The sequence below is a fragment of the Natator depressus genome, chromosome 21, assembly GCF_965152275.1.
Source record: "Natator depressus isolate rNatDep1 chromosome 21, rNatDep2.hap1, whole genome shotgun sequence".
NCBI lineage: Eukaryota > Metazoa > Chordata > Testudines > Cheloniidae > Natator > Natator depressus.
The window spans coordinates 15,930,938-16,003,026 of NC_134254.1; the positions used below are offsets into that span (position 1 = coordinate 15,930,938).

Here is a 72,089-nt window from a genome sequence, read left to right on the forward strand (position 1 = left end):
GGAAATAGATTCAATATGGGTAATGACCCAGCCACTCCCAGCCTCTATTCAAAGCCAAGTTAATAGTATCTAGTTTGCATATTAATTCAAGCTCAGCAGTTTCTCGCTGGAGTCTGTTTTTGAAGCTTTTCTGTTGCAAAATTGCCACCTTTAAGTCTGTTACTGAGTGGCCAGAGAGGCTGAAGTGTTCTCCTACCAGTTTTTGAAAGTTTGATTCCCGATATCAGATTTGTGTCCATTTATTCTTTTGTGTAGAGACTGTCCGGTTTGGCCAATGTTTTTTACTCCTGCTGATAATAGCTCATCTTAATTAATTAGCCTCTTACTCCATCTTTTCATGTTCTCTGTATGTATAAATATATCTCCTTACTATATGTTCCATTCTATGCATCCGATGAAGTGGGCTATAGCCCACAAAAGCTTATGCTCAAATAAATTTGTTAGTCTATAGGCAAAAAGAAAAGGAGTACTTGTGGCACCTTAGAGTCTCTAAGGTGCCACAAGTACTCCTTTTCTTTTTGCGAATACAGACTAACACGGCTGTTACTCTGAAATTAGTCTATAGGGTGCCACAAGTACTCCTGTTCTATTTCTCAGACATGAATTTGCTTCTTGAGATTTAGAAACCATGTAACCTATGAGAGAAAATACTTATCTCTGAATATGAAAGCTGACTTGACAAAGAGTCAAAAGCAGAAAGAAGCCCATGTCCACCAAGTTTAGAAATAACCAGCCATCTAAAACATTATGGTTTGTATCTGTCTACAGTGGCCATCTACAATGGAATAAACACATAGCATATAGTTAGTAGTTTTACACATTTGTATAAGAATGGGTTGTGACATGGGTTGGTACAGTTGTGTTTAGTGCATATATACATACGCACGCACACACACACCCCCCTCTATATGGTGGGATTTTCCTAAGTGCCTAAATGGGTGAAGGCGCACAACGCCCATTGGCTTTCAGTGGAAATTGCGGAATTAACTGTTTTAAATATCTCTTTGGAAAATCCCACTCTGTGTGTATCTGTGTGTCTACACACACAATTTGAAAAAAAGAGTTATTGACAACAGAAAACTTTAAACGCAAATTCCTCCTCCCCCCGCCCTCCTCCCAAAATGCTTTAAAATATCTGTATCAACCACAAAAAAATTGCATACTTAGTTTGCTTTACAGTTGGATTAACTCTATAAACACTGTATATCTGTAACGTCCTAACTGATCCCTTGAGGATTAAGTCATTCCAGACACGAACCAACGACAAACTCTGCAAGGGAAAGACAAACAAACACCTTGATTACTCATTTCAAAATGTCTTTTCCACATTCAGAAACGTCCTCACCCTTTGACTCTCCGTAATCCTCACATCCTTTCCCTGTGCTGTTCCCCTCCCCTCCCTGAATCTGTGGTAAGGTTACAAGTATCTATCAGACCATGATTCTCAGCGGAGATGGTTACGTTATTCGTCACAGCTGAAATTCACCCCTGTGCAGGGGGACTTGATTCCATCATTTTTGCCCCACCACGGGGACGTTTTGGGGGGCCCACAGTGTTTGACCACACAGGACATACCGCAGAAGGGGGCCAATTACTAATTTTGGATGCCCCAATTTCTGGGGTGCCCAAACCCCAGATGTGAAAGGCCTGATGTGTTAGAGATGCTGAGCAGCCCCAACTCCTGTTCGCTTCAGTTGGAGTTATGGGCAATCAACACCTCTGAAGATCAGGTTCTCCCAGTGGCATGCAATTGTGCATTTGCATCCAAAATGGCGACTTCCACACAGCGTGACTTCACGCACACCACGTGTGTGAGGCCACGCTGTGCAGCGGATGCCATTTTGTCCTACAAAATGGTGTCCTCCTTGTGGTGCGACCTCACACGTGGTGCATGCAGAAGACGCCATTTTGTTTGCATGTTTGGGGACTGGACAGAATCGTCCCATGGGCACAGCCAGTCCTGGGGCATGCAGTACATGTGTGCATAAAATGACGGCATGCCACTGGACCCTACATGTCTCAGATTGCTTGACCAAAATTTGAAGCAATGAATTTTAGTGAATACTTCAAAATCCTGGTGGCCTTAACCTCTCAGCCTTAGCTTCCCTAACTGAAATATGCCGATTCTAGTACACTTCTTAGCTATCTCAGTGGGCTTTTCTGAGGACTAATGAGGCTCATAAAGTGCCTAGAAGCTGTTAAGTGCCATATTAAATTTGGGAATCATTCCACGCTAATCACAAGGTCTGATTAATGTGACTTGTGGTTCAAGAACTAACATGTTCTTGGAGAGAGCTGAAATAGAAGCTGCATTGCCCAATAACTGCATTCTGCAAACTGCTGTTGAACAGTTCATATTCTAGCTTGGGGAGAAAGGTCAAAGCCACTGAAGGGCTGTCCTAGTTGTAGAGAGGAGGTTTCCTGGTCACATCACATGCTGTGTTCGATGTGCTAGGCCCTGTACGAACATAGAGAAGGTACAGTTTCTGTTCTGCCGACCTCATCTGTGTAGCTGTTACACCATGTGAGTCAGAAGGAAATGGCTTCCCTACATCTTAGACCAATGAGGCAATTTCTGTGTTAGAAACAGCTAGGGCTGATGATTGGAATTTTTTCCTCCCCTATTGAAAATTTGGACTGTTTATTGAAAAACCAAAAACTCAAAATTTTTGTTGACCTAAAACTAAGTTTTTGGCCGAAAAGGTTTTCGATTGAAAGTCAAAGGTTTCTTTAAAGAGCACTTTTTTAGTGAAAAATGTCACTGACTCAAAAAACCCCTGTTTTCTGGTGAAACAGGGTTTTCATGGAATATTTGCAACTGGCCCTAGAAACAGCCTCACATGCTTACCAAATGTAAGTGAGCAGAGCAGCATTTACATGACATGACACTGCTGCTGGTTTGTCCTTGAACACCATGTTTTTTCCAGCAGTGACAATCCCCTTCTCACCTGCAGGCTGAACTTGTGCTGAAGGTCTCTGTTTAGAATCTGGAAGACAGGGTCCTGAAAGTGCTCCCGGTTAAGGACCCCAACATGTTCTTATCGAATCCTTGCTGCAGAATGAGACGTGGAAGTTATTGGAAGACAGTTAATGCTCTTTAGGTTTAGGTTGGATATTAGGAAAAACTTTTTCACTAGGAGGGTGGTGACACACTGGAATGCGTTACCTAGGGAGGTGGTGGAATCTCCTTCCTTAGAAGTTTTTAAGGTCAGGCTTGACAAAGCCCTGGCTGGGATGATTTAATTGGGGATTGGTCCTGCTTTGAGCAGGGGGTTGGACTAGATGACCTCCTGAGGTCCCTTCCAACCCTGATATTCTATGATTCTATGCAGGTAACTTGCAAATCAATAATTATCTAATGTCATTACCCATGAGTCAAATTCCTCAGTCCTACCTCAAAGACCACCTGCATCCAGCAAGTTGGCTGCATGCACTCACTATGTCCTTTGCAGAAACATTAATGTTGCATGCACCTTGTGCAATCTTTTGCCTGCACAAAGCATGCAGTGTGCATGCAAACAGTCACAGTTATTGAGGGAATGAGTCTTTCCTGCATTGTCTTCCCTCTATAGATAGCAGGACCTCAACCCGCCTTGCTGAGGAAATATCGTTGCCTATACTGGAAAGTCAGTAAGGATCAGGTATGTATGATGCATATGTGTGCAACAACCATGTGTAAAATATGCTAGAGTGACTCTGTCTTGTCAAATTGGAGGTGGAATTGGTGTCTCAAGGAGGGCTGCTGTAAGGTTAAAAACAGAAAAAAAAAAAAAACCCTCCCCATCAACCTTTGTGTGGATTTGAGGCCCACAAGTTGCCCCCATTTTCCACACTTGCCCCTTCCCCTCAGTCAATCCTTTTACTCCCTTATGCTGTTGGCTTTCCATGGTGTGGGGAGGAGAACCCCAGTTTGGTGAAAGAAACCAGTCTGGAACAGAGGCTAGTCCCGACTCTGCCAGTTTGGGGATTTTGCTGGGGAAGGAGAGGGGACCTGACAAATGCTGGCTGCTTCTCTTGTTGGTCTAACAGATTATTCTGTCCCTGAAGTAGGGGAGGTGACCACAGGGCAGGTCTGGAGATAAAAGAGGAAGTGTGGGACTAGAGAAAAGGAACCCGTGTTGGGGGCTGTCACAATCACTTCTCCTCTAGCCACACAAGTTAGGGACTGCGTGGAGATGCTTCTTCCACTCGCGCTGGCTTCGCACCAGTGGATCTGCATGGGCCTCAATGGAGTTATTTACACCAGTGTAAAGGAGAGGTGAATGGGGCCCATATGTTGGTGGGCAGCTCCAAGGGCACTCTGAAAGCCCCTGGCTTTTCTCATAGACACTGGCAATATTCAACACTGACTTACATCCCTAGCAAATTGACCTCGGGGGTAAATCCAGCCTGCTGCTATCCAGTTAGCTGAGAATCAGGAAAAGGCTAACACTTAGCTTCCTCACCTGTTTGAGAATGCCCTGGAACTCCCTGTATGACCACAGATCACCCAGCAGGAGGCGAGCGGCTTCAGCTGCTTTTGGACAGGAGCTGGAAGGATGAAAGAAATCCAATGACTCTTAGCTGGCCACAACTCACCAATGCAAACAACCCAGCCCCTGTCAGCATGGTGTGAACCAGCTCCACCATTGCAGAGGGCTGGCCAGCCACAATGGAGATCATTCAGCTACATGCTCACAGGTTGCCTTGAAGACATCATTTGGGCAAATGCCAAGGAGGGAGGGGGATTTCTGGGATGGTCCAAAGGGGAGTAACTCAGAGGAATGGGAGGAAGCGGAGCTAAAAAGAGACACTTCTGAACTGTAGAATCTAAAAAAAGCTGCAAGACAGGAGGGAAATGGCACAAGCCCCGACTCCTTTGGAGCTAGATAGCACAGCTCACTCAGTAATACAATGAAAGGAACAACCTCGCGCTGCTCTGGGGGGACAGCAGAGATGCGACAGAAGAACTAACAACAATACAGGTCGAACTTCTCTAGTCCGGCACTCTCTGGTCTGGCAACATCCGTGGTCTGGCATGATTTTATTTTGTTTTTTATGCTTTATCTACTTATTTCCTTGTGCCAATACAGTAAAATTGTGTAACAGCACTAACACTTTGTTACGAAGAGAGCCGGTAAGCCTTGGCTAGGCGGCGTTGCAAGCGTTGTTCCGTTTATTTGCCTCAGCGAGATAAAAATAAAGAGACCCGTTTGCTACAATATTGTTCAGCAAATTCTCTGGTTCGGGACTGGTCAGGTCCCAAGGGTGCTGGACCTGTACTAGTACCACCCCTGAAATAATTACTCAGCAAAAATTAATGGGAGTTTGCCCAAGTAACAACTTTGTGAACAAGACTCAGGCCTTCAGGGGTTTGCTTCAGGTCTTCTAAGATTTTGGAACACTTCAGACGCAGAACTGGATCCAAACTTCACGGCTGACTCTGATCTCTATAACAGGCCCAATATAAACCCTGACCACCCCGGACTTTCAGAGAGTTCTGACACAGTTCATACTCTGCAACTTGGCCCCAGCTCCAGCCAAAACCTGGACAATGAAGTGCTAGAAAGCAACTCACGCAGGGATGTGGTCAGCTCTAGGTGGGATGCAGCTGTGTCCACATGGCCAGACAAGTAGCAGCAGCAGATGCTGGTCAGACTATGGGAAATGAAGTCGACTGACTATTGGTAAAAACAAACTGACCCCTCCAAACAAGTGTGAAAATTACAGGCAATGATTTCTGCTGAGAGAGAAGGTCAGTTTATACTAGGGCCGATGTACACAGTGGCTGGGTTTTTGACTCTGGAAATCTTTCGGCCTGTGACAAGCTAGAGGCTCTACCCAGTTAATTCCCAAAGGAATGCTGTAAACCTGTAGCAGATTAAGGGTCTGATCCAATTCCTAATGAATCTTTCCACTGACTAATGGAAAGCTGGATTGGTCCTTATTCACCAGAGGTTGCAACAGTCCCTGGGAGATCCCTGTTCTAGTTCCTTTGCAGAGGGGGGACTGGAACTGTGATCTCCCACAGCTTGGGCAGGTAGCCAGCCACAGGGGACAAAAGAGTGATTTGCATTTTATTAAAAGGGCCCAGAGATGGCGGATCCCTGTTCAAAATCCTTCCCCTCAGCAGGCACAGAGGGGAATTGACCAAGGAGATCCAACACTCCAGGTGAGCACCCTAACCAATATACTATAGAGTATATTTAATTTCACATGCTTAGCGGTTGCTTGGCCTAATCAATGGTTAATTAAAATGGAACAACTGCAACAGAAAAGCCTGAGGGCGCTTGCTATTTAAACCTCTCCTCAGGCCCCAGCAAGACTTGAACTCAAGTCTATAATAACCTAGGGGCTTCCCTAGCAAGTGGGCTACAGAGGACTTCTAATGCTTAGGCCCAATTAATAGTTAATTAAAGTGGAACAGTGTCAACAGGAAAGCCAGGGCAGCTCCCTGTTCAAATCCCTTCATGACAGTCGGTCGCTGGAGGACTCAAACCCCTGTCTTCAGCGGCCTGAGCAAGCCCCCCATCCCTTTACCACAGAAGGCTGCTTACAGCAGTTTTTTGCCCAATTCATATTTAACTAAAGAAGACCAGCTTCAGCAGGCAAGACAGGAGGAAAATGTTGTTTAAATCCCTTCTTTTCATTAGGAACAGGGAAGAATTGAGCCAGAGTCACTGCCATTTCAGGTGAGTCCCTAACCACTGGGCAACAGAGGACTTCCTGTTGCTGTGTCTTGCCTTGGCCCAATTAATAGTTAATTGAAGTGGAACAGCTTCAGCAGAAATGACTAACGGAGCCCCACCTCACCATACCTCTAAGTCCAGCGGTTGGGAATTCACTTGAGATGTAGGAGAACACTGCTTAAATCCCGTCTCAGCAAACAGCAGGTGATTGAACCAAAGCCTCCCATAGTCTAGGTGAGCACCCAAAATGGTGGACTAGAGAGTGATTCTTAGGCTTTCTGTGGCCCAAGTAATGGTTAATTATTTAATTAAAGTGAAACTGCTTCAAGAAGACATGGAGAACAACCCACATCAGAGAACCCCTGGGGTCAGTGATCAGGGCACTCACCTAAAAGAGGGTACACCCCTGTTCCCATCCCTTCCCATCAAGTACAAGGGGAATTGAAGCACATCCCAGCTGAGGGCCCTCGCCACTGAGGTAAGGGTTGGACAGGAGACAGCCACCTTCTTCCCCATCTCCCCCACTTGTGCTCTGTGGTGCTGGGCAGGTACTTGACAATCACCCATGAAATGGTGTAGACGCCTAAGTCACCTGACTCCAGGAGAGGAGTTCCTGGCTGTGGATCACAAGCAGAGATAGGGACCAAACTCCGTGACAGGCTGGGCTTAGCATGGTCCTCCACCCCCTCGGCAGCATCCCCCAGTGGCTGGCTTAGGTGGCTCCCTGCCTAGCGTGCTGGCTTTTGTGGATCCCATTCTGAGGTGCCGGTCTCTCCCCGTTCACTGACGAGGGAGCCTAAGCACCTAACTCAGGCTTAGGGAGTCCCATTGTTCTTCCAGTGGTTTTCTAGGCATTTAAAAGTGAGAGCTAGCAATAGTGAATATTGCCACACCCAAGTCCCTGTGTGCTGAGACAGAGGGGAGCTGAGTCTACTTGGCCCATATTACAGGCAAGCAGCTTGGTGACCGTACGGGGGCTGAGAATGGACATGACTCAGGCAAACAGCCCTGAGACCAAAGCAGGGTTGTTGGGTTCATACCACAGACTCACCGCCAAGTCCCCAGAAGCTGAGAGTGGGCCTGCTTTGTGAATGCCACAAGCACGGAGATCACTGGGGAATGCAGAATAGGCCCCATCAGTGCGCACCAGGGCCTCACCCCCGCAAACCAGCGTGGGGAACCGAGAACAAGCAGTCTCACTGCATGCCCTAGACACAGAGCCCTGAGCCTGGGGTGCCCAAATGGGTGAGAGAGACGTTCTGGAGCTCCCCTTTCCCCCGTGCTCCTGAGGGGGGGAAGGGGAGGCGCAGGGTGAGAAGAGCGCTATACAAGCTCGAGCCAGTAACGGTGCAGTGACTGGGCGCTGCTCATGAAGTCTGCCTGCCCATTCTGCGCTTCCATTCGCTTTTCTCTGTGCGCCTTCTCCACAGCTCCAAACGCTTCTCTGAGTGTCTGAGCTTTCTCCAAGACGAGTCTCATCTCACCTTCTGGGAGAACCTCATTGCTCATGCCGGTGCCAAGTGCCAGCCAGTTCAAGCAATTCTCTGCCTCATTTATGAGTTTGTGGATTCTACTGCCATGGTTATTGCTTTTCCTCAGAGCCTGGCTGATGACTGAAGCACCAAGTGGATAGTGCACTGGACTGTGACTCAGGAGACCTGGGTTTGATTCCTGACTCTAGCATTGGCCTGCAGGTTGACCCTGCCTCAGTTTCCCCATCTGTAAAATTAGGATAATGATCCTGGCTTTCTTTGTCAAGCACTTTCTAGGAGTATCGTTAATAATAATAATTATGCTGGGAACCCAGAGCTATAGCAACTGATTGAATAAGAGGTACATGGGATTCATAACAACATCACTGATATTTAGGGCTGGGATTTTCAATGGAAGTTAGGTGCCCAAATTCCTATTGAATTTCAATGGGATGTAGGTTCCTAACTCCCTTAGGATATGTCTACACTGCAGCGGGGAGGTGTGACTCCCAGCATGGGTAGATAGACTCATGCACCAAATAGCAGTGCGGAGATTGCAGCATGGGCTAGCTGCCAGAGTCCAAGCCTGCCTGAGCCCTGGATCCAAGCTTAATTGGCTTGCCTGAACCTTGGCCCCTGCCACAACATCCACACTGCTCTCATTAACAGCTCAAGCACAGCTATTATTCCTTGCGTCTGCCTACCTGCGCAGGGAATCCCACCACCCGCTGCAGTGCATAGCTCCCAGGCAAGCCCCAGCCTCCATACAGAGGGGTCCTCACTGAGAAGTTAGCACTTCCCATTTGTCACCACAAGATGGTATCTGAGATTCTGCAGTAATCTCCCATAATAAACATCACATCCTTCTCAGCCCCTGCAGTGATAGTACCTGGTGACCGCTGCGTCTTTTCCAGTGGTCACTGAACAGCATTGCATCAGGGATGCAGTTGCTCTGGGCCCAATGGGCATGTGCACAAGTTGGTTGCATAATCTCTTAACATGCTTGCACATGGCCCTCCAGCCTCCTCTTTGCCATCACTCACCCATTTCGGCTCAGGTTTACTACATTATTTAGCATGCTGCTCGTCAAATAAGGCTTGGCCATCTGCGGGTTGGACATGATTAGGTTCCGCATGGTGTAGCAAGCGGAGGACATGATATCTCCCAAATTGCTGTTGTTCCCGGACTGGAAGGCCAGGAGACGGGACACATCTGGAAGCACCTGGGGAGCTAAAGAGGAGGAATATTCCAGTCAGGACTGAAATAAAAACCAGTGCAGATAAATCAGATACTTGAGTAAGTCCTATGCAACATAAGGGCTGCAGAATCAGGCCCTAAGTGAGGCATTAATAATCGTGCAATAGCTGCTATGGCCTAGATCTCATAGGTATCTATGCGCCTAACTCAGTGGGAGTTACACACCTAAATACCTTTGAGGATCTGGTCCTATTTGATCGAAACAATAACCATGGACATGGCTTGGTTATGCTCGGGAAACCGTACACACCACCCCAAGAAGCCAAGTCCAGCCCAACCAGGGGAAACACTCCCTCTCCCAGAAAGAGGCCCAGAGAAACCAGCTGATCTCTCTTATCCATGAAGCATGCCAGGGATCAAGTGAGAGGCCCACTAATGGGGTGAGGTAGCATTTGTTAACCAGACTGTGCACGACTCCAAAAGATGTCAGCTGAGGGTTCCTTATGGTGGCTACAGGCCAGGACAAATAGCATCTCTTGGCCAGCATCACAGCCCTGATGCTCACCAGCCGTGGGGAGGGGACGTGTGACATCAGTGCATTTTTTTGGCGAATCTATGTCCGCTGGTGATGCTTGGCATAGTTCAGCTGATGGATTTACAACAGAAGATGGGCTTGTGAAAGAAGGGGAGAGGCTAGTCAACCCCTCAGAAACTGCTTTTATGGAAGCTCCTTACCCATGGTTTTGTGGAGAATAGGATGTCGGGACATGTTGCTCAGCAAGGAAGCCCCAGATCGGACAACTTCACTGTTACTGGATTGGAGGAGCCGCGCTATACGAGGCAAACCCTTCTCCTTTAAGCCAATCAGCTGGCTCATTGCATTGGACATCTAGGGGACAAATTAGAATTTGTTAGTGATGCCCAACCCATGCAGGACAGGTGTACTTGAACAAAAAAACTTCAGAAACAGACTGCAAAGAGAAACTGCAGAACTAAAATTCATTTGCAAATTTAACACCATTAATTTGGGCTTGAATAGGGACTGGGAGTGGCTGGCTCACTACAAAAGCAGCTTTGCCTCTCCTGGAATTGACACCTCCTCATCAATTATTGGGAGTGGACCACATCCACCCTGATTGAATTGGCCCTGTCAACACTGGTTCTCCACTTGTGAGGTAACTCCCTTCTCTTCATGTGTCAGTATATAATGCCTGCATCTGTAATTTTCACTCCATGCATCTGAAGAAGTGGTTTTTTACCCATGAAAGCTTATGCCCAAATAAATCTGTTAGGTGCCACCAGACTCCCTGTTGTATCCATACAGTATTTCTGGGTATACACACTATAGTATAGCTAGGTCATAAAATAATCATCAATATCATACTTTATTCTTCGGTAGCCTCTTGGATCCAAATCCTCAAAAGGTATTTAGGTGCCTAGCTCCCATTTATTTAAATGAGAATTAGGTGCCTAAACACCTTTGAGGATCTGGGTCTCTTCTATGCATCCCTCTCTGTCCATGAACAACTTATATTAGGGGCTGGGGAGTCAGTTCTCGCCTCAGCCTGCGTGGGGTGGGAGGGTGCGGGGACAAGGTGGGGAGGTTTATGAGCTTAAATCCTATCAACATTAATTGGAGGGTTTTGAGTTTCATGCACAAACTGCCCCTCCCCTGCCACCCCAAGAGGAACAAACCACTCCTTGTACAGCTAAATGATACTTTTTAAAAGACAGGTTTCAGAGTAGCAGCCGTGTTAGTCTGTATTCGCAAAAAGAACAGGAGGACTTGTGGCACCTTAGAGACTAACCAATTTATTTGAGCATAAGCTTTCGTGAGCTACAGCTCACTTCATCGGATGCATACTGTGGAAAATACAGTGAGGAGATTTATAGACACACAGAACATGAAAAAATGGGTGTTATCATACACATTGTAAGGAGAGTGATCACTTAAGATGGGCTATTACCACTTTTAAAAAGACAGGCACTTGCATGACGTTCTGTCCTTGTTTACACTGGTGTAAAGCCAGAGTGACTCTGTTGGCTTGACGCATGCCCAGCAACTCAGTCCATTTAGTTAGGTGCCTACATATGGACACAGAAGCCTGACTTTACACCTTGTTTTTTGAATTCTTGGCCTCAAAGACCAACACTGAACAAGTTGCTGGGCAATTTTATTATGTTGCCAGACAGCTGCATTCTTTCTTCCAATAGAGGCATGTATTATTGGCACAGGATCGTTTCTCCTCTCGGGTAATCAGCTGCAGTTCTACCACTCGCACATTCTACTGGGTTGCGATGACAAACAGCTTGATTGCCCGCCCTGAGTACAGAACAGACTTGTGTTGTGTTACCTATTGGTGCTAACAGGATTGAGGTAAGTATCCCAGGACACTGAGGAGAGAACAGATCCACTAGCCTGTAACCTAAAGGGCTAAAGGATTCCATTCTGCAAACTCCCTGCATGTAGAATTCTGTCACCTTCAATGGAAGATCTGTCTGAGGAAGGCTTGTAGGATAGGCTTTGCAAATTTCCTTTGCAAGTTTCTCCCTTGCAAGGTTGAGCTCATTAAAATTCACATTTGCACATGAAAAGATAGTCCAACGAAAAAAAAAAATCATGTACTTCCATGTCATTTATGTGCTGCTTTTGTTTTGTGCTCTGCAGTTCATCTCATGGCAAACCTGCAGTACTCTAGGAAATTTTGGGAGGGCAAACAGAGATCAATATAAGGAAAAATGCTGTAAATCTTAGCTGAAAGGAATGTGGATCTAACACACAAGGCATTGTGTGTCCCAGATTTCAGCCAAAAGACTCAGCTTAACAAAATGAAGTTTATTAATTGCCTACAAATACCACATTTCAACAAATCTCTATAGAAGAGACCTGGAATCTTCATGGCAGGAAATCTGAGTAGCGTGATTATTCCGGTAATAGAATGCTGACCAGTGTAGCATTCCATTCCATCTCCCCTTTTAAGTTCTACATTCCTACCATTCACAAAACTCTACCTTCCTGAGTCAGTAACTCACCTCACCAATCTCCCTTTTCCTTTGTTGACAAGTCTTTTCCTAAGATACATAATCAATCCCAGCTCGAGCCTGGGATATTCAAAGATGTCTAAGAGAATTAGACACTCAACTCTAAAGGAGGGGAAAAATTCATTTTGAGAAGGATTCTGAAAATTGGCTTTATTTCGAATCGGAAATTCTCTGTGAAGGAAAATACTGAAAAAAAAAGGGTGTCAGGGTGGTAGGAATGTTCATTTCAACAAAAACATTTCTTCTCAATGCTGACTTTTAAAAAATGTAGTATAATCTAGTGTTTTTAAAAACGGAAACAAAACATCATTTCAAAATGAAACATCAAAATGTTTTGTTCCAAAAAACATCAAAACCAGACGTTTCAACATTGTTTTGGAGGAAAACCACAAAGATAAAGTACTGCCAAAGTTCTAGTGAAATCAACCTGATGTCATGAAGCGTTTGGATTTAGGCAGAGTTGCATATCCCAGAGGCATATGGTTCCATCAGAGTTTCCCAAACCAGCTCTACCCAACTCCCACTGAAAGTCAAATTCCCTATGCCCCTTTGAGAAGCCTCACCCCACTGACAAAAGGGATAATTTTCTCAAATTTGAAAGAAATCAAAGCTTTTCATGTCCAAAGACTGAGCAAATCAAGGCTGAGAGGTTAGTGTTATCCTTTCACCAGCTAGACATGCAGCAGAAGACTTCCCCTGTGTCATCGTCAGGTGACCTTTGGGTGGGATACTGTAACACACAACACTTCTCTGCGCTGTGTACCCATGGGACCCCAGTAACAAGCAAGCGCTGAGAGAATGAGGAATCAGTCAATGCTACATTCAGCTAATGCAGCAACTCATGGTGTCAGACTCCATTAGGTGGTCGAGGGACAGCTGCAGAGAACACATCCCCGGACATCGGCAATACCAGGAGGGATGAGCTGGAGTGCTGATGAGAAGCGCAGTCAGGAAAGTAACAAATACTTTCTTCATGGATTGTATTTTCTAAAAGGACAACCAACCTCATTCTCAATTACCGAGGGACAATCTCCACTCGTTGATATACTTTGCTTCCCACAACCAGCTTTCTGTACAACTTTTCCTGAGTGATGTATCCGAGTATTTGGATCCTAATATCTAAACTGTATTGTTAAATCTATTCACCGAAATTTGGGTTATTGCTGATATGTTACAGAGTACATTATGATTTTTAAAAAACTAACTTTGTATTTGTGAATAATCTAAACACTATACCCAGATGTACAGACACTCTTTTCCCAACTTATGCATTATCTGTCTCTCTCTATATTTTTAACATTAGCTTTAATAAAATTTTAAAATCCATTCATTTATCTATTTAGCCATCTCACTTAAATTAAAATCAATAAAGTTTAGGCAAGAACAAGACCAGATATTCACCATGCCCATCCCCTATTTTGCACACACGCAGACAGTGTCTTAGGCCCAGTCCTTCCTACCTTGGCACACAGACCTCAATAGGCAACACAACCAGGGTACTTCTGCTGGGTTAAAGCCATGAAGAGTGTGTGCTGTGCAGCTATGTCCATCATTGCTAGTACGGAGGAAGGTTTGCAGTGTCAGCCCTAGCCTGAGGAGTGTTGAGGGCGTGTCCAGAGGATCCATGGACAAAATCCTCAGTGCACTCTGTGTCGGATGTGTGCGTGCAATGGCATTAGAGTTTAATGCTGTAATAGAAACTGTGGAGCAATTCTATGGGTGCTCTGCAGTTTAGAAGAGGTGCTTTCCCCCTGCAGAGCCCATTGGGGAGGGGGGTACATGTGTGTGCGCACGCGAGAGAGAGTGCACTCACCAGTCCTCTGCTGGCAGTGAGGTTCTGCAGGGCCCCAGCACAGGCCTCTAGGGTGGCATCTTTCTTGCTCTGGTCCATCAGGTTCAGGTATGTGCGGACGGCATCAGAATGGTAGAGCCAGCTGGGCCCTCTGGGTTTGTACTCCTCATCGGGAATGGGTAGAACATACTCATCGATCTAAGGGGAAGTAATAGATTGACATCCAGGAGCTTGGCGTTTTCTACATGAATCACACGTCATTATCCCTGGTTGCTTGGGTGGTCACATACAAATATCTGCATGCACCTATCACATACAGACAACACATCTAGTGTGGCCGGGCATATGCTGCCACTCTCTCAACTCTCCCAGGTGTACCAACTGGAGGACATGTTACTCTATGTAACTCCTCATACCCGTTTTCTGGTCCTGATAATGCAGGGGCAGGGCAGCTCTTCACTCGAACCCAGTGACAGGGGCTGAGTGAATGGTGCATTTTGCAAGCACTCAGAAGCAGGAGCACGTCTTACCTCCAGCTTCCCACTCCTGCTGTTGAAGCAGCCTGTGAGGGTCTTGTCCACATAGGCATTCCTGGCCATGTGGTTGAGCTGGGTGTATTTATTGGGCACCTCAGCATCCAGGCGGTAGGACAGATTGTGCAGGATACAGATGCAGTTCTCCACGGACTGAAATCAGCCCCCGAAAAAACACAACAGTTTTACAGTCAGACAGGAACATGGAACAGTATGCGCATTGTAACAATATTTAGTGACAGTCAATGATGTGTTGCGGTGTAAGGTGGATAAACCCTGCTGCCTGAACATAAATATAATACACCAAACTCTGAGGTCCTTACTCTGATTTTATTTACGGCTTGTCTACATAGGGACATTCTGGAAAATTAATCTGAATTACCTTTTAAAGTGGATTAGTTAAACTGCATTAAATCCCTGTGTGGACACTCTTATTTGGAGTTAGAGTAGCCTTAATCTGATTTAGTTTAATTCACTTTCAATTCACTTCTAAATCAGAGCCAGATTTTCAGAAGTGTTCAGCACACAGCAGCGACCATTGTGACATGTAGGCCAGAATTTTCAAAAGACCTCTGCACCCATTTGCGCACCAAAATCAATAGCCGGACTATCAAAAGAGCTGTGCACAGTCAGTGCTCAGGGTGTACTACTAATTGACTAGGGCTAGGCACAGGCTGGTGAACTGTGTGTAAGTGGGAAGCTCATATGTCTAGTACCTTGTCATCAGGCCGGCTGGCAGCCACACAATTCTGGGTATAAGTCATGACTGAGTCAATCAGGCCAGGGTAGTTTCTCATGGTGTGACGTCCAGCATCTGCAGAACTCAGGTTTCTGAAGGAAGACATTTTATAAAATGTAGGGAGATAAAGCAAGACAGATAAGCAGCTCCGTTAGCTGGGTATTTTCCATCGGCCACTGAGCTCCCTACATAATTCTGTTTGAATTCAACCCACTTGGAAGGATTGCCTTTATAGGGTGAAATTCACCTCTCTGCAGGGGGACAGAACAAGGCCAGTGCACCACTTAAGTCCCACTTCAACTCTGATGACTAAAGTGGGACCTAGATGGTGTATAGGCCTTGTCACGTTCCTCTCCAGAGGGGTGAATTTCATCCATGGAGATTTTCCTTTTAGGGTAAGTCCAGAGGGAAGATATCCCCTTAGAGAGAACAATGTAGGTACAGTGGGGACACGCAAGATATCTGCTTAGAGTTATTTCCAGAGAGAGGGTAGAATAATGAGTAGCTGGAGATCGCCACAGAGAACCAGGAGCCCACCTTCAACTGGCGTAGGTCAGTGTAGCAACATTGACTTCAATACCACCATTACCACACAGCTCTTTCTAAACAAGCACATTTATTCTTAAAGTGAAAACATTACAGAGAAAACATATTAAATCAATACAACAATGTACACGCGTGCTAATAAGCTTACCAGAGATCACCCCAAACTCCAGCAGGCGTTTGGGCTGGTGACCAGTCCTTCAAACCTCACACAGAGGGTCTTCTGTGGTCATCAGTTCATAACAAGAACCCACATGTCTCTCTGAGTCCCTCCTTTCTACTGTTTGGGCCTCTGATCTTGTCCTCATGTGACAGATGACCACCATGACTAGGTCCCCTCCTCAAGGCGAAGCTTTAAAAAGTACCTTGTTTAAAAGAGTCCTTTGAAGCCCCTAACATTTCCCTGGGTTTACATGAGTCATGTCTCTCCCCTAGAGACATTACATACGATCTCACAATACGAACTCCTAAAATACTTTAACTGAATTCAGTAAGGTTTAGCTTAATCCAAGAAGGTTTGTCCAGGATATTGCCGGAATTTGTCATCTCTCTCACACGGGGACACCAGGTTTTAAGAAAAAGGGGCAAAAACCTTAGATTTAAGTGGTGATGGTTTCGCTGCGCTATACTCTGGATCAGGTGTTGGCTAAGACAGTAGAGTTTTAGCAGCGGCATGACATGATCTTGTTTTAATGCACCAGTAGCTCGCAAATGAGTGGTTTGCAATAGCTCACAGACATCTGCCAGACAGAAACTCTTAACAAACCTGCGTGGCTAGGCTTTTGTCAATGAGCAGATGTCCATGTCCCTCATTATTCAAGACCCATTTTAGGCCCAAACTGACCTCAAGTTTGGAATTATCTCCATGTCATTGCTATGCATTATGGGCACAAGAAATGACAAACCAGTGCACAGAAGACTGCCCCTGCCCCCTGGATGGCTATTTTTGCAGTATCCCCCAATACTGCCATTTCTCCATTAACATGTATCTGCATATTTGAGCTCCAGTGCCTTTACAGGGATGGAGCAGATGACAGCCCTGCTTACAAGAACCATTCTGCTGCATAACTGCACATGGAAAGTTCTCCTCCAAGAGAGGGATGGAGGCAGGAGCGCGCTGTCCTTCAGAAGTGATCTCCAGCCTCAGAGGGCTGAGACCTCTGGGGGCTGATAGTGACAGGCAGAGAAAGCTGCAGTCCCTGCTGCAGCCTGCTTCGTCAGTTTCACAAGCGAATGTAGCTCCCATTAGCTAGCGTGTCTGGTAAGGGCGCGGTCTGTTGCTACATTCCCTAAGGCAGAGCTTTAGTTCATTAAAGTACCTAATTATACAGCTTTTTCATCTCCCCACTGAGTTGTTCCCAACGTGATGGGGAATTTGGAAGCTGGTAGAAGAAACTGCAAGTCAGGACGAAGATCTTCATGCCAAGAAGTTCTCTGGCTTTTCCAAGGAAGAAATAAAACCATCCCATGCCCAAATACAAGCCTCTCACTTTGACACCGACACTTACACTGGGATGGGCCAACACCTAGTGACTGTAACTGGAATGAATGGATCCAGTATGAAAAAAAGAGAATCAGCTGGAATTTGCTGGCAAGAGATAATCATCAGAGCTGGATCGAAAATCTGGGGGTTTAGTCCCACACAGAAAATTTTGACTTTTCATCAAATAATGGAAAACAATTTTTGTTTTTTGGCAATCAAAATTTTTAAAAAAATTCAGCTGAAACCTGAACATTTTTGGCCCAAAACCACCAGCCTCATCCCCCACCGCAAATTCCTTGTGTTAGCTAAAAAATTTCAAAAAGTTTTCTAATGAAAAATCAAAACTTTTCAAGGAAACAGGACACTTTCTGTGAAAAATTTTTGTTTTATCAAAAACCCAATTTTCTGTTGAAAAACAAGTTCAGTGGAAAATGTTCATCTAGCTCTAGACACCATGAAAACTTTATGAATAGGCTTGGCAGAATTTCACTTGTATTTTTTTAAAGCATGACTGGTGTGGAGAAAGTGAATAGGGAAGTGTTATTTACCCCTTCACATAACACAAGAACTAGGGGTCACCCAATTAAATTAATAGGCAGCAGGTTTAAAACAAACATAAGGAAATACTTCTTCACAACACACAGTCAACCTGTGGAACTCCCTGCCAGAGGATGTTGTGAAGGCCAAAAGTATAGCTGGGTTCAAAAAAGAACTAGATACGTTCATGTAGGATAGTTCATCAACAGCAGTTAGCCAAGATGGTCAGGGATGCAACCCAATGCTCTGGGTGTCCCTAAACCTCTGACTGCCAGAATCTGGGACTGAAAAATGGGAGATAGATCACTTGATGATTGCTCTGTTTTGTTCATTCCCTCTGAAGCAACTGGAACTGACCACTGTAGGAAGACAGGATACTGGACTAGATAGACCATTGGTCTGACCCAGTATGGCCGTTCTTATAATTTTGATGGATAATATCAATCATGCTTATTTTTAAGCTTTTTTTTTTATTTTTTAATCAATTTAAATGTTCACAGTTGCAGGAAATTTTGGGAGATCAGACAATAATTAATGACAGTAGATGTTGAGATTCAAAAAGTTAAAGGTTTATAACTGTTCAAATAAGGGGCCCGTTTTAAGCATATCCACAAAGGGTGTGAGCGATGCTTGTCTGCTGACCTACCTCAAACAGCCTGTAGCATTGAAGAATACCTCAGGGTCAACAATTTCTCTTGTCCTATTACTGACACCATCAGACCACCCCGAGAAAGGGATGATAACACAATCTGTCAAGACAGGGAGGGCTTCGTGTATCAAATCTTCTTTCAGCTCATCAGTGGAGGACAGGTTCCACAGCAGCCCTAGAAAGAAAATGCAAGACAAACATTAAACCTTAAGGACTTGATGCAGTAAAGGCCTGAATCTCCTATCACTAACATTGCAACTAGGGAATAACTCCATGAAAGTTACATCCATGTAAAACTGGTGCAAAGAAGAAGAGAATCAAGCTCTAGGTCTACAATCGAGGCATTCAAGATAGCCCCCAGGTTTGGAGAGAGACGCTCTGGTCCAATCTCAGCTCTAACACAAAAGGCAGTTTCCTCTGTAACTAACCAATATGTCACTCCATGATCAACCTGCATGGTGCTGTGTGTGCTGTTCAAACCAGGCTTCCCAGTACAGACCCAGAATGTCACCTCTTCTACCTAGTCCACGTTATCTTGAGAAGGGTCTTGAAACTAGTTCTCCCATAATACATTGTACTAGCTCAGTGGTCTCCATCCTTTCCAGGCAACAAAAACCTCTTGTATTTCAAGCAGTGCTCACTGCTTCCTATTTAACCATGTGCCCTCTAACCCCCCATGGGACTTGGGCATACTCTAAGTTTTGGTTTCAGAGTATATACAGTTAAATGGGAGATAGTAGAGGCATCATACCGGCCTGGGACAGAGGCCCCCTATTACAGTACAGAATGGAGCCTGGTGTCCCAGCCTCAAAGATCATATTTCTGTACACATTTCAGTCTGGGGCAGTGAGGGGAGTGGACCATCTACCCAAGGCTCAAGTACACTATAATCAAAGACAACTCGGGCTGACCCAGTATTAGCACATGCACGTGATCCCAGTAGAACCCAACTCTTCAGGATAAGCCTGGGACACTAAATAGACTGTGTAATATTCTCTGAAACAAACCCCCAAATCTCACCTCCTGTCAGACCAGGAAGGGGAACTAAGTGCCAGAGGATGGGACCCTCCTCTGAGAATGCCCTGGACCCAGCTCTCAGGTGATCACATGTAGGCCCTGATGGCTCAAAAGCCCTTGATAAATTGGAGAGAGTCCAGCGAAGGGCAACGGAGATGATTAGGGGTCTGGAGCACATGACTTATGAGGAGAGGCTGGGGGAGCTGGGATTGTTTAGTCTGCAGAAGAGAAGAGTGAGGGGGGATTTGATAGCTGCTTTCAACTACCTGAAAGGGGGTTCCAAAGAGGATGGCTCTAGACTGTTCTCAATGGTAGCAGATGACAGAACGAGGAGTAATGGTCTCAAGTTGCAATGGGGGAGGTTTAGATTGGATATTAGGAAAAACTTTTTCACTAAGAGGGTGGTGAAACACTGGAATGCGTTACCTAGGGAGGTGGTAGAATCTCCTTCCTTAGAGGTTTTTAAGGTCAGGCTTGACAAAGCCCTGGCTGGGATGATTTAACTGGGAATTGGTCCTGCTTCGAGCAGGGGGTTGGACTAGATGACCTTCTGGGGTCCCTTCCAACCCTGATATTCTATGATTCTATGATGGTCACAGCTGTGGTGGTAAACCTGGTTGCATAGGTGTGATCTCTAAGTCTCAGACCTGATTCACGGGCCAGTGGTTGGGAACCCCTAACGCTGTACGCAAGATTCACAAAGCTGATAAATTGGGCAATCCAGGGGCCTGATCCTGCACAGCCTCGCACTTTGTGTTGTCATTTGCACATGGGGAAAGTGAGTACAAAGTGTCATGCTGGTCTGATAGTGTTGTACTTTGCACAGGTGCACATGGCAACGCAAGGCGAGTCTCAGGCCCCAGTGTCTAGGAGCCAGATCCCCAGGTGTTATAGGCTGGTGTGGAAGTCAATGGAGTTATCCTAAGTTACACGAGCTGAGGATCTCTCCTTTGCTTGCATGTACCTGTCAGCTGTTTCTGTATTTCAGTGTTCGGAGTTCTCCTCAGGAGGCTCACACACTCCCTTATCCCATTCTGCCGTCGGGTTTCTAACTTGTTGGCAGGATTTCTGAAGACCAGATTTCTAAGAGCCCCAGCTGCAGCCTGCTGGACATTTTGGTTTGGGCTGCGGAGGAGTTCAATTAGCTTGCCAATGCCACCTAGCCGGTAGACCTGCGAGAGGAGAAGACAGACAAGGATCAGCAGCATCCCACGAGAAGCTCATCCGTTTGCTCTGGTGTATGAAAAGACCACGGCGGCAGAAGTTAATGCAAGACGACAGCATAGTGCGTACTAATGGGAATGGAAAGGATACCCTGAGCATTACAGGATGGCTAGACCCAAAATACCCCATTTTTTACAAGGCAGTCAAATGGCTTGATAGCTATAGCCAAGAGCGTCTGTGCTGACTGCCTTGATGACTAGGGTATAAGATTAGTGGACAGAGCACTGGACTGAGATCAACTGGGTTCTATTCCCGGCTCTGTTATTGACCTGCTGGGTGATGTTGGACAAGTCACTTCATAGCTCTGTGCCTCAGTTATCAAATCTGGAAACACAGGGATAATGAATTATACCAATTTTCTAAAGCACTCTACCTATGAAAAGAGCTGGTATTATTACTAACAGATGTCAACAATTAAGACTTGCAAGTAATGACCTCAGCTGGAGTAAATTAGTGTTTGCTCCCACTGACTTCAGCAGTGCTACCCTGATTTCTGTCACCTGAGGATACGGCCTCATGAGTCTTATTTCTGCGGTGAAAAACTACCTAGAGACCACATTATAATTGTAATATAGCAACATTCCATAGTGCCTTACCTGCACCCAGAAACCATGGGCCACATTCAGAGGCAACACGTATGTCGGTGTAACGTACACTCAGATTCAAGGGGCCAAATTCTGGGCTGATGTGTAAGGGGACGGGGGTGTGAATCTAAGTCTAAGGCAGCCTACAGTTGATGTAACATACATGTTGATGAGACTGGGAGAAGGTAGCAGTCACACAAGCTTAGACTCTCTGTAGACTGGTAGACTTAATTAGTCTCAGCACTGAATTGGTCCTACTTCTCTGAAGTAACCAGAGCTCCTGTGAAAGGAAGTCATTGCTGTGAGCCTAGGAGTTAGTGAAACCACCTGTTCATGAATGAAAGAAACTGTCAGCTGGGGAAAAATGCCTTGATATTTGGAAGCCTCACTTAATGAGCCTTGGGGCACATTTTCAGAAAGTGCTCAGCACCCACAATTCCAGCTGAAGGCAATGGGAAATAAAGATGTTTGGCACTGCTTGAAAATCAGGCCCCAGATGTCTCACGTGGACCTTCTAAAATGAAGGCACCCAGAGCCCACTTCTGAAAATGCAGCCATGAACAAGTTAGTTTACCTCTTGCTTGGCAGATTCATCCTGGAAGCAGGTGTGCTGGAGGTAGTACGCACCCATGGCTTGAGATTTCTCATCCGAGGAGCACAGGAGCTGTATGGCTTTCTGGATGGTCATTGCCACGTTGTCCAACTCATCAGTGCATATTCTAAACAAAAAGAAGGGAAAGGAACGGAGTCACTCACTACGTGGCAAGTGCAAGATGCTTTAGAGGCTGATGACTTCTTTGAAAGATGCCACCAGATTCAAGCAGGCAACGGCCCCTCAGCCGACTACTGTTAGATCTTATGGGTTTGTTTATCTAGACAGATCTATCAATATTGCAATATGGTCCCTGCAAAGAGAGCTGCAACCACCAAGAAACCTGGTGGACTAAGTATTCAGGTCATGACTCAGCTTTTACCCAGCCCTTACTCCCATTGACATCCATAATAATGGAATGATGTCATTTGTTTACAGAAAGAAGACTGGGAAACTGCGTGTGACCTCTTGTAGATTTCAGAATGATGCGTATGATCATACGCATCTACTTTAACCTTTGGGGTGCTAAATCACAGTCTTGTTTCAAGGAAAGCCATTGTTGTTTGTGGCCATGTTATTGTTAGAAAAAGAGCCTAGAGAGGGAGGTTTTAAGTGGAGTTACAGATGAACACTGACAGTGGAATGATTGCAGATGTCTATAGAATCCCGAGGTGAGTTACAAGGGAGTATGGACTTGGTGTGGGGCAGGGGGGATGGAAAGCACGGGAAAAAACCCACCCAGACCTTTGAAAATGCACCTCCTTGCCGTGGAAACGAGGGGCCTGATTATCTCCTGCCTTGCACCTATGCAGAGTGGGTAGAAAGTGCTCCCAATTCACAATGCTAATGACAACACAAGGTGCAACGCAAGGAAAAATCAAGCACTAGCAGTCCAATTGTTTGTTTAATTTTATTTAAACAATTAACTGAATGCAAGTGGAAAATGGTAGGTCACAGGATGGGCGAGACTAAAATGTTCAGGGGATTTGGTGGAACAAAGCATCCAAAAGTTCAGTTTCTGCCACGATGTTTTCCCTTCTCTGCGCTCCCGTTGACATCAGTGGGATTTTACCGTTGACTTCAGTGAGGTCACGATCAGGTCCTGTCAGGACATTATGTCTTTGGGAACTGGATGTTTCTTGGTTTCAGCATATGGAGGGAATATCCCTGATGGGAAAATCCAGCAGACTCTAAAAGAGAATTATATCTTTTCTATGGGATTTTTAAATTAACCTATGAGATTCTATAGAGAGATATGATCCTCTATTAAATTCTATTAAACAATCCACAGAAAGGTGTCATTCTCTATTATGTTGTATAGGCTGTCCAGAATAATTTCCATGGTATTCTAATGGTTTCATCTCTACTAAGCTTTATGGGGAAACCCTATAGAAGATAACCCCTCTTGCTGAGATTTTGTTATTAAGCCAGAAACCAAGAAGTGCGGAGTCATGTAAAATGGAGGCAGGAAAGGTTGACTTTGAACCTTCGGAACCTCAGAAGATGTTTGGTTTGGGCCATGTTTTGGTGAAGGTTCAGGATAGTGTCCTTTTATCTAAACCTTTCTGACCATCTCTACCAGGCTGATGGTAGCTTTGGAACCAAAGCCCTCTCTCCACAAACAGAACAGGCACAGCATGAGCTGTGTCAGGAGAAGTTTCTCCCTCCACTGTATCCATGCTGTCTGGGAGAGGAAAGTTCTCTCTTTAGCCATTCTGCTGAGAAGACCAGCCGATGACTGCCAGCTGTGATGGCGGCTCCGATGATGGCATCCAGTTCTAGAAGTTCTCAAAGCAGGGGCAATTTTTATAGGCGACCCACCAGGGTCAGTTTTTCAAAGACAACTCCCCACACAGGCATTTCCACAGGGCGACAAATCCATCCCCAACCAGAACCATAGGGGGAAATCTCTGCAACCAGGTCCAGTTCCACAGTGGAAAGGGTCAGTAACCAGAATCCATTTTCTCCAGGGGAATTTATCCAGGGGAACAACTCCTCACTCAGGTTAAGTTCTACAACCAGAGCAACTAAACAGAATGGAAACTTTTCTTTTTTGTTATTGAGAGTCTAGGGGCCCAGGGGACAAAGGAGCAGGGAGGAGCTAAGAAAGCCACTGCTCATTGTTTATTAAAAACATTACAGAGAAGGTAATATCCACAAGCCCAGTGATTCCTAACATATGACTCAAACCCCCTTGCACTGAACACCTTTCCACAACCATTAGGAACTCAAATATGGCTCAGAGCATTGTCACTCATCTTTGATCCACCCAAATAATTACTGTTGAAGCTTTGGCACCATAGGCAGCTAGCTAGGAGGATTCCCTTACATTCTTCATAGATTCATAAATTCCAAGGCCAGATTGGACCACAGTGATCATCCTGTCTGACCTCCTGTAGAATACAGACCATAAAATTTCCCCAAAATAATACATGTTTTGAATCACAGCAGATCTTTAAGAAAAACATCCCATCTTGATTTAAAAATTGCCAGTGATGGGGAATCCACCAAGATGGGACATTTTTCTAAAGGATCTGCTCTGGGAATTATTTTGAGGGAAGTTCTATGGCTTGTGTCATACAGGAGGTCAGTCTGGATGATCATAATGGTCCCTTCTGGTCTTAGAATCTCACCCTTGGCAAGTTGCTTTAATGGTTTGAGAGCTAAAGACCTGAGAGCTGAACCCCAATGTGCTATTCACAAGACACTGAAAGGAGACAGTTTTCTTCCTATTGTGAACGATTGCAGTACGAACCCCAGCCATGCCAACTGTGATGGATGTCATAACAAAGAGATGCATCACCCTACCTTTGGGAAACAGACACACACTTCAGGGGACTCTTTCTGGCCTCTAGTGGACCAGGCTGTGATTACTTGTGCTGACAGTCATTTGCAGAGGCAGTTTACAGCAGGGAAGAACCACTCAGGGCTAGGCTCCACATTTGGGATTGCCCCATGGTTCCATCAGCATGGACAGGGAGGATACACTCCCTGCTAGTGACCTCTCTTCAGTCTCCCAGTCATCTCCAGAAAGGAGCTCCATCAGGCATCACGACCTCCATCAGAGACGAGTCTGCAGTGGCTGGAGATAGCAGATCAGTGGGGGGTTGCGCTCTGACTTTTCAGAGTACTTGGTATTGCTGTGGTTACGGTGGCAGCACACCCAGTGCTCCAGGCGCAGCTCATGCAGGCCAGGCTAGCACAGCACTGCCCTGGCAGCATTGCCGGGATGTCTTGTGTTAGCCACGCATGGACAGTGATGACCCTGTCAGGCGTCGTGCTGCATTCCGGCCAGGCAGCAAGTCCAGAGGACCCCATTCGAGTCAACAGCTTTGCTGCCAGTTCCATAGCATCCACTCTGATACCTGTGGCCCTTTTCTTTAGCCAGCTCCGGTTTCTCTCAGGTTTTTAGTGCTCCTGTGTCAGTTATTCTCCATACGACTTACGGTCATGCCCACACCTGCCGTCACTTCTGAAGTGATGAAGCATTTACTCCAGGAGATGTTTACCAACGGGGGCAGGTGGGTCACTACATGCCATGGCCACCGACAGCCACGGTTCACAGCCACACATTTGAAGGTGTACCCAGCGGATGTATCTGAGCCTCTTTCTTCCACCGACAGCTGAACAGTGGCAAACATGCCAACCATGTCTTGAAAGATGATCGCAGTGCACATCCGGCATTATGGCTGACACTGTTCCCCTTCCGAAATTCAGGGCATGCTACAGCTCAGTTCCAGCAGTCCTCATGCTAGGGAGGGTCTGCAGGCACCAGAACTCACCTTTTCCTCCTTACAGAGAAGAGCACTGAGTCCCTCTCTGGCAGGCTATCATGGAGAAGGTATAACTAGCCTAGCATGGTGGGATTTGAATCTGGGACTTGAAGTGCTAAAGGCAAGAGCCTCTACAGCTTCAGCTAAAGGTAGGACCTCCCTAGCTGGTGGCAGTAATAGTTTCCTGTCCTCCTATGTGTACCAGCTGGAGAGGAACAAAAGATGCCCTTACTCCTAGTGTGCTTTATATACAGCATGCCCATCACTAATTGCTCATAGCGTTCAGTTTGAATCTGGTGGCCCTGGAGCAAGGGGAGCTTTCTCCTAACTGGGCAGAATCGCTACAGATCATTTAGCCAACATGGCCAGCAATGAGTGACTGAGTGCTGGCTCCAGATGACACACCATACGACTGGAAGAGGGACTGACTGCAAAGAGTTCCACTTTGGGGACAATCAAATGGCACTACTTGGGAACTGAGCAGCTGCAGCAGCCATTGGAATAAGCACAACAAAAGACATGTTCTGAGCCCTCAAAGACTTTGAGCTGGGACATGTGGTTCTCAGTGAGTCCCACCGTGCCCCAGGGCGTAGAACAGGAATATCATGCTTTACCTCCAGGCGAAGGGGGAAGCAGAGGTGAGCAAAGAGGAGATTGTCTGCTATGAGTTAAACAAGCTGAAGATGTTGTTATTCACATAACCACTGCGTCTGCCTGATAACTGTTCAGAGCAAACTCTCCAGCCAGGACCTGGTGTATTGGGGGGAAGCTACAGGTCTTCAAGAGGGAAAATTCTCAAATCAGACCAAGATCTACAAGGGGTCAACTATCCCAACAGAACCAGTTCTACAAGGCGGGGGAAAACCCGCAACAAGGTTTTGTTTTACAAGAACAACAATTCCACAATCCAAATCTATGAGAGACAATACGCTTCAATCACAGCCAGATAGGGAAGGGAAGCAATTCCCCAACCAAAACCCGTGGTACATGACTGGACTCCTTCTTGTGCAGTACTTTCTGTACAAGAGAGAGGTCATTTCTAGAAGGGGAAGATTTGTTGCCTAAAGAACTCAGAGAAAACACACAACCAAGAATAGTTCTAGAAGTACAATAACGCCCTGACCAGATCCAGTTCTGTACGAGGGATTACTCAGTAGAACTGTCTTTACAATTCTAATGCACTTACCATCCTGGTACCAGAGCGTAAATAACACCATAGCCATACCAAAAAGTTAAATCAATGGTATTTTCCATTTTCTCTTGCTAAGAGCCACTGTGATATGTGCTTGTACTTTTTTTAATTCCACTCATCCCCTTCTTCCTTTTACTTCTTACTACTTCTCCTCCTCCTCCTCCTTTCTCTGTATCATTTACTTGTCCCCACCGAGGTAGCTTCAGAATTATTGAAGAAAAGCCAGGGTAAAAGGATGTCTTTACATTTTCCCAGCCCTATTCCACAGCAAGACCTCTCCAACCTCAGCCAGTTCTACAATGGAGCGATGCAGCAGATGGAACTAGAACCAGATTGGCTAGAGGGATCATTCAGAACAAGACCAGCTCTATATTAGGGGTAATTCTCTGTCCAGGAATGGTTTTACAGCAGGGAGAGCACCCATATCAGAATCAGTTCCACAAGGAGGACGACTCGCGATTGTAAACAGTTCTCCAAAAGAGAAAACACTCCAATCCAGCTCAATTTTGCAGGGGTACAATGCCTGCCTATACACTGCATCAACCTGGATCGGTTCTAAAAAGGAGAATTTACTCAAAACAAGACCAGCAGTGCAGTGTGGTCAACCCCAAAACCAGGGCTCTCTCTGGAGAGGACCATCAGTCCAGAGAGATTGCTAACAGGGACTCCAGCCAGAACCCAGTTCTGCAAGAGGATAACTGCACAGGAGGCAATACCTCAAGCACTCTCAGTTCTGTGGTGGGGAACCACTTATTGAACTGCGTAACCATGTCCAGTTGTTCACGGGAGACAATTTGACAAGCAAGGCTAGTGTTTCATTGCAGAAAACTTATCTGACACAAAACGTTCCTAGTATGAGGACAACGCCCCACGCAGTCCCTGTTCTGCAAGGTGAAAACTTCACCTTAAGAACCACTAGTACACAGTGAACAATGCCACAACCAGGGAAAGTTCTCCAATAGTAACCATTACTCAGCCAAGCCCATTCCTCAAGGACAACTCCCCTCAATGATGGGGACAGATGTCCAAGACAGACCTGTACTTCCAAAAGAACAAAACACTGTCTAGGTCTCCAAGGGGCAGAACTCTCCAGCCAGATCTAGTTCTCCAACAAACTGCACCCAGCCCAGAAGCAGTTCTAGAAAGACGGCATGTCCCCAGTGAGAACACTTCTACAGAACCTAAAAAACGCACAGGTGGCAACTCCTCAACCAGACCCAGGTTAATAACAACCCCCATCAGAACTAGTTTTCTTCTCCCCAGCCTCCAAGCAAGAGTGGCTTTTCAAAGGGAACAGCTCCTTAACCCGATCTACACAGAGGAAGTGTTCTTAATCTCAATTCGCTCTAGAGGGCAACACTCACTAGGCAGAGCCACTTTTACCAGACAGACCACTCCCCAAACTAAACTAGTTCTCCGGTGGGGGACAACCCCCCTGCCAGGTTCAATTTTAAAAAGGACTAAACTCCCCATCCAGAACCAGTTCTACCAGGATGACACCTCCCCAGCCAGGTCTAATGCTTCACGATAGACAACTCCTAAGTCAGAACCAGTTCTGCAGCGTGAGCCACACCCCAAGCTGGGAGGGTTCTGCGAAGGGGACCACTCCCTAACCAGGCGATGTTTGGCACTGGAGAGCATTTCTGACACAAGGGCAGTTCTCCCTGGAGTAAATCTTCAGAAAACCACAGCCATTCTTCAAGACAGCATATCATTCCATAATTACGAGTAACTCTACATATGAGAAAAGTCCCGTGTATACCAGCTCTTTCGGTAGGGAAACAGCGACCCAGCTGGGACCAATTACTTAAAGGCAACATTCACCTTATGCAGAAAACATCTTCATTGTTGCAACTGTTCACTGGGTGTATTTCTTCACCCTACAGCCTCTCAGCCTACTGCCCATAACTCCTTGGTCAGAAATTCCTGGAGTGAATTGCTTCTAGTTATGTAAACGGCGGCTTTCCATCCCAAAACAATGACAGGGTTTATGAAATGAGCCAATGGACATCATCATGCTCTGAGCAATGTGCCATCCAGCCACAAGGTAAGCCGTGGCTGGACTGAGTAACATTTTGCACGTGTAAAAGAAGCGAAGACTGCGCATACATAAAGCCAAATCGCCAAAAGATAATGCATAAACAGGCCAGCTCATGGAGTCTCAGACCCTGCTAAACAGCTGTGGACAATTTTCAATGAGGGAGATTTACAAGTGGTATGTAAAGCTAAGAGCCAAAACTCAACGATGATCAAGGGGCATGAACTGGCCCCCATAGTGGAATTTTCACAACCTCTGGTTCGTGCTCTCAGGCTGAATTAGGCAAGGCTTTCACGCAGATCCTGTTGTGATCGCTATTTTTATTGTAATTATTCATTCTATGCAGTGAAGCAGCACCTCATAAACCAGGGCCCTATTGGGCTGGTGCTGTACAAACAGAGAAACGGCTAGTGAGACAATGCAGGTTTGAACACCATGGCTCAGAGCATCACCTCCTGAGCACAAGCCAGGCTCCTCAATCTCTGAATGTAGATGTTTGAGAGAAAGTGACGTTTGGGACACGACGCATCTCTGCCACCCCTCGTATACCTCCCACACTTGTAAGTAAGTATCTGATGGGATTGCATACTGCGTATAGGGAAGGGAATGAGCAGAGTAGAATAGATCACAGCATAATTTGGGATCTGATTTTGAAGTACTTTCACTCTGTCCTCTTTCTGGACAAACTCCCAGTTGGACTAAATCCCAAGGCCCTTAGTGAGCATCTGCTCGTCCTTACTCGCCTCCTGCAGAAATCAGCCAGTGCTGTCTAAGCAAAGGCTTGGTTTGGGAGTGCAGTGGGACCCAGTGGCACTCACCACCTCTCAGGATCAGACCCTTGGGAAGAACTCGAGGAGCTGACCATTTGGAAATTGGACTTGCAGTATGAAAACCGGTGCTTTTTTGTAGGGAAACGAACACCAGACCGAAGTGGCATGGTGAGCAGGAGAGGCACACAACCGAGGTCCCTGCCATTCCAGCGATATCACCCGGCAGAGAAGTCCTAGGCTAATCCACTGAGCTCACAGGCACGTGGGAACTCACCTGAAGCTGGACATAGAATGCCCATACACCCCGTCCTGCCTGCCGCCCGTCACGGGCTGGGCGTACACCGCATCCGGCTTGTTGCAGGAGAGGTTGCGATCCGGGATGGGTTTCCTAGCGGTCCCATGGTGGGTGCTGCAGCTGCTGTACATGCTCTGGCGGTTCAGGGTTGCCTTTTGCACTGCGTGGCTTCCCACCTGGTTCCTCCGGAGCGTGCCCCGGGGAGGCTCACAGCACAGGTCAGGCTCACTCCGGCTGCTCTTGAGGCAGTAGTTGCCACCAGGACTGGTGGGGCTGCAGACGGCTTTGCTGTGGTGCCGGCTGCCCCAGCCCTCCATCTGACTGTAAGAGCTGAAGCGTCGATTGTCTGTCTCTCTTTTAAGGGTCCCGTTGTACATCTGAAGGGGGAGGAAACAAGGAACAAAACAATTAAAAGGGGCTTGAAGTGACTCCCAGGAGTTCACCAAATGGGGCCAAATCCTGAGGGGCACTGAGCCCTGGCTTTAATGGGAGCTGTGGGCACACCACACATTAACTACAATAGGACCTGCTCATGGTACTTTGATGGTCCCCATTATCCTAGTATCTGAGCACCTCACAATCTCTACCATCTCTCTCCTCACAGGTAGAGCAGTGTAATATCCCCATTGTACAGCTAGAAAACCGAGGCTAGAGAGACTAAGTGACTCACCCAGGGAGTTTGGGGCACAGCAGGGTATTGAACCCTGGTCTCCTTGCATCAGGTTAGCACCCTAGCCCCTGAACTACCCCACCTCCTTGTAGTTTTACTTAATGTTGTATATTAATATTCATCCCAAAGGCTTCTAAGCCTCTTACCAACTCTAGATACACCTGACCTATCTCGCCTAACACCAATGCGCAGCCACCTCTGGACTGGAATGTGGCAGCCTTTGAACAGAGTGCAGCAACACTGCCACCCAACAGAATTTGGCAGGGCATCAGGGCAAATGTTCCATTTCTCACAGAATGGGATCTGATACATACTGCAGGGGTCTGGAGCTCAGGTGTATATGTCATGTGAAAGGCATCACGCCCCTCCCGTTACAGACGCTGACTCTAACCCTATTCTATCCTTCCCATTGCTTGCTTTGTCCTTATTAACTCTTCTTACCCATCTTCCACCCTGACAGACACACTAACCCGTAGGTGAGAATTCCCCAGTAGAGGCCCAAAATGGGGCCCATGTGGGGAAAAGAGGATGGATTTATGCATTAAAGGAGTGAATGAATAGCTCATGCCAACAATAACGTTTGAAGTTTTGAGAACAATAAGGTGGAATTTCTTAAGAAATGCCAGGGCTAAGCCAGCAAAAATCCACCGTATTTAGTTAAAAGAAATGGGCCCAGTTCTGACCTGATACACTGGTGTACATCCACAGTGATTTCAGTGGAGTTATTCCAGATTTACCCCAGTGTAACTGGCCTGAGATTCTGTTGCAACAACACTTCTGGATGCTAACTGTGGCATCTGCCTCTCAGAGGGCTGCGCTTGGCAGAGGCTTGGGAACGTTGCCAGCTAGGAAAGGGGGTGCTAAGGTGTTTTACCCCACATAAAAAAAAAACCCAAACAAACCCAGGCAGTTATGGCAGCTTGCCCGATAGACACCTAGCAACACTGGAAATCCTGGCCTGTTCCTCTTACGGCGCAGTGGAACCTGCGTCGTCAGGACACCCATGTGGACACAGCCTTTGGTCCCAGTTACACGGCTCTCCTGGTCAGCAGAAGATGCCAGTGGGATACGAATGCTGCTGCTAAGGCAGCTGTGTCATGAGGAGGCCCCGCGGCAATGCTGCAGGCCAGAAAAAAACGGAGCCTTTGTCCACTGCCTGCTCAGTGCTATTCTAATGTACTCAGGTCCTTCTTCTTCTAATGTACTCAGGTTCTCCCATCACCACTGTGTCTGAGCCCCTAGGCAGGGAGAGCTGTGAGACACGTTGCCCCGATGCCCATGGCCAGTGCCTGTCTTTGACAATGAAGGAGCCAGGCACAGAGAGCGTGGAAGGGAAATAAAACACACTCCTTAAATCCCCATCAACAGGCGAGGCCCTGAGCTCCTTGCTCAGCCCTACAAATGCTCATGGATGTTGGGAAGCTACACCCTGAGACCCTGCCATGGGGCTAAAGCTGCTCTCAGTTCCAGCAGCATAAATCTGGAGTGACTCCGGAGTGACTCAGCATCACTGAGGACAGAATCTAGTTTTCATGTTTACTCAGTCCTAACCCAGGCAAACTCCCATAAAAGATTAACAGAAGTCTTCAAAATTTGGCCCACCAGCATTGAGTGGCATTAGGGTTAAACTGGTTCCTCACAGGACCCCCCCATTAGGCAGGGTTCCTAATTCCACACATCCCAGTTGAGTGGAGTGAACCGCACTCTACTGAACAAGGGAAGGCTCCCTTTCTCTGCCTCCTCCAGCTAAGCCGAGCTTTGGCCCAATTTGCCCTGAGAGAACAGGGTAGGGGAAGAGATGACTTGATCGCTGTAGCTGACCAGTAAGTTAAGAGGAACTGGGGAATGATGAACCACTGTCCTGGGCCCCCATCCAAACCCTCCCTATGAATTCTGGGAAGGGATAAGCCACAGCCCCATACAAATTAGGGCTCCCTTGGAAATTCAGGCCTTGAACTCAGTGTCCGTGGTTGAGAGTGGGGCTATAACGTTGCCCTGCAGCTCAGAACAGGGCAGCTGCAGATTTTCACCTTATGAACTCCCTGCCTACCCTACACATAGGTGCTGAGTGGATTTGTTGAGAGACTCACTTCTCTGCTTTGGCCTCTGCTCTACCTGCACATAAGGCCTGATCCATAGTCAGTGGGAGTCTTTCCACTGACCTCCCAGGGCTTTGCATCAGGCCCATACCGTACACAGCAACCCTCAGATAACAACTAGGGCCATGACACTTGAAAGAGTTCTAGAATGGGAACAGCCCAGCAGCTGGCAGCATCCGCAGTAAAACTCATGCGCTGGATTCGGTAATGAGCTTCTCACCACACAGCAGCTGTTTTCCCAGGAGTTTGCAAGAGGTTTCCCAACTACCCTGCCCCACCCAGATAGGAGCTGTGCTGACTTGCTGGTGAGGGCTCACTGTCTACCAGACAAGAGCCTTCCCAAAAAAGGGCAATAAGCTGGAATTTGCCATTCCAAGAACAGTGGGGAGGAGAGACAGGTTATCAGCTAAACAACTGCCTGCCTGCCGTGCTAAAATGCAGGATGAAATAATTTCCCCACTGCATACACGCCAAGACAAACAGTGTGCTCACGCCCCCACCCACACACCTCCCCATATCTGCTCTCCCGGCAGACCCCCGATGTGAGCACATAGAAAAGAAAAACAGCAGCTTCACATCAATAATATATTAAGTCCTTAATGGAAACATAATAGATAGCTGAACGTCTGCAGCAAAGGCCCCAAGGGCTCAATATCTCTGCAAATTGCTGACAGCTCCTCAAAATAATCCTAGCAGAGTGAAACCCTGCACTGACTCATAAAGGGAAGCCACAGAAAGGGGTGGGGGTGCTCAGTCTAACAACCTGCTGCTTCTTTATTCCACCCAGCCCATAGAGATCACGTACCCTTGAGAGCTTGCAGAGAGCAAAGGTGATGATGGGCAGGCAGGAGAGAATGAGCCCAGCCACTCCTGAGATGTCAGAGCCTCACCCCACCCTAATTGCATCCTCACCATTGCTAGAAGCTTCCCAAGGGTCACTGTGGAGGTTCCCATCTCTAAATATGACGTCCCCATGTAAAATGTAATACTGAGATGGCTTTGGTCAAAGGCCATCTCCTTGGGGCCACTAATCATTGGTGCAAGGGTGGCATTAGCCACTGGATACAGCCAAGTCTTCCCCACACGGCCACGACTGGTTGATGGAAGTTGTCACAGGGCTGCTACTCAGCGAGGCTCTCTGGTGCGACACTAACCCGATACACCTGCCTGAAACTGTTACCAGAGTCAATCTTATACACCCACCTGCCTCCCTCATGTGTATTGCCCTTTCCTCATTGCACACAAAGTCCTCCTCTGAGCTGCTGGGGGTCCTGTGCTGTGCATTCAAGTAGCACGTCCACAGCGGGTTTGTGTTTGTTCGAAGGCAGAGGACATTTGGTCCTGCCAACTATTCACCAGCTTGAATTCAAACCTCTGCTGACTAGCATACATGAGACAATGAGAACACTTGCTGCAGGCAGCTTGTTCAGACCTCCAGAGTAGCTAAGAGAGCCCACTTATTATCAGGAACCTTTAGTCTAGACCCCTAGGTTACCTAGGGAGGTGGTGGAATCTCCTCCCTTAGAAGTTTTTAAGGTCAGGCTTAACAAAGCTCTGGCTGGGATGATTTAATTGGGGATTGGTCCTGCTTTGAGCAGGCCTGATATTCTATGATTCCTTAGCCAATCAGTGCTGATCCTGTAAGAGGCCAGTATTGAACCATATGATCGAGACCCTCCACCCTTCCCTATGTCCTACTATTTCTCCTTCCTGGAAGGCGCCAGCGCAAAGAGAAAGAGCTACTGGCCGGCGGGTTCATTATACCCGGTATTCTAACTCTGACTGAGGAATGAGCACGTCCACCAGAAAAGCAGCAGGGTCCCCTCCAAACCGAGGAATTGCTCTGGCTTCCCTGATAAGCTCGCCAGCCCTGCCTTTGAACCGCTCTAACAAGCAACAGGGGAAGGTCCTCTTGCCTGTGTCAGTCAACTCAAGTTGCAGGGACGGAGGAGATATTTCCCCTGCTTGGATGCAGTGCGACATAGAATATCAGGGTTGGAAGGGACCCCAGAAGGTCATCTAGTCCAACCCCCTGCTCGAAGCAGGACCAATTCCCAGTTAAATCATCCCAGCCAGGGCTTTGTCAAGCCTGACCTTAAAAACCTCTAAGGAAGGAGATTCTACCACCTCCCTAGGTAACGCATTCCAGTGTTTCACCACCCTCTTAGTGAAAAAGTTTTTCCTAATATCCAATCTAAACCTCCCCCATTGCAACTTGAGACCATTACTCCTCGTTCTGTCATCTGCTACCATTGAGAACAGTCTAGAGCCATCCTCTTTGGAACCCCCTTTCAGGTAGTTGAAAGCAGCTATCAAATCCCCCCTCATTCTTCTCTTCTGCAGACTAAACAATCCCAGCTCCCTCAGCCTCTCGTCATAAGTCATGTGCTCTAGACCCCTAATCATTTTTGTTGCCCTTCGCTGGACTCTCTCCAATTTATCCACATCCTTCTTGTAGTGGGGGGCCCAAAACTGGACACAGTACTCCAGATGAGGCCTCACCAGTGTCGAATAGAGGGGAACGATCACATCCCTCGATCTGCTGGCTATGCCCCTACTTATACATCCCAAAATGCCATTGGCCTTCTTGGCAACAAGGGCACACTGTTGACTCATATCCAGCTTCTCGTCCACTGTCACCCCTAGGTCCTTTTCCGCAGAACTGCTGCCTAGCCATTCGGTCCCTAGTCTGTAGCGGTGCATTGGATTCTTCCATCCTAAGTGCAGGACCCTGCACTTATCCTTATTGAACCTCATCAGATTTCTTTTGGCCCAATCCTCCAATTTGTCTAGGTCCTTCTGTATCCTATCCCTCCCCTCCAGCGTATCTACCACTCCTCCCAGTTTAGTATCATCTGCAAATTTGCTGAGAGTGCAATCCACACCATCCTCCAGATCATTTATGAAGATATTGAACAAAACCGGCCCCAGGACCGACCCCTGGGGCACTCCACTTGACACCGGCTGCCAACTAGACATGGAGCCATTTATCACTACCCGTTGAGCCCGACAATCTAGCCAGCTTTCTACCCACCTTATAGTGCATTCATCCAGCCCATACTTCTTTAACTTGCTGACAAGAATACTGTGGGAGACCGTGTCAAAAGCTTGTCAAGGACATCCTGCTGGGGCGTCCCTTCCTCCCCTCTCAAGATAAGCACAGGGGCCAAATCCCAGCTAAGTAGGCTCCAGCATGCCTCCTTCTCTCTCCGCTGAACAGAGTTTCCTGACCACGCAGAATGTCCTCTGCTGTCACACTGATCTGGGGCTTAGGCCAGGTGGGGAGGATATCCAAAAATCAACAGCTGGCACAAGTGAGGGAGGGAACGCTCCTGAGTACAAGGCCTGCTTCTCTACTTCCCATCACCAGATTTATGGAGAGGAGAGGACAATCGGGCCAACAGACTGGGTCAAATCCCCTCTCATTTACACTGGACTCTGGATCTGCCCTAGGTAGAGCTGAGCAAAGAGCTTCTTTTTTGGTTTGGTAGCTGAACTGAAAAATACAAAAATTGTTCATTTCATTCGACCCAAAATAGTTCCCCCCCCATTTTGTTTTTTTGGGTTTTTTTTTTTAACCCTTGGTTTGTTTTAAACAAAGCTAGCTAAACCTCTAAATGAAACTTCATTTCAAAATGAAAGAGTTAAAACATTTCATTTAGAAAATGTCAAAACAAAACATTTTGACTTGTTCCATTTTTTCCCCCCAGACAAAAGTATTTGCTGAATTAGAGCCAAATACATGAATAGTTTCACTTGAGCCAAAGCTGGATTTTTTCAGTAAATAAACAATTCATCTGAAAATTTCTGGCTGGCTCTCGCACTAGGGTCACAGAGCAGCCTGGATCCCTGTCTAAAATACACAGTGGTTATATACCTATCTGAGCACAGTGTCACCGGCTGTTTCCCCACCTACGCCAGTTTCCTGGTCATAGCAAAGAGAGGACCAAAATATATTCGTGAATTACAGCAGACATTGATTGCTCAAAGGAGATGTACAACGTAATGAATGGTTTCAGAGTAACAGCCGTGTTAGTCTGTATTCGCAAAAAGAAAAGGAGCACTTGTGGCACCTTAGAGACTAACCAATTTATTTGAGCATAAGCTTTCGTGAGCTACAGCTCACTTCATCGGTTGCATACTGTGGAAACTGCAGAAGACATTATATACACGGAGACCATGAAACAATACCTCCTCCCACCCCACTCTCCTGCTGGTAATAGTATATCTAAAGTGATCATCAAGTTGGGCCATTTCCAGCACAAATCCAGGTTCTCTCGCCCTCCGCCCCCCCCCCCCCACACACACACAAACTCACTCTCCTGCTGGTAATAGCCCATCCAAAGTGATCACTCTCTTCACAATGTGTATGATAATCAAGGTGGGCCATTTCCTGCACAAATCCAGGTTCTCTCACCCCCTCACCCCCCTCCAAAAACCACACACACAAACTCACTCTCCTGCTGGTAATAGCCTATCCAAAGTGACCACTCTCCTTTGGAAAGGGGGGGGGGGTGAGAAAACCTGGATTTGTGCTGGAAATGGCCCACCTTGATTTTCATGCATGTTGTAAGGAGAGTGGTCACTTTGGATAGGCTATTACCAGCCGGAGAGTGAGTTTGTGTGTGTGGTTTTTGGAGGGGGGTGAGAGAACCTGGATTTGTGCAGGAAATGGCCCACCTTGATTATCATACACATTGTGAAGAGAGTGGTCACTTTGGATGGGCTATTACCAGCAGGAGAGTGAGTTTGTGTGTGTGGGGGGGGGGGCGGAGGGTGAGAAAACCTGGATTTGTGCTGGAAATGGCCCAACTCGATGATCACTTTAGATAAGCTATTACCAGCAGGAGAGTGGGGTGGGAGGAGGTATTGTTTCATGGTCTCTGTGTATATAATGTCTTCTGCAGTTTCCACAGTATGCATCCGATGAAGTGAGCTGTAGCTCACGAAAGCTTATGCTCAAATAAATTGGTTAGTCTCTAAGGTGCCACAAGTACTCCTTTTCTTTTAACGTAATGAATGTAATGAACATTCAGGGAGTCCCCTGGAACCAGACCCAATAGTACGGGGTGGGAGAAAAGGAGCAGGAAAGGGGACACAGAGAGAGAATGTGCTGATTATAATTACCTTTGTTCTCCTTTATCATGTGGTGTTTCTTGGTTGGGAATTCCACTGGTTTGTACAGTCATCCAAGAGGATTGCTCATGAGCGCGCGCACACATACTCACATTGGATCAGACAGGATACAGGTTACCAAAGAATTTGTCCAAATCACTTCTTTTCTCTAAAATGTAGCTAAATTGATCACTTAATTAACTCCAAGTGTGGGCTTGGTGCCTCACCTGCAGTGCTCTCGACCTAATGTCTAGCCATCCATCCATCCAATCCAGGGTGATCGTACCGTATAATAAGAGAATCTGAGCACCAAAGGTAGCTCTGAATAATGGCATTCAACCACTCCGCTTCACCTTGACCAGAAACTGGGGGCTGCCCCATGGGATCTTGTGGGGGGGAAAGGAATGAGCAGCAGGGTAAAATTGATTAAGGATGCCTTGTTCACCATCTAGACTAAGGGGAACCAACTCTGGAGCAGGAGGCGAACATGTGACTAAGCAGTTTATGCACCCAAGACTCTTCTCCACTTTGCAAGAATCATGTTATTTTTCCTTTCCATTACGTGGACGAGTATCACTTGGGTGAAGCCAGGTGGTCCAGCATTTACTATGGGGAACAGGCTTATTTGAGGATTAACAAAGGGGAATAAATCACTACTTCCCACACACACCTGCCACAGACCCCCAGGCCACAATACAGGGATCTGAACTTCTCATGGGTGTTTGCTCAGGGGTTTGGTTCAGCCTCACATCTAGCTTTATTATTTTTTTAAGAGTGCAGAGCAGGGCTGGCAAAGCCCAGAAATTGCCCCTGAAAATGAGAAATGAGGCAGAAAATCATGATTCATTCTGCACTGTAAGTTTTGCAAATCTCCATACAAAAGCGCAACCAGAGTCCCCACACAGAGATCTCACTGTGAGACTTTCTGCTCTTCCTACAGCAGCTCTGCACAGCCCTGAGCAGCATGGATTCACTTGGTGAGTTCAGAATTTCGTACAGTCCCTACCAGCAGAGCAGAAGATCTACTGCAATACTGCCTAAACTCGTAGCTCTGGAAAGCTGAGGTCCTCCTAGTCCCATTGACTCCAGGGAAGTCACACGTATCCTGCTAGGGCCCTGAGTTTGAGTCTGAAATTCTCATCAGCCCTGTAAAACGACCTTAGAAATCCAAGCCTAGTCCCTAGGGGTCATTGATCCATATAAAAATACAATGAGGAAGGGGGCTGAGGGGCAATGGCAGAGTTGTGAAGGTAAAGGAGCTCTAAGAGTCAGAAATTTTCTGACCAAATATCAATCCATTTCCTTCACGAGCAGTAAAATCCACCCACGTCTAAATTAACAAGCGTATCTAGCACACCACTCCTCAGCCCATGTTTTCAAAGCACTTTGGGATAATTAATTAAGTCACATAACACCCACAGGGGGTAAGTAAAAAATGTATCATTATCCCCATTTTACAGATGGGGAAACTGAGTCATGACAAGTCACATAACAATATTCATTAGTATTATGGTTAACAATGCTTAGCCCTGTTATGGTGCTTTTCATGCACAGACCACAAAGCACTTTACCAAGAGGGAAGAGACATTATCATGATCCCCACTGATCAGATGGGGAAACTGAGGCACAGAGAGGCAAGGTGGCTTGTCAAGGTTGCACAGCACGTCAGTGCCAGGAATTGAACCCAGATCTCCTGATTTTCTTTGCAACTCCACGACACCCCCACACACTCCAGTGGCTGGACGTTTCTGAATTCTGCACCTAAGAATGCAATCTTTTTATTACCCAGCTCTCTCTCTCTTTTTTTTTTTTTTTTTTTTTTACTCATTACCAGTTTCAGTTGCATTTCTAGAGCAGCAGACAGCAAAAAAGGAAATGATGCCATATAAACATGTTGAGACCGAGTCTCTCCCAGGCCGCAGGGAAAAGCTACAGCAATGAAATATGACTGGGTCCCACCCTGAGTGATGGGTGGAGAACACCCTTGATCTTGCTTGTGAAATGGAGTGGCTGCTGCACGGCACGGCACAGCAAGGGGAACACTTGCAAAAGCAGCAAAAATACATTGTTCCTCCAGAGACGCTCATCCCCTCCCATCCACTTCTGGAAGCTGCTTCTCTATCGCAGGCAGAGAGGCAACCTTGATCTAGTTCTGTGAGAAGCCAACTTGCATTGGCCAGGGAAGCAAATGTTAAGCTTGCGGCTATTGTGAAGGATGCAAAACCTTGGATCGGGACTCACGGATTTGGGCGCCTGGGCTTGTGGCTGTATGAAACAAACAAAATCCCTTTTCTTTAAGAAATATGCCCCAAGCATCCTTTTTTCTCCACAGATGTTTCAGTAGCAACAAATAACGACCTTGATCCTGAAATCCTAACTCAGGCAAAACTCCTGTTGGAGTCAGTGGGAATTTTGCCTGCAGAGAGAGTGCAGGACTGGGGATAACAAAGCCATATTCCATGGTCTGCTAAGGCCCATTCTGCGCTGCAGCTGGTGGAGAACTCAGTGTGAGCAGGTGGACTCTGCTGGAAGAAAGCAGGTAGCTAGAGCTCTGCCACCTCCTGCACCAGCTGCTTCCACGAATGTCATGAGTTTGAGGGTCTCAGGACAGTTCCTAGTGGAGAAGTGTCACAAAAGGGCATTTACTCATTAATGTAATAACAGGCACTAATTTACCTCCATGTTAACATCATCATCAGACAGACCAAAGAGTTAAAGGGTCATGGACACCAACTTATGGCCTCCTTGCTAGGAAGGCCAGCTGTCTGCCTCGTTTGCAGAGACAGAGCATTCTGCTGCCTAGTATGTACCCATTCATGGGTAAGCGGAGCACTCCAGCCTCTAGGGCTGCCAATCCAGCACCTTGCATTCCCCACAACATTAACATAAAAGAAAAAACTAGGGGGCAGGGCAACATCGGCAGGGAAAGGCAACCGTGGGCCTAAAGGGTCTTTTGCTGTGCTAATTATATGGGGCTTCTGCTCCAAGCCTTCCTTCCCCTTTCAGAACCCTCTGGGTCAGACGCTGGTACGCTGGCCAGTTCGGTACAACAGCTGCAGCTTGGATGAGTCCCTGGCTGTCAATAGGTCTGTGGTCACCAAGATGGGGAAGTGGTGGCAACCTCTAGGTTCAGGACTGACATGCAAGCTGCCTGCAGGTGCGTACAGTACCTGCAGAGGCCTCTCGCAGGCTCCCGGTGCATGACTCAGACCCCACTGCACGGTGTGGCTCCATGCAGCCATCAGCGAAATGAGATCACACAATCCACCACGCCCATGGCATGATGATGTAACATTCAGAAGGGCCCACATTTACCCAAACACAGGTCCTCTTTCTGTCAGAACAATCCGACATAAGGCTGTTGTACCATGGGTCATCAGCAGGGATAGAACCCAGGACTTTCATCATCAAAAGCCTCTACCAAGGGAACACCAAAGGAGAGCACCCATAGGGCCAAGTTCTGATGCCCTCACTTGGGTTGAATACTACCTTATTCCATGAGCGGTCCAACCGATTTCAGTGGTGCCAAGTGCAGAGTGAGCATATCAAAATCTGGTCTTTATTAATAAGTAATTTGCGGGCTTTTATCTATGTGTGCCAGCCACTAGCGGGAGACATGATCACACATGCTTATCGAGAGTGCATCACATAGTAAAATGAGATACAAGGGAAAACCCAGGAGTGACAATGCAGATTCTCCAGGTAAAGAAAACTGCAGAGGAAAGAGAATAAACGAGTAACACGCAAACCACGGGCCAACCAGCAACTCCATGTACTTCCTAGATAACTTCTCTTATCACCAAAGAGACATTGGGTAGAATCAGTGATTCAAGGTCACCTACCAAAAAGAACAATATTTAGAGCGCAAATTCTTCAGGGCAGGGACCGTATCTTACTGTAGGGGATAGAGAAGGATTTCCTTTAGTACTTTTCATACTCTGGGGATAGACAATCAGGGCTTGCAAGGATTATAATGGATCACTGTCCCAACGTTTTGTCTGGACTCAGTGCAAAACCATAAGTGATGTCACGTTCTTATCACTGCCCTGCTAGCTCAAAAACCTTTAAGACTTCACAGAAACGATAATTCTAATCAAGACATCATGAAAGGTGTTCAGGAAATTGCCCCTCTTATTATTGCCACCTTTTCCATTTCTTAAAGTAGAGGAAATGCAAATGGGAGACTCACCTGCATAACAGAGTTTAGACATTTTATGAGTTTCAAGCAAACTTGAAGACAGAGCTCAAAGTTAGCCGAAAACAGGTGGTGGTGGAGGTTGGGTGGTGTTTGCATTCCTTTAATACCTCTAGGGAGCAAGCAGAGTGGAAAAAGAAGTTCCCCTGTCTGGATGTAGTGTGTAATCTCACGGGCCCAAGCAGATTTAGGCCTGGGGTTACATTTTCAAAAGCACCAGTGTAACCAAAGACTCAGCACCATTTTCAAAAGTGACCACGGAACTTAGGACCCTCACTGAAAGTCTATTGGACTCAGGCACTTTGAGGAACTGTACCCCTGGCCCGTACCTGGAGAAGAGACCTTCAGGGAACAGCCAGGTGCGGCACAAGTCAATAGTGAAGTTGTGCCCAGCTGCAATGCTAGGGGGCACTGTGCTGTTGCGGGTGCCATCTTTTGGAGAAGATGTAGAACAGAAGCCCTGATCATTCCCAGTCATCTCATCTGCTTTTTTCCAAGAGGACTCGGTGACCCTGAACCCTAAGTCCTAACTCTAACCAGCTCTGAGTTTGGGGATAGGTTTGCATTCGGATCTGACCTGTGAGTTCATTGCTAGTTGCCACTCAGGTCAGATACACACTCTCTGCCCGCTGCTCATTCAACACCGGGCGCTCCTGGTGGCCACAGCTGTTGTCGGTCAGCTGGTGCTGGCTCGGGGATATGGAGGATCATTCAACAAAGCAAAGCACAGAAGATGTGAACCAATATCTAAATTGTAACCAGCCTTTGGCTTTCTCCAGACAACAAAGACACAGCATTTATAGCAAACATGCAGGAACGAGAGAAGGAGCAAGAACAAAGCTCAATAAGGGGAGATTTAAATCCCCAAACTGCCAGCTGCACCCCCAGGATGTTTTTACACAATGGCCAAATCACTGAAAAGTATCACCGGGCTTTGTAGGGTGCTGCAAATACCACTCAGGTTACGCTGGATTCAGTGCCATCAGCTTGGCTAAACAGAGGGCTCTGAAATGCAGTATTTCCGCCTCAGGCAGAGCAATTAGGTGGGGCAACAGCTTCAGTGAGACCTACCTTCCTACCCCCCACACTCCTGTTACTGAATCTTTCCCTTCTTTGCAGAGATAAGCCTGCAGGAAAATACTGGATCCAGTTTCAGAAACAAGTTTCCTTGAACCTACCCCCGTAATGGCCCCAAACCATCCACCCAGAAGGAGAGGAGAGTTCTGATCCAGATTGCGGACTGCTGAGATCCAGGCCTGTTGTGCTGCCCAAACAATTTGTTACCTCCGTTCTCAGGGAACAAGAAAACTTCCTCCCTTGCCCACCTAGAACATCTGGAGGCTGTTGATGTCCATCTTACTCTTGTCTCCACGGCACAGTTGGCTCCCCATATTGACCAGCAGTCCACTCCTATGGACTCTCATGCTGTGAGTTGCTCTCTGTACCCCCCAATAGCAAGGCACAGAGAAAAGAACACCTTACCGGATACCCCCAGTTGCTGTTTCCTGTCTGGGCTTTAGCGTAATAGCTGCCCCGGGTCGTCCCATAGTTAATGCCATCAGCCAAACCATCATACATGGAACCTGCAAGAAGAAGAACAACATTAGGAATGGAAAGCTAAGCTCCTATGTGGTTTGCATGTGGGACAAGGAGTTCTTTGTTCTCTGATGGGTCAAGGTCTTCCCCACTGTCCACCAGAGAAGGACAATGGACGTATCATAAATCAGGGGGAAGAGAAGCCCTCTCTCAATGGACATGGCTGCATAAGGCTAGAAGCCCCTTCTGAGTAGTCATTGGGAAAGGAATAAAGGGCAGGAGAGGGGTGATCCGACCTTCCAGTCACCTCTAAGGATCACAGTCTTCCACCTTTTCTTGTGTTGGGTAGTGCCTTGTTCCGAGAGCAATCCCATGAATTTCAACTACTCATTGTGAATCAAGGTGACAGACTCTGGCCCTTAGCTAATGGTGGTAGAAATGGAGTTTAGAGGTTCAGTTCTGTCCTTATCCAAATCTCTTGGATCAAGAAGAAACCCTGCAGGTTTTCTAATCAGCTACCAGCATAACTCAGCCCAGAAACATGAACTTCTCAACAGCCTACAACTGACCAGCCCTGCTGTGTAAAGCCTCTTTCCATCTACCTCCCACTGGCAAACTCTAAGAAGGTAATCCTTGCTTCATTTCACCAATTTCCCCTTCCTTCCAAAAGCCTTTTATATGAGGTCACATTGACCATTAAGAACAAAGATTAGAAGAAGTGTTAACTGTCCTCCAAGCTGGAACTCCATTGTACCTTGTGACAGCACAATACAGTGTGAGTTAGTAAGACCTACATTTTTGAAAGTGCCCACTAATTTTGGGTGCCCAAAATGAGACATCCAAGGCCTGGTTTAAGGAAACGTAAAGACCCTCTGGCTCCAAATGATGGAATTCCACTGGAGCGCTAGGCACTCAACACCTCTGAAAATCAAGCCCAAAGCATCTCAATTTGAGCACCCAAATTAGCGGGCACTTTTGAAAATTTAGCCCCTTCATCTCTTAGTAGAGATGGTCCTAAACTGGAATTTCCATTCAACACGAAAGTCTGGAAAAGAATTTGTTCCATTTCAGAATGAAAAAGCAGAATTTCAAAATTTCACACGGAAAGGAAATCTGAAAAAAAATAATCAAAAATACTTCATTTTGAAAATTCCAAAAGAAAATTGAGCCTGGAAGCCCAAGCTCCATGGTCCCTGGCCCAGCCATGGCTGCCAGAGCTTCCAGGCTCTCTGTCAGTCTGGCTCACGGGGAGCCAGAAGCCAAGAAACTCTGGGACCCTTGGCTGAGGCCCTCCCAGGCTCCCAGGTCTGGGGCAGGCAGCCTGGAAGCCTTGGTGCCCACAGCCCAGGCCAGTCTGCATGGCTGGCTGTCCCAGAGTTGCAGACTCTGAAAGGCCTTGGCTCAGCATCCCACCTGGTGAGCTTACAGGAAACCTGGCAGATTTCTGATGGACACCTGCCTACAGGTCATCCAAAGGTTCCATGAAATATTTTGTGTTCTAGAAACAGGCATTTGTTGATAAAGCCTTGTTTCATCAGAAAATTCCTCACCAGCTCTCTTTCTCCCTCTTACATCTTTGACTGTTTGGCATGCCAGCTCTGAGACACCCTGCAGTCATTCACACTGAGCTGTTCCTCTTCAAAGTGCCTTACAGCCACCAATGCCAAGATCCTCAAAGGTATTTAGGCTCCTAACTTCTAACTCATTAATAACTCCCACTTTGGGTCATGAACAAACATGGCGCAGGTGAGCGCTCCAGCCCAGCCAGCCTCTGGAGGCTGGCACATTCTAGTTATCACTCTAGGCCAGAGTAATAGCATGGAGGATGACCATGACCATGTGATCATTCTAGGCTGGAGCACTATACCAGAGGGGGAGAAACACTGATCCAGAAGAGGTAGGAGAAATTACCCAGAATGGGCATCTGCAGGGAAATTTTCCCCGACCCCTCAGTGCCCATGTCTAGACTGACGATTCCATTGTCCATTAAACTCAAGAGGTTCGGAGAGTAACTTCTCTAGAACCAATTCTTAATTTGGGCCAGGGCTGAGCACCAGCATCTCTAGGCTTGGTAGTTCACAGCCCCGGCACGTCTGAGCTTGCCACATCAGTTATGAAAGTGAAAACAATTTCTTGAGCCCCGGCAAATAATTGCTTGAGCCCCAGCACCTCTTCCATTACAAATTAAGCACCGTCCAGAACCCTATTAATTTCTCGATAACCCTACTCATTTCATCCGTATTCACTTCCAAAGGACTTTCCTATAAGAGCTGTATTGGCAAAGGGAATGGCAAGACATGTGTGGATGGATGGATGGCACACTCGCATCTCTCCAGTTTGAGTACTCCCCCACTCTATGCATTCCCCTGGCACAATTCTCCGTGTTGATTTCAATGGGGCAGGTTGGTGCACTGCTGCTGGGGTGGGGAAGGAGTAAGGTGGGACATGAATCTATGGGTTTAACCCATGCAATTCTTCCCGGTGATATGTGTTAGCTAACAAAGCCAGCACTAGGGACAGATCCTTTGGCCCCAGTTGCCTGGAAATAATTTCTTGGCTAACACTCTCCTGATCTGTTCTCACGTCCAGTAACACCCAGAGGGGAGCTTCTATGCCTTCCTCCCTTGCCCACTTCCCATGCAATTCAACAGCTCCCCTTTTTGTAAAAGGGCCACTCTCTGCAGCAAAAATCAGCAGCCTTACAGCTCTGCAGGCTGGGAACTTGCTGCTTTATTCAACTTCATCACAAGAGTCAGGAGAAAACTCCATTAACTAAAAGTAAGGGAGGGGTGGAGCCTGGCTCCATCCCATAATGCTCTGTGTAACCCAGCTAACCATAGCACAACGACTTCACAACACACTCCTGAGGACAGGAAGGGTTTGGTGCTCAGGGCAGGTCATGGGCTTATCTGACCCTCACTGTTTTGGGGATCATTTTTCCCCTCCCCTCCTTTTTCATAAGGACCTTCCCCAATTTGCCCTGAGCTGCAGCAAGACCCTTTCTTTCCCTAGCTGAGCATCACCCCGAGTCATTCGCGCGCGATGCTCGTCAGTGGAGAGGGTGCTAAATGCTTCTTGAACTGGGTCACCAGCCAGCACAGTTGCACGGTCACTGCCTGCCAGGCTGACAGATATTGTCTCACTGTTTCTTTGTACTCCCCCCGTCGGTCTGTAATACTAAGTCTGTCAGCTGTTTGGGGCAGGGGCTGTCTTTTTGTTCTGTGTTTGTACAATGCCTACACAATGGGGTCCTGTGCACTCCAACAATACAAATAATAAATAAGCCCCTTTGAGGCACATCTTTGCTTTCATTGCGTAGCTTCATTACTATGGGCTGGACTCAAAAGGAATTTTGCATCATGGACAGTTCGCCCCCCCCCCGCCCCGGGTGAGATTTAACGATTGGCTTTATTACTGAGAATTTCTGTTGTATATAGCGCACCCAATGTGCTATGCTCTTTAAAGCCTGGGGTGTGAAATCTGCGTTCTCTACTGTCATGGAATTGTGGCCCTCAGCTGGTAGAATTCATAGAATATCAGGGTTGGAAGGGACCTCAGGAGGTCATCTAGTCCCACCCCCTGCTCAAAGCAGGACCAATCCCCAATTAAATTGGACAGGAAATTCAAACTCCATGCAAGAGAGCATCAGGGGCATGGGGAAATCAGTGTAAAACATCAGCCTCATATTGTCCTGTCCTACTTAAGTAGTTGATGCTTCTGTTTATCATGAGCGGGGGGCTTTGATACTGGCAATCAGCTGATAGGAGAGGAGGACAATGTAGGTCTCCCATAATCTGCCTTTCCAAGTGGAGGTGACTGTTGTGTATCCCAGATCTCGAGGCTCTGGAATTGAAAGCCAAAGTCTCCTGGAAAATGGCATGGCGAGGGGTGGAAAAGGGAGAGTACCAAGGAAAAGTCCCAGAGGAGGAGCATTTATGGAACCCTTTATTGGGGCTGGGAAATCCGCTGGTCCTGCTCACTGGGGAAGAGCCTACACTTGCCACCAGAAGTATTGAGACCTAATGGTTCAATGTGTACTGTACACCATTTATTTTAGCCCGGCAGTTAATGAGATCTTTAAAACGCATGCACTTGGTCTAAGCCGGAGTCTGTGTAAGCCAGAGGGTTCCTAGTGGCAGGGTGAGACACAACATGAAAGGACCACACCCTCAGCAGGTGTAGATCAGCACAGCTGCACCAGGGGTACCGGCAGAAAGAAAAGGAGTACCTGTGGCACTGGAACCATTTGTATAGTGGGGGTGCGGAGAGCCACTGAACCAACTGTAAACCCTGGATACAATGAGAACAGGAGGACTCGTGGCACCTTAGAGACTAACAAAGGTATTTGAGCATAAGTTTTCATGGGCTACAGCCCACTTCATTGGATGCATAGAATGGAACATATACTAAGAAGATTATAAACACACATACAGAAAACATGAAAAGGTGGCGTAAGAGGCTAATTAATTAAGATGAGCTATTACCAGCAGGAGAAAAAAAACTTTTGTAGTGATAATCAAGCTGGCCCGTTTAGACAGTTGACAAGAAGGTGTGAGGATACTTAACATGGGGAAATAGATTCAATATGGGTAATGACCCAGCCACTCCCAGCCTCTATTCAAAGCCAAGTTAATAGTATCTAGTTTGCATATTAGTTCAAGCTCAGCAGTTTCTCGCTGGAGTCTGTTTTTGAAGCTTTTCTGTTGCAAAATTGCCACCTTTAAGTCTGTTACTGAGTGTACACGATGGAATCCACTTCAAGCCAGGGGGTGGGGCAGCACGCTTAGTTCCAGCGCCTGTGAGCTGCACTGAAGTCAACAGCAGCTATGCTGATTTACACCAACTGAGATCTGGGCCACAGCATTCTAGTTTGCAGCTGTACACACTAAAGGTGACATTGAACAGAGAGATGCTGGCAAGAGCAGGCTCGGGGCTGGCTGTATGGATCTCTATCGTTCCTTAGAAATACTTTCTTTGTAAAAGAAAAGCTAAGTCTTTTGGGTCTGCCCCTGCAAACCTTGTGTCTTCAGTGGGGCTGCCCACGTGACTAAGGGCTAGTTGCAGTGAGTGAGTTGCAGGAATGCCATTAGTCAATGGAAGTTAATCAGATTCCTCACAGGCAACCTGATCTTAAGCAGGGCTAAAAGGACTGATGGAGGGATAGGGGAGGAGATAAGCTATGTCAATGGAGCAGTTTTTCCTTGTTTTTTTTCCAAACCTTATCTATTTAAAAAAATGCAAAGTGACACCACAGGAATAAACCACAGCCACCCAGTAAACAAGGAACAACCCAGGAACCCACACCACAGCGAGGGAATGGGTGTGTATTAATCTCATTCATGTAGCGGAGAGCAGCACAACAAGAACCAATGGCTGGAAGTTGAAGCCAGACAAATTCAAATTAGAAATAGGGAGGGTGATTAACCATTGGAACAAACTAGCAATGGGTAGTGATGCATTCTCCAGCTCTTGAAGTCTTCATCTCAAGACTGGCTACCTCTCTAGAAGACATGTCTTAGCCAAACACAAGTTACTGTGCTCAATGAAGGGCTAATGGGATGAAATTTTATGGCCCATGTTATGGCTTTAAAAAAATATCAACGTATGTTTATTCTAACAGCTCTGGAGTACTCAAAGTCCTCTATCCAGCCACAACAGAGATCGGCCTGGGGCGGCAACAGAGTAAGCTTCCCACACTCACTGCCATAGCAGTAGGAGCTGTAGGGACTCATCCCAGGATGAGAGAGTTCATTTTCCATGGCCCACTCATTCACTGGCCTCTCTGCACAAGGTGGGCACTGAGTCGCTGTTGATGAAGACACCTGCTCACTCAGAATCAGCCTGATTTGGGGTGGAATTTTCAAAAAGCACCTCATTTTAGGACCACAAGCCCCGTTGACTTTCTACAAGCTCCTGGGTCACTTAGGACCTTTTGAAAAATCCCATGCTAATCCAACTCCTTTCAAGTGACTTTGCTTTGAGATTCCACCCCCGCCCCACTCTCTAGGGAACTTTGGGATATCTGCTCTGTCTTCTGGGACCTTGTGCAATTTATATATCATGTGACGAACCCAGCACAATGTTGGGTGCCATAACATGAAATGCTATTTAGTCCCTGAATACACACAGAAGAATTAAAAAGCAGAAAATGTCCCAGAGTCGATGTTTCCTAAATATCTTGGCCAGGAATGTCCAAGGTGATTACCAACAATTAGCCAAATTTGCAACAGCAGCAGCCAGGTGTGAAGCATGGATTTAGGAGCCTACCTACCTAAACAAGGTGCCTGGTTTTCTAAAGCATGGAGTGCTCTGCAGTTCCCGTTGAGATCCATGGGAGTGGTGGGTGCTCAGCACTTTGGAAAATCAGGGTGTTTATTGGATCAAATCCTCAAGGGCGATTCTGTTTCAGAATGTAAATATCTGCCCAATTTCTCCACACATTTTTTGAATGGCACCCACTCCTGCCCATCAGCCGTAGGCTGAATCCCCAGCAGAGCTGTGGCAAAGGTGTGGGGCAGAATCGTCACGGACACCTGCAAAGATTTCTCCCTACAGTTGAGGTGTTCGTGGTGAACAGCGACCATAACATCACGAACTGGCAAAGTTGTCTGAGTCCCTGCCTCTTCATCCGGCACCTACTGTCAGCCCGGTTTGTTTCTTATTCCACCAGATCCTGAGACCACAAAGCCTTAATCGACAAAAGTGAGAGGAGCTAGGAACAGATTTACACATGACCACATCTTCCAGTTACCCCTGTGATTAGCGCCTTCAGCTGCCACAGACAAGCTTGCCTCTGCCCTCTTCAACACCACCTCCTGGCTCCCACAATCACAGCAGTCACAGCTTCATACGCTACCATCCTGGCATAGTATGGGGTACTGCCTACACACTCTCCGCCACAGAGCTGCTACATCCCCCATGCAGTGGGTTTGGCATGCAAAGGAAATAGTTCAAGGGGGCTTAGGAAGCCAGCTGAAACTGTATAAACATTTGGCCCCTACCCCAAACTCCATAATGCAGCCCTGCTTCTCCTCGGAAGCCAGCCCCACATTCGAAGTCAAGTGCTGCTGTTACCTAGAACTTTTGGATATTTGACCCCTCTCATATTTGAGTCATCTATACATATCTGCCTTGAGACTCTTACAACCTTGCAAAGCCAGTCCAGATCCTCAAGGGTTGAGCAGAGACCTTTGCATGTCTCATTCAGCATCAGTATCACTCATCCTTCCTGCTAACACCTCTCACTATCCTTCCATCACAGCTGGACATCTTCTCCCCAGGAGGATGTCCCCCAGCTTTGCCACTCTTACAGCGGGAGTGAAATCCAGATCACAAGGTCACTGGAAATCACAAGCACAACTGAGACCGGAATAACTCGGCGCAATGGACGGCGAGAGCGGCTCAGCTGTAGGTGACCCAATCACAAAGCCCTTCCCGACACATGGACCACGCTGCACGGGGAGGGGGAGAGGGTTTGGCTCTGAGGTTTTTTTGGTTTTTGTTTTTTCCCCCTCTGCTGGAGAATTTCTACAGTTCCCCAAAGGAAGAACAATGAAGCAAACTCTAAAGAGAAAGGATGGTCCTGGGGTTAAGGCTCTGCCTTAAGAGACAGGGCTCTTCAGTTCTTTTCCCATCTCTGCCACAGACTTGCTGTGTAACCACGGATGAGTTGCTTTGCTTCTTGTACCTCACTAATCCTGTCTGTAAAATGTGAGCAACGTTGCCGACCTGCTTTTCAGTAGGTTCATAAAAGCGCTTTGAGCTCAGGTGCAAAGTTATAGTAATGAGCAGGGGGAGAGATGATCGTCACTTTTCAAATGTGATGGGGATTCCTCGTCCTCCTCCATCTCCTCTTAGGTGCTACCAAATCGACAGAGCAGCGACTGCTAGAGCAAACCAGCCACATGCACAGAATGTATCCTGTGATTTACAAAGCGCAGGCTCTCCACCACTCTAAACTCCTTAGCACGCCTGAGCTGCCACACTGTCCCTGTATAAAGACAGCACATGTCTAGCTGGCTGCACTGAGCCTAGCAGGGCCATTACAGGAAACCATGCATTGGGCTGCTCATGGTCAGTGTTCCTAAGCCTGGACTAGAGGGGGAGGAAGCCACCCAAAGGGCACAAAGCTGTGAGCCCAGATACAGAGCAGGTCATAAGACATTTGGCAAATAATCCAAACAGCAGGGAAATATGCAGAGGAAAGCTGGGAAAATAGATCACTGTCTGGGAAGTGAAACACTATTTAGAGTCAGGGAACGAGCAGTTAATAATGCTTTGCACCTGCCATCTGATGCTGCCAAAGCACATCATGAAGATACATTAACTATGCCCCAAAGCAAGCCATGAGAAGGGGATGATTGCCACTTTCCACATGGGGAAACGGAGGCACGGGTGGTTAAAGTCACTTGCTCAGGATCACACAGCAACAGAGTCAGGGATTGAACCCAGAGGTCCTGACTCCTAGTCCTGTGCTAGCCCTTCCAGAGGCTGTAAGATTTCCTGCCATTTCCTCTGGACAGAGAAATCCCAGCAGGCAACTCCAGAGAAACGGGCCAGCTTGTCTCTTTTCAACAAAACCCAGCGGAACCAAATAGCCTAGATTACAAAGACCCCAAATACAAACCCACTGTGGGTTCTCAGTTGGCTCAGGAAGGGGGAACGTGAATCCCTTGCTACTCGGAGCGCGGCAGCGCGGAGCAAACCCTTCCTTTGTTTTACCTCGGTTGGAGTGCCCAAGGTTCGACGACTGAGAGGATTTTTGCTTCTGCCGTTTCACCGTCATCATCACCTGCTCCTGGACTCTCTGTTTTCCCGTGCCCCTAGTTTTCAGCTTGTGATCCGAGGGCAAGGCCAATGTAGAACTGGCCTGGTCTTGGAAACACTCATAAGCCAGGGCTGTTTTCAGCGGAGAGTGAAGCATGGCTGCAGAGAGAGTGAGTGGAGTGGAACTTCACCTGACTGCACTTCAGAAAACACAATGGTAACAATTCTTGAGCTGGGGTTAAACCTCAAGAATCCCTCCTTGCCATACGGCCCTCTGCTGCTGGCTTCTCCGCACTCCTTCCCCTGGCTCTCCGGCTGGGGTGTGAGCCGGCACGCCCTCCGTCAGACTGGATATACAGCCCCCTGCCTGCACACACCCACTCCGAGAGCACAGCGCACTCAGCTCAGGTGCTGCAGGGCAGGCAAGTTATTGCTGACCTGGATGCGATTGCGCTTTTTACACTCATTACATAAATGCACCAGGCAATAGGGAAGCGAGAGCAGGCAGGTGGAGTGGGAGGGGAACAGAGTCGGGAAACTTCATCCTCGGAGTGACGGCTTCCAGTTCCCCTTTGCAGATTCATTGCCAGCTGTGTGTCTAGATAGAAAACTCTACCCTGCATGACCGCCCTCCTCCCCGGCAATTGATCACTGGGCCCTTCCCCATGCAGCCTGCTCCCGCCCTTCTTTGCTTTGCGGTTTTTTCTTTTCCCTAGTATGAACTGGATCAGCATCCAGCACCAACAGCCTAGGGGATAGGTGGCTTCTCTACGCTGCAGGGTAAATCCAGGTCTGCTAGAGCAGCCATGCTGCAGTGTAAACCCGGGTTTCAGTTGCTGGACCCAGGTCTCTCAGCCGTGCCAACGCGTCCGTATTGCGCTATGCTGAACTTCTGACTTTGTTGCAAGCCCTGTCATTTTGCAGCTCAAGCTGCAGATCCAAGTCTCAGCAGGACTCAGGCTCTGACCCACCCCCACAGCAGGGTCCATGGGCACAAGTCCAGAGGGGTTCCTGGCCCAAGTCAGACTGATTTCTGCACGGACGGGAGCGGGGTTTGGGCTCAATCCAGAGTTTGAGCTGCCTGGGTTGACAGCGCAGCACAGACGTACCCTATGGGACAAGAGACGATTTCAGACGTGGTGTCTGCTCAGAGGACGTGTGTGGGGGCGACGCACTACACAGAGCTCAGGGGAGCTGGGTTCAGATCCTGGATCTTCCACAGACACCCTGTGTGACCCTTGGCAAGTCAATCTCTCTCTGACTCCGTTCCCCTTCTGTCAAAGGATAACCCTTCCTTTGACCACTTAGCCTGAAAGCTCTGGGGGGGCAGGGAACGCCTCCCTCCATGTGTATGGACAGTGCAGAGCACAATAAGGCTCTGTGCTCGGTTAGGGCCTCTAGACCCTGTTCTAGTCCTGGCACTGGAGCACAATGGGGAGCCCTCCCCAAAGAGAGACCCCTCCAGAGTCAGAACTGGTCCTACTTCTGCTCTTCATTCCATGCACTCGACAGGAAAATGCACGGGACCGTGGCCCGGATCCTCAACCGTCTGTAGGTGCCTAATTCCCATTGAAATCAATGGGAGTTAGCCCTTTGAGGACCTGGGCATCACTTCCACTCCAACATGAAGATGGCCTACAGCTTCTCACTAAGAAAAATCAAATGCAGGTACCGGATACATGTATGATACATGTGTAACCCTTCTGCCCATCAGAGTCAGCAGCAAGAAGGGCCAGGTTCGGTATCTAGGAGTTCCGTTCCAATAACACAATGCAAAACCGGCTGAAGCCCCCCCCAGTGACCTGGGACAAATATATATCAGCCCCCTGGGTGCCTCTAAGAGGCAATACTTCCCCTCTTGCAAGCACAGACTCTGAGTTTAGCAAAAGCCTTTTAATAATAGAGAGAAACAATGTGGCATTATGTTGGGGAAACACCACCAACAGGATTCATAACACAACCCATGAGCAAAAACCCACCCCAAGTAAATTGGGGCATGTCCTTTCCCTTTGGTTCTTGAGTCCAGCAACCCAAAAGTCACCCAAAGTCCCAAAAGTCCAACAACCCAAAAGTCTCTGTCCTTGGTCAGGGCAACCCCAGAGTTCGAAAGTTTATCTGCAGTTTTACCTCCCAGCCTGGGTGGAAATGGGGGGGTTAAGGGGCACCTTACGTGGTCCGAAGCCAACTGCCTTGCCTCTCCGTGGGGCTCCACTCCGCTCTGCTCCACCAGCCGTCCTGTGAGCCACTCCAGCTGTCCCACAAACTGTGCTGCTCCACCAGCCATCCCATGAGCTGCTCTGCAATATAGCTTCAGCCCCCCTCCCCAACACAGCACTTAGTGATTTCAGCTTTTAGTAATTTTAGCTCTTTAGTGATTTCAGCTTGTAATAGGGGAGCCTCAGTGCTGGTGCACCATTGACCCAAAGTGAATTCAGCTCAGCAGCCTGCAACTAGACTCCTAATAGAATCAAAACTAGCTCTGATATTCCACAATGGAGAGAGAAGATGCATTTAGAGCCCTCACCAGGAAGCCCATACCACCAAGTATTAACACCTGTCCCCAACCTCTCTCAATTCACTGCATTTTGGAACCTATGACCCTTGCCTAGCGAGTGCTGCTTAGTTGATGGCGAGTCCCTCCATCATAACAAAAGGCCAAGTACAGTTCCACTGTCCTTGATTCACACAATCAGGATAATAACAGTTTATTCTTCCTGCCCCAATAACAGAGAAACTGGGGCTCCTACAGCAGCCAAAGTGACCACCTAGGCGGGGGGATGTGTGCCTATGCAAATGAGACCAGCCCTTGAAGTTCTTTTCCACAACCTGCTACAACTCACCATCAGGTGTCAGGATAGAGCTCATCCTGACTCTGCTTGCACACACATAAGAAGCAGAGCAGGTTAGAAAATTTAGGGGTGGGGGAAATTTCGGGGTGGGGGGGTGGGGTTGACATTAAAAAATAGAAAATTTTAACCCAAAACTACCAAAATCCATTTCCCCCTCAAATTTTTCAGCTTTGAGTTTGTCAGTTTTCCAACCAAAAATATAAACATTCTTGGGGAACCAGATACTCCCCGCAACCATTTTCGTTCGGTCAAAAGCCCAATTTTCCAGCCCTAACAAACAGGTACATCTGTAGGAAAGGGAGTGTGAAACAGACAAATTCAGATGCAGAAGCAGGCCGAGGCACTAATTAGGATCGGTGTAGGCGCAGGTACCGCTGAGTACAGGTGCAGGGCTCAGACACGCTTCAGGAGGAACAAGCTCCTCTGCATTTCTGTACAGAGATCCTTATAATGCAGAGACTTTACATGCTTCATCCTGAGGCTTCTCCTTACTGGACCTCACTGACACAGAGGGTCAGTGATCTGGCTTTGCATGGCTGGGGGGCTAACTTGAAATGCTGGCTGGGGTCACACATAAGGTTGATGGGCTTTGTACAGAGATGTGAGGAAAACACGGAGGGGACTTGGTCACCATTTCGTTCTGCCCTTTTTCACACCTCCCTGAAACATTTTGTGAAAACAGTCATTTGACTAGGGTGACCATACGTCCTGTTTTGGCTGGGACAGTCCCCTTTTTCAGCTCTGCCCCGGCCATCCCTCCATTTTTGCCAAAACTGGGCATTTGTCCCAGCTGCAAGGCAGAGCGGGGGGCCGGAGGGGGTCAGCTGAAGGCAGCACTGCTTGCAGAGCTGACCCTCCCAGGTGGCGCGGAGCTCAGGGGGTCAGCCCCAGCCACGGGCGGCACGGGGGGGTGGTCAGCCCCAGCCATGGGCAGCAGAGGGAGGCCAGCTCTGGCAAGCCCAGCGGGGGCGGAGGGGGCATGGCTTGGGAGAACCCCAGCCATCCTGTTTTTACTTTAAGAAATATGGTTGCCCTTAATTTGACTGCAAAAGTGCCACAAATTTCACGCTTTCGTGACGCCAGGATCACTGTCAAAACAGTGAGAAAACACGGCAACGTTCACACAAAGAGCACTTCAGGTGTATCCACGAGTATTTCACCCACTTTTCTTCTCACTTTAGTCCCTACTTGCTCACTTGTCCACTGCACCACAAAGTTAATTATCCCTTGTATGGGATAACCTACACCGGTGGAGCATCCGCCAACCAAACCAAAGAGTGCGGTTTTTAAGAATCTTACTGGAAAGAACCAAGGCCATCAAAATCACTGTAAACAAAGGAGCGTCCTTGCAGCTCAGTGAGAATGGCAGGTCTGGCCGGCATTAGAGGCGCCATCTACACCGTGACACAGGGGAGACAATGCTGAAGGTGTGGAGACTCAACCCCAGACCTGCTGCGGTGTCTTATCAGCAAGCAGGGTGTAAATCCATGCATCTGCAACAATCATTAAGCAAAATGCCCATCTGCTGTCCTGGGGTGGAGCACACAATTCTCTAAGGCATCAAAGGAGCTTAAGATGTGAGCGATGGAAGTGTGGCGGGCAAAAGCAGCTGCTGGCCAGCTTCCAACGAGGTGCCTAGCACTGATGGATGCTTTCACACACCGGAGCAGAACATGATAATGCCATGAGTCACCGCTCCACACCTCGCAGACTAAGGGCGACACACCTTGTGCATCTGGCCTGTTCAAAGCATTTTTGTTCCGAGTTTCTGGGACTCTTGCCAACCCGCTGATTACAATCAAAGGGCTCGCTGGCCTGATACTGCTCCCAGAATGCTGCAGACCTCTCTGTTGGAACTTGTCAAGCGCTCCTGAATTGACAATGCCTACGGAGCTCGCTCTCAGATATCTTCCCGGAGAAAGAACAGCTGACCGGAAATCTAGCCCTCCACCAGATTTCCAGCGTCAGCCCCTGACCACACGTAATGTTTCACAAAAGGCCCTTTCCTCCCCAGCAATAGGACCCACGCGATACTGCCGTGGCATGTGGACCTGCAGAAGGAGCTGGCTGGATGGCCTCGCAGCCAAGTGCGGCCCAGCAGGGTGGGATTTTGACTCCTAATTACATGCCACAGCACTGAAGCACATAACATTAGAATGGCCCCTTCTATGGCACTGAGAAGGAGAAGGCTTCGGGGGGGGGGGCACTGGGAGTGTCTTGGACAGCCTCCCCAACATTGCTCCTGCTTCCAATGAGCCCCCTTGAATCTCCCACCACCAATGTTCCCTCTAATTTTTGACAGGCCGTGTGCGCAAAAAAATGTTTCTGTGCAAATTGTGCTTCTGTGCAAATTTGTGTGTGTGCAGTGTTTCGCCGTGTGTGTGGGGTTTAGGATCTGTGTGCGTGCGCACACGTGCACAGCTTAGAGGGAACAGTGTCCACCACCCCAGCCTCTTCCCTTTCGCCCTCCTGTCAGCAAGACCCTGAGGGAGCCAGCTGCTGCATCCTCCTTTCCCTGGCAACTCCAATCCCTAGCGGGGCCATTGAGAGCAGAGCAGAGCCAGGTCCTCTGCCCTCCAAGCTGGTGCTATCATGTCTGGGAGGAGTCACCGCAGGATAAACCCTGCTCAGGCCCTGCAGCCTGGTCGGGTGAGTGAGACGGGTGCTACATGGCATGCCTAGAGCAGGGCCCAGTGTGCTGGATTCGGTACAGACACCAAGTCTTTGCCCCAAGGAGCTCACACTCCAGACAAGGCAGAGAGGAATGTTCTGATCCCCATTTTGCAGCTGGGGAGGTGAGGCCCGGAAAGATTAAGTGACTTGGCCAAGGTCACACAGAAAGTCTGTGGCAGAGCAGGGAATTGAACCAAGGTGACCTGAGTCCCGGGCTAGTCACAAGGCCAGCTCCTCCATCTGCCATTGGTATTTACAAGCTATAACAGCCCAGAGATCCTCCTGTGGCTCTGAGGTTTTGCAAAGCTTGGGTTAGTTTTTACAAAACTCAAATTTGGAGCCAAATTTGCACCTTACAAATATCAATTTTATGCCAGCAGTCTCTCTGTAAGCCTGAGAAAAAAGTGAATGTTAATATTTTCCATAGTTTATGGCGCTCTGCTGGCTGCAATTAGCCAACCGGCTACAAGCGTGACAGGTGTTTATTGCCCCTGGGACAGAGACCTCAGGCCTCTCAGAGGCCAGCTCCTGCCTACACCCAGCTCAGTGCTGGCAAGAGGCACCATTTCTTTGTGAGTGACGGGATCTCACCCGGGCTGTGGCCTGTCCCGCGATGACGTGAGAAACTCCAGCCCTCTGTGAATTCCATCTCTGCCTGGGGAAACCCCTCTCATGGGCCACTTCCCCCACTGTCCCACCGCCTGGGGCAGAGCAGCAATCGGGGCTCCTGCAGGGTGCAGGCAAGGCTCCCACCTCCTTCCCACCCCATCCCCAGGGACTGACGCCGTTCTCACAGGAGAGGGGGAGCAGAAAGCACTCAGCAGTTTAGGGCAGTTCCTCCGTCCTATGACCCCAACACCACCCAGCCTGGGAAAGGGCCCCATTGCAGCCTGAGGGACCTGAGAGAGGGGACGAAGAACACCCAGAGGAACAGAGATGAAGCCAGGAGTGGGGGAGATGACAGAACTGATGAGAGGACAGGATTGATTTGGAGGTTGGGGGACAGAATTAATTGCTGGGCAGGGAGCAGGCAGATGTGGGGTGAGCGCTCCTGCTGCAGGACCCACATTCACCGTACCCAAGACATCTGGGAGAGTGGGTGACGCTGTCACTCACACACCAGGGACGGGCAGGGGGAATTCAGCAACTAAGAGACACAAAAGGCAAAAAACAAAACCCCCAAACGATCTCTTTTTTTAATAAAAAGCTGACCGCTTTGGGGGTCGATCTTGTGATTTGCTGGGCTCTGACTCACGATTTTTGAACCGCTGGGGTTGGTGGCCCTGCCAGCTGCAGCCAAACAGGGGAGAGAATTTTTACATCTTTCTCTCTTTGTTCTTCAGTTTCCCTCTTAACTCCCCTACGTTTGATCAGTCACTTTGACTGTGGCAGTTTATGCTCCTCTCTATGGGCTTCATTAGGGTCAGGTTCCAGTTGTTGAAGGATCCCTGTGGGTTCAAATAACCTCTTTCCCCCTGCCATTTAACTGGGCTGGGTTTGTTTCTTGCCCTCCTGCTTCCTTTCTTTCCTAGGACGGCTCCCCAGGGGTTCTGGGACTCGGTCAGAGCTGCCACAGTAGCCTCCATGCTGAATCTGAGGACTTCAAAGGGCTTGCTTTTGCCTGGGGGTGTTTTCGAGGCACTTCCTCAGTGCCTGACTCCAAGGGGGGGATTTTCCATTTCAGGCAGAAATTCATGCCTGGATGGCAACAAACTGCCTGAGCGGGACCTCTGAGCCCTGCCACAGCCGGGCTGAAGCCGTTTGTTTCTGCAGGAGTGCTGTTTAGGAAAGACCGAAATAAAGGCAAAGGTGGTGGAGTAGCATTGTCTATCAATGAGGAGGTAGAATGTAAAGAAATAAGAAGCGACGGAATGGATAAGACAGAGTCCGTCTGGGCAAAAATCACATTGGGGAAGAAAACTATTAGAGCCTCCCCTGGGATAGTGCTTGGGGAGTGCTATAGACTGCCGGGATCTAATTTGGATATGGATAGAGCCCTTTTTAATGTTTTTAATAAAGTAAATACTAATGGAAACTGCGTGATCATGGGAGACTTTAACTTCCCAGATATAGACTGGAGGACGAGTGCTAGTAATAATAATAGGGCTCAGATTTTCCTAGATGCGATAGCTGATGGATTCCTTCATCAAGTAGTTGCTGAACCGACTAGAGGGGATGCCATTTTAGATTTGGTTTTGGTGAGTAGTGAGGACCTCATAGAAGAAATGGTTGTAGGGGATAATCTTGGTTCAAGTGATCATGAGCTAATTCAGTTCCAACTGAACGGAAGGATTAACAAAAATAAATCTGCAACTAGGGTTTTTGATTTCAAAAGGGCTGACTTTCAAAAATGAAGGAAATTAGTTAGGGAAGTGGATTGGACTGAAGAATTTATGGATCTAAAGGTAGAGGAGGCCTGGGATTATTTTAAATCAAAGCTGCAGAAGCTGTCGGAAGCCTGCATCCCAAGAAAGGGGAAAAAATTCATAGGCAGGAGTTGTAGACCAAGCTCGATGAGCAAGCATCTCAGAGAGGTGACTAAGAAAAAGCAGAAAGCATACAGGGAGTGGAAGAAGGGAGGGATCAGCAAGGAAAGCTACCTTATTGAGGTCAGAACATGTAGGGATAAAGTGAGACAGGCTAAAAGTCAAGTAGAGTTGGACCTTGCAAAGGGAATTAAAACCAATAGTAAAAGGTTCTATAGCCATATAAATAAGAAGAAAAGAAAGAAGAAGTGGGACTGCTAAACACTGAGGATGGAGTGGAGGTCAAGGATAATCTAGGCATGGCCCAATATCTAAACAAATACTTTGCCCCAGTCTTTAATAAGGCTAATGAGGAGCTTAGGGATAATGGTAGCATGACAAATGGGAAGGAGGAGATGGAGGTAGATATTACCATATCTGAGGTAGAAGCGAAACTCAAACAGCTTAATGGGACTAAATAGGGGGGCCCAGATAATCTTCATCCAAGAATATTAAATGAATTGGCACATGAAATTGCAAGCCCATTAGCAAGAATTTTTAATGAATCTGTAAACTCAGGGGTTGTACCGTATGATTGGAGAATTGCCCACATAGTTCCTATTTTTAAGAAAGGGAAAAAAGTGATCCGGGTAACTATAGGCCTGTCAGTTTGACATCTGTAGTATGCAAAGTCTTGGAAAAAATTTTGAAGGAGGGAGTAGTTAAGGACATTGAAGTCAATGGTAAATGGGACAAAATACAACATGGTTTTACAAAAGGTAGATCGTGCCAAACCAACCTGATCTCCTTCTTTGAGAAAGTAACAGATTGTTTAGACAAAGGAAACGCAGTGGATCTAATTTACCTAGATTTCAGTAAGGCATTTGATAACGTGCCACATTGGGAATTATTAGTTAAATTGGAAAAGATGGGGATCAATAGGAAAATTGAAAGGTGGATAAGGAATTGGTTAAAGGGGAGACTACAACGGGTCCTACTGAAAGGTGAACTGTCAGGCTGGAGGGAGGTTACCAGTGGAGTTCCTCAAGGATCGGCTTTGGGACCAATCTTAATCAATCTTTTTATTACTGACCTCGGCACAAGAAGTGGGAGTGTGCTAATAAAGTTTGTGGATGATACAAAGCTGGGAGGTATTGCCAATTTAGAGAAGGACAGGGATATCCTACAGGAGGATCTGGATGACCTTGTAAACTGAAGTAATAGTAATAGGATGAACTTTAATACTGAGAAGTGTAAGGTCATGCATTTAGGGATTAATAACAAGAATTTTAGTTATAAGCTGGGGACGCATCAATTAGAAGTAACGGAGGAGGAGAAGGACCTTGGAGTATTGGTTGATCACAGGATGACTATGAGCTGCCAATGTGATATGGCTGTGAAAAAAGCTAATGTGGTCTTGGGATGCATCAGGAGAGGTATTTCCAGTAGAGATAAGGAGGTGTTAGTACCGTTATACAAGGCACTGGTGAGACCTCACCTGGAATACTGTGTGCAGTTCTGGTCTCCCATGTTTAAGAAGGATGAATTCAAACTGGAACAGGTACAGAGAAAGGCTACTAGGATGATCCGAGGAATGGAAAACCTGTCCTATGAAAGGAGACTCAAGGAGCTTGGCTTGTTTAGCCTAACTAAAAGAAGGCTGAGGGGAGATATGATTGCTCTCTAGAAATATATCAGAGGAATAATACCGGAGAGGGAGAGGAATTATTTAAGCTCAGTAGCAATGTGGACACAAGAACAAATGGATATAAACTGGCTACCAGGAAGTTTAGACTTGAAATTAGACGAAGGTTTCTAACCATCAGAGGAGTGAAGTTTTGGAATAGCCTTCCAAGGGAAGCAGTGGGGGCAAAAGATCTATCTGGCTTGAAGATTAAACTCGATAAGTTTATGGAGGAGATGGTATGATGGGATAACATGGTTTTGGTAATTAAATATTCATGGTAAATAGGCCCAATGGCCTGTGATGGGATATTAGACGAGGTGGGATCCGAGTTACCCAGGAAAGAATTTTCTGTAGTATCTGGCTGGTGAATCTTGCCCATATGCTCAGGGTTTAGCTGATCGCCATATTTGGGGTCGGGAAGGAATTTTCCTCCAGGGCTGATTGGAAGAGGCCCTGGAGGTTTTTCCCCTTCCTCTGTAGCATGGGGCACGGGTCACTTGCTGGAGGATTCTCTGCTCCTTGAAGTCTTTAAACCACGATTTGAGGACTTCAGTAGCTCAGACATAGGTGAGAGGTTTATCGCAGGAGTGGGTGGGTGAAATTCTGTGGTCTGCGTTGTGCAGGAGGTCAGACTAGATGATCATAATGGTCCCTTCTGACCTAAATATCTATGAATCTATGAGTCCCCCGCGGCACTTTGCTGGGCCGGCTGAGCCATGGAGCGAGCCTGAGGAGACGGGCTGCTGGAGCAGGGCTGGTTTTTACCACAGCATGAGATGGTGACAAAGTTCAGTGCAGCAGCAGAATTGCTAGCGGTGGGCAAAGGGCGTTCTGCCTCTCCACTGCCCTGGGACCTCATCCCCCAGACTGAGGACTCTGCGCCCCCCTGCTCTGACCTACAGATGCTGCTTCAACCTGACTGTCATGCATGGCCCTGCTCCCCTTGCTCCTTACGCTCAGCAATGGCTGCCCGCAGGTGCGTGAACTGAGTTACCAAGGAGTTCTTAAGTCCCCAAGCCCTATCTGAATTACCTCCTCCCCACTCAGACCAGACAGAGCTGGGTTTTCAGGTTGCCTGGACCAAAAAAACATGTATCCGTAACCATGCCCTGGTGTCTCATGTGGAGTGGCAGTGTCCCACTGTAACCCATTGGTGAGCATGTGCGTCTCCCCTCTCCCCGGTGCCCAATTCATGGATAATTTGACTCTTACTGACCCAACTTGGGAGCTGTGGCTCAAGTCGTAGCAGCTCATGCTTTTAGCTCTGGAGGTCCCCACTTCGGCCCCTGGTGTGTCAGCTTCCTGAGTGTCTGAGGCCAACCACAGCTTGAATCCCAAATGTCACCCCCTCCCACCCTGACTTATGTAACAGCCCCCATCATGGCCAACACGCTAGAGAATGAACCAAGGATTTCCAGAGCTAAGAGCACAAGCTGCTACAACTTGAGCTAAAATTCCCTCCCTGGGCCTGTAACGTATACACCTGAAGGTAACCCCAGCTCTCCCCACAGCTGAACAGGGCCACCTATCTTAAAAGAGGCAAAACTGCCTTTTCATCTGATAAAGCTTTTGACATGGCACAACAATCTGCTTGAATTATTTACTAGTTCATTGTACCAGTTCATTGTGTTAACAGCAGTAAGTCTCTTGTTGCGAGGCACCTAGACTGCACCAGGTGCCAGGCAACACGATGTTCTGTTATCCTTAGATCTACCTACTGTGCTGGATGCACTAAGGATGCTAGGAAGGCACACCTGTCCCCAGGAGTCAGCCCCCAAGAAGGTTCCATAGTGAGGAATCAGGCCTGGGATGTGGACAACTTAGAGACAGAGAACAGGACGACACATTGCCTTCCTGGTCCTTAGCTAACACAAGGGTGCCAGACATCCTGAAGAGTTCCTACTGATTGTAATCCAGGTAGGAACAAATTGACATCAGAAAGAGAGATCAGATAGAAACAAGGATCACAGTGGGGACCTGGGAAGAGAACTGAAGCCAAGGTTGAATTAGGTGATCTTGGAGAATCTTCCAGTGAAGAAGATAGAAGGCTGCTACTCAAGACCAAGTCACAAGGGTGCTGAAGTCATGGAGCACCGGAGGCAGGCGTGATGAATCATAGAATCATAGAATATCAGGGTTGGAAGGGACCTCAGGAGGTCATCTAGTCCAACCCCCTGCTCAAAGCAGGACCGATCTCCAATTAAATCATCCCAGCCAGGGCTTTGTCAAGCCTGACCTTAAAAACTTCTAAGGAAGGAGATTCCACCTCTTCCCTAGGTAACGCATTTCAGTGTTTCACCACCCTCCTAGTGAAAAAGTTTTTCCTAATATCCAACCTAAATCTCCCCCACTGCAACTTGAGACCATTACTCCTTGTTCTGTCATCTGCTACCGCTGAGAACAGTCTAGAGCCATCCTCTTTGGAACCCCCTTTCAGGTAGTGGAAAGCAGCTATCAAATCCCCCCTCATTCTTCTCTTCCGTAGACTAAACATCCCCAGTTCCCTCAGCCTCTCCTCATAAGTCATGTGTTCCAGACCTCTAATCATTTTTGTTGCCCTTCGCTGGACCCTCTCCAATTTCTGCACATCCTTCTTGTAGTGTGGGGCCCAAAACTGGACACAGTACTCCAGATGAGGCCTCACCAGTGTTGAATAGAGGGGGACGATCACATCCCTCGATCTGCTGGCAATGCCCCTACTTCTACATCCCAAAATGCCATTGGCCTTCTTGGCAACAAGGGCATACTGTTGACTCCTATCCAGCTTTTCGTCCACTGTAACCCCTAGGTCCTTTTCTGCAGAACTGCTGCCGAGCCATTCGGTCCCTAGTCTGTAGCGGTGCATGGGATTCTTCCGTCCTAAGTGCAGGACTCTGCACTTGTCCTTGTTGAACCTCATCAGATTTCTGCAGAAAAGGACCTAGGGGTTACAGTGTACGAGAAGCTGGATATGAGTCAACAGTGTGCCCTTGTTGCCAAGAAGGCCAATGGCATTTTGGGATGTATAAGTAGGGGCATTGCCAGCAGATTGAGGGATGTGATTGTTTCCCTCTATTCGACACTGGTGAGGCCTCATCTGGAGTACTGTGTCCAGTTTTGGGCGCCACACTACAAGAAGGATGTGGAAAAATTGGAAAGAGTCCAGCGGAGGGCAACAAAAATGGTTAGGGGACTGGAACACATGACTTATGAGGAGAGGCTGAGGGAACGGGGATTGTTTAGTCTGCGGAAGAGAAGAATGAGGGGGGATTTGATAGCTGCTTTCAACTACCTGAAAGGGGGTTCCAAAGTGGATGGCTCTAGACTGTTCTCAGTGGTAGCAGATGACAGAACAAGGAGTAATGGTCTCAAGTTGCAGTGGGGGAGATTTAGGTTGGATATTAGGAAAAACTTTTTCACTAGGAGGGTGGTGAAACACTGAAATGCGTTACCTAGGGAGGTGGTGGAATCTCCTTCCTTAGAAGTTTTTAAGGTCAGGCTTGACAAAGCCCTGGCTGGGATGATTTAATTGGAGATCAGTCCTGCTTTGAGCAGGGGGTTGGACTAGATGACCTCCTGAGGTCCATTCCAACCCTGATATTCTATGATTCTATGGAGATCAGCGCCCCACGGTGCCAGGGGCTGTACATACAGCTGGGGAGAGCCACTCCCTGCTCTGAAGATCTAACCCAAAGGGTGGGATGGGAGACAGGCACAGAGAGGCAGTGATTTTCCCCCAGGTCACCCAGGAGCAGACCTGGAACTAAAACCCACATCTTGTGAGGCCCAGTCCATTGCTGGGTTAATGAGGGTCCTGACAGCCAAGCTGGAGGGTGTTTCTGACTGGAGGGGGCTGTAGGCCTTCAGAGCGAGAGATGCTTGTGTCTTTTCCCCTGGGCTCTGAGCATCTAGAGCATGAGACGCTGCAGGTTTAGATGCTCTCTGGCAGGAATACCAAACAGAACTGGCTGGGCATTTTCCATCAGAAGTTGCAGATTGGACAAAACCAAGACTTTTCATGGGAATGTATTAGTATCAATGAAGCTTCTGTGAAACTAGAAACATTTTGCTAGTAAAAGTATGTAAGAGAACACTGAGAAGAGAAAATCAGTAATAGTACTCACATATATCACTTTGTATCCATAGATCTCCAATTGCTTTATAAAGGTGGATAAGACAACTATCTCCTCTTTCCGGATAAGGAAAACTGAGGCACTGAAGGCAAGTGACTTGCCCAAAATTACACAGTGAGTCTTCTTCGAAGCTTGGAACAGCACTCGCCAGGCCTGGATCCCAACTCCCCACTCCAGCGACTGAACCGTGTTCAAGAAATAACTCCCACTGCACATGTGAACACCAAGCAGGCATTCTCAGAACCATAGAAATGAAAGGCTAGAAGAGACCTTGTGTAGTCATCTAGTCCAGTACATTGCACTGAGGCAGGACCAAATAAACCTGGACCATCCCTGACACGTGTTTATCCAAGCTGGTCTCAAACTCCACCCCCCCCCCCCCCCCCCCCAGTGATGGGGGTTATTATTCCAAGGATTCTTCCTGCTTGTGTTAACCTATCGATCAACAGACCATGAGATCACATACTAATATTTTTGACACACAACACAACTCCACCTCTTCGTCCAGCCTCATCAATCCATCAGGGATTCCACTGACATTCCAGCCATCATGCCGGGTTTCATTCCGTGCTGCGCTACATCATAATCTCCATCATTTACTCTCACCTCTAGATCATCTCACCTTTTCTCCAGGCTCCTGGCCGCTGTGCACAGCCTCTTGAATATTCTCCTTCCTCTTCTTTATTTCAGAGAAAATCCATCTTCTCCCTTGGGCTGTTGGAAACACCTGCCAGAGAGAGAGAGAGGGGAGTCCCCAGGATAATGACACAGGTGTACACTCAGTCAACAACAGCACATCTCTTTGCTACTGGAAGAGGGGATGGGGGCAGGTCCCCTCCTACTGCAGGTGCAGTTTCCCTCTCTTCCCGAGGCAAGCGACTGTCTGGGAGGAGCCACACACTTTAGGGGCTGAGTGTGGATGTGCCATATCCCCTCCCTCCCAGAACAGTAACTCTGTTATAATATTTACCAGGCTGCAACGCTACAGACAGACAATGAAGAGCACGGAGGTGAAGTTCCTTGGTTAGAATAAACTGAATGGAAAACAAAGAAGTGACAGTCGCTCAAAGGGGACTAAGCTACAGCAACCTACAGCTGCTTTAATTCTGAAGGAGAGCCTCCGCACAGGTGTTTAATACACTTTAACGTCACACCTTTAGTTAATTCAGCTTCATTTGCCTGAGTATGCCCTAACAGCACTGTCAGTGTAAGACACAGGAGGTAACTGTCCTGCTCTACTCAGCACTGGGGAGGCCTCAGCTGGAGTACCGAGGCCACTTTTGGGTGCCACACTTTTGGAAAGATGTGGGCAAATTGGAGAGTCCAGCAACATTAATAAAAGGTTCCAAAAACCTGACCTGTGAGACAAGGTTAAAAACATGGGCATGTTTAATAAGAAAAGGCAGCTGTGGGAGGACCTGATAAGTGTTCCGGGGTCTTATACAGAGGACAGGGATTAATTGTTCTCGGTGTCCGCTGAAGGTAGGACAAGAAATAATGGGCTTATTCTGCAACAAGGGAGATTTAGGTTAGATATTAGGGAAAACTTTGTAACTCTAAGGGCTGTTGAGGTCCGCAATAGGCTTTCCAAAAGAGGCTGCAGAATCCCCATCACTGGGGGCTTTTAAGACCTGTTTGGACAAATACGTGTCAGGGACGGTGTAGGTTTAATTGGTCCTGCCTCAGCACAGGTGGCTGGACTATATGACCCCTCAAGGTCTCTTCCAGCCCGGCATTTTTATGATTCTGTGAATGCCTGCTTGGCACCCTGCTTGGCATTCACATGTGTGGTTGGTGCTATTAATTTAACATGGTTCAGTGGACAGGATAGAGGGTTGGGACGGGTGGATTCTATTCCAAGCTTTGAAGTGGACTAGCTGTGTAATCTTGGGCAAATCACTTGACTTTAGTTCCTCAGTTTTCCCCATCTGGAAAGAAGAGATCTTATCTACCTCTGTAAAGTCATTTGAGTTCTATGGATAAGTGACATGTGTTGAGTATTACTAATTTTCTCTTTTCAGTATTCTGTTATATACTTTTACTAGCAAAATTTTTCCATCTGTTTTGACAGACAAGTGAGTTTTTCACTATATGAAGTTTTTCAGGGAAAGGGTCTGCTTTCCACAGAACATTTCAGCTTTCGGGGCGGGGCGGGGGAGGAACACCCAAAACTGGCCCTAGTGCCTCATGGGAGTTGAAGTTTGGAGTCCTTGCATTCCCATTCTCCTGTACAGAGGGACTTCCCCAGCCAGACAACATCTGCCATGATGCACCATCGCTTCTCAGTAGAGGGGAGCTCTATTATGGGATATGTAGTTCACGCAGGGACCCCAGCCTATGGAGAAGAATGGGAGCACAAGGAACTTTAACTACAGCTCTCATGAAGCACCCCGGCAGTGTTTCCAAAAAGAAAATTTTAGTCAAAAGTTCTCAAGTTTTAATTTTTTGCCCCCCAAAATGGAAATTTTCCAGGGGGAGGGGATGTTTTCTGACCAGATCTAACTTTTAGCTTGCAATCCTTCATGCCAGCCCCTGTCTTTGTATGTACCGGACACACAATATCAACACCCACTTATCCCATTTACCTGTTCTCCTTCCCGGGTTGCGACTAGTAACTACAGTTTGCTTGTAAGTGCCAAGCCCAGGGAGCCCAAAGAGGCAGGAGGCAGAAGCTCAGGTGTGTGTCACAGAACGCTGCCAATTCCATTGGAGCTCCCGCGTCACCGTGGCTTGACGTGAAGAAGATCCCAGTGCACGTGTGGCGTGATAGGGAACATTTCACAGAAGTCCCACTGAAAATATTTGTCCCTGCACGTCAGAAGGCAGGTAGACCGCAAAAGCCAAATACAGCCTGGGCATAAGCAGGCACAACTCCACTGGAGTCACTTATGCCAGGACCGAATTTGATGGTGTGGCTTTAGGAAATCCCGGCCTACTTTCAGCCATGCAGAGAGGGAGGGGGAATCTCGGGGGAGATGTTATGTAATGGTTTAGCAACGTATACCCCCAGTCATAAATATAAAGGGAAGGGTAAACACCTTTAAATCCCTCCTGGCCAGAGGAAAAGCCCTTTCACCTGTAAAGGGTTAAGAAGCTAGGATAACCTCGCTGGCACCTGACCAAAATGAGCAATGAGGAGACAAGATACTTTCAAAGCTGAAGGGGGGAGAAACAAAGCCTCTCTCTCTGTCTGTGTGATGCTTTTGCCAGGGACATAACAGGAATGGAGTCTTAGAACTTAGTAAGTAATCTAGCTAGAGAGGCGTTAGATTATGTTTTCTTTAAATGGCTGACAAAATAAGCTGTGCTGAATGGAATGGATATTCCTGTTTTTGTGTCTTTTTGTAACTTAAGGTTTTGCCTGGAGGGATTCTCTCTGTTTTGAATCTGATTACCCTGTAAGGTATTTACCATCCTGATTTTACAGAGGTGATTCTTTTCACTTTTTCTTCAATTAAAATTATTCTTTTAAGAAACTGAATGCTTTTTCATTGTTCTTAAGATCCAAGGGTTTGGGACTGTGGTCACCTATGCAAATTGGTGAGGATTTTTATCAAACCTTCCCCAGGAAGGGGGATGCAAGGTTTTGGTGAGGATTTTGGGGGGAAAGACGTTTCCAAACAACTCTTTCCCAGTAACCGGTTAAATGTTTGGTGGTGGCAGCGAAAGTCCAAGGGCAAAGGGTAAAATAGTTTGTACCTTGGGGAAGTTTTAACCTAAGCTGGTAAAAGTAAGCTTAGGAGGTTTTCATGCAGGTCCCCACATCTGTACCCTAGAGTTCAGAGTGGGGAAGGAACCTTGACACCCACGTATGACACAACTTGGCAAAGTGATGCAACGAGGGTGTGAGTTATGGAGCACTAACCTAATAAGGGGTGGTGCACAGCTTGACTCACAAGAGTGTAGGTGCTTACGTGATGACACCTGATGCATGCCAGGGCTCCAGATCACGTGGGTCAGTTGGATACTGGGGACAGCTCGTACAGGTACAGGCCTAGTCACTCCACACCTGGGTGCAACCTGGAACCATGTAGTCTCGGGAGTGGAAAGGGCCTCACAACGACTCACCTCTTCCACAAAGGGGAGTCACTCCTCTTAGAACTCTCCCTGTGGCAATTTTCACTTGGTGCCTGGGGACTGTTGTATTTAGATGGACCAAAGGTGTTAACATTAAACAGTGTTAAACAAAGTGCAGGGTTTTGTATACAGAGACCGCAGTCTGCTTAGTACCATGGCAAACAGACCATCAAAAATCCTCTTACCTTTTATTAAAGATACAGAAAAGAAAGAAACAGTTAGAGCATTTGAAATGTAAAGTATTAAGTAAGGCTCTCATCTGAACAGCTTGAGAGTTTTTAAGAGGGAAAATCCCTGGGGTGACAGTCTCTTAGACGGCAATAACTGTCCATTTTGGAGAAAGAAAGAGGTTGGTTGAGATGGGATGGAGCTCCTGCTGCTAGAGTCAGATCCTGTTTCATCTTAGGTGGTGGTTGGAATTCAGCTGGAGCTGGAAGGAGTGGCGATGCCACCTAGGTCCGTCTCTCTGGCCCGGTCTGGTCAGGATTAGGACAAAGGAGGTCTGGAGTCTCAGGAGACAGTGGGGGGTGGCAGCCATGAAGGTGAAGCTTGCTCCAGTAGCCTCCTTCTGTTCTTCCATATTCTCTTCCTCAAGCCTCTTCCTTTTGGGGTCCTTAAAGGGAGCACTGGGTGGAATAGCCCACCCCCTCATTATTTTATCCACTAATTAGGCCTAATATCCGAGACAGGAATTTTGGTTCATGAATTTTCAGTTGCACATTTTCTGGTTTTACCATGCATGATTTCAACACAGTCCTTGAGCCATATGAGCAAGTCCCTCTTTTGTTTAGACTAAGTTAGGGTTTTGTGTGTCTCCTTTTTGTACCCTTTCCCGAGCAACAGTATAGGTTTTGTGACATTTTATGAACTTAAATGAAAAACCATGAAAAAAAAAAAAAAAGCACAACGCAATTGAGGGTAAGTTGTTAGGCCCAGTGACCACAACAGGACTTAGATCCATTACTCGTAACCTGCACCACTGGAGCTCTATCCCGGCATTACCCCGGAACCTGCCACAGACACACCTACACGCCCAGAAGAAACACCCCAGAGCAGTGCAATATGCTGGCTACTGGGAGGCCCACTGCCCTCTATTGGATGGAAACAGATCTGGCTGGGTATTTACATCACCACTTAGCAGCTAGAGGTCCCATAAGAGCCATGCATACTAAGCCTACTGACGGCCAATGGGAATTTTCCACTAGCCTGAGTAGAAGCAGCAGGTGGTTTTGGACCTCTATGAAGACCTTACGTTCTCTTCACCATGCTGGGTAAGCTCATGACTGGATCTTACAATGCCGCCACTAACGACATATTCACCAGCTTAATTATGGGCTGGACCCAAAGTCCCTTGAAGTAAATGCAAAGAGTCCCATTGATCAGGCCCTTGGTGGGTACCTGGGTGCCAGTCCTCACGCCCCTATCAATGGCAAAATTCCCGCTGACTTTGCTGGTAGGCACTTAGTGCAAGATTGTTAAAAGGTATTTTGGCATCTCACTCTCCATTGAAATTAACAGGAGTTAGGCACCTAAATACCTTTAAGAGTCATACCATCAGTAAGTAGGGGCTAGCCAGTATCCAACATCAGTCTGGGTTTCTAGAGGGCAGGATCTTTGCAGTAGAAATAGTGTATTGTTAGCAGGCTTTAGACAATGCATTCATTACTAGGCTTGGGGATTATCTATTACAAAATGAGCCTGTGAA

At 47.4% G+C, this 72,089-nt stretch overlaps 1 protein-coding gene across 1 annotated transcript; it reads right to left on the reverse strand.

Annotated features, from left to right (window-relative positions):
- Window positions 1–2,950: 2,950 nt before the first annotated feature.
- On the reverse strand, window positions 2,951–52,678 carry PKP1 (plakophilin 1). The gene is made up of 13 exons (XM_074936324.1): window positions 52,477–52,678; window positions 43,702–43,802; window positions 30,120–30,517; window positions 22,055–22,199; window positions 20,637–20,844; window positions 18,653–18,830; window positions 15,421–15,535; window positions 14,702–14,857; window positions 14,193–14,369; window positions 10,073–10,226; window positions 9,184–9,370; window positions 4,446–4,530; window positions 2,951–3,052 (listed from the first exon to the last, which is right to left on the reverse strand). Exons 1-13 carry the CDS (start codon window positions 52,676–52,678, stop codon window positions 2,981–2,983), a joined length of 2,178 nt encoding a protein of 725 aa, XP_074792425.1. The 3' UTR covers window positions 2,951–2,980.
- Window positions 52,679–72,089: the final 19,411 nt, after the last annotated feature.

Coding starts and splice junctions, on each gene's coding strand:
- PKP1 (XM_074936324.1), bottom strand. CDS start 52,678: ATGCTTCACTCTCCGCTGAAAACAGCCCTGGCTTATGAGTGTTTCCAA. Junction 43,803..52,476: donor CCTTGGGCACTCCAACCGAG/GTAAAACAAAGG, acceptor TTCTTCTTGCAG/GTTCCATGTATGATGGTTTG. Junction 14,370..14,701: donor GCAGGAGTGGGAAGCTGGAG/GTAAGACGTGCT, acceptor ACTTCCCCTTAG/ATCGATGAGTATGTTCTACC.